Source organism: Helianthus annuus, chromosome 4 (genome assembly GCF_002127325.2).
Source record: "Helianthus annuus cultivar XRQ/B chromosome 4, HanXRQr2.0-SUNRISE, whole genome shotgun sequence".
NCBI classification, from domain to species: Eukaryota; Viridiplantae; Streptophyta; class Magnoliopsida; order Asterales; family Asteraceae; genus Helianthus; species Helianthus annuus.
In genome coordinates, this window is record NC_035436.2 from 180,931,215 (window position 1) to 181,003,303 (window position 72,089).

General features: G+C 36.5%; 5 protein-coding genes across 5 annotated transcripts; 3 read left to right on the plus strand and 2 right to left on the minus strand.

Annotated features, from left to right (window-relative positions):
* The first annotated feature begins 13,312 nt into the window (after positions 1–13,312).
* On the plus strand, positions 13,313–15,721 carry LOC110937379 (60S ribosomal protein L18a-2). The gene is made up of 4 exons (XM_022179790.2): positions 13,313–13,448; positions 13,594–13,709; positions 13,792–13,855; positions 15,212–15,721. The coding sequence occupies exons 1-4, from the start codon at positions 13,437–13,439 to the stop codon at positions 15,551–15,553; spliced, it is 534 nt and encodes a 177-aa protein (XP_022035482.1). The 5' UTR covers positions 13,313–13,436; the 3' UTR covers positions 15,554–15,721.
* Positions 15,722–18,333: 2,612 nt separating this feature from the next.
* Positions 18,334–19,154, plus strand: LOC110937380 (eukaryotic translation initiation factor 1A). The gene is made up of 2 exons (XM_022179791.2): positions 18,334–18,872; positions 18,965–19,154. The coding sequence occupies exon 1, from the start codon at positions 18,431–18,433 to the stop codon at positions 18,869–18,871; it is 441 nt and encodes a 146-aa protein (XP_022035483.1). The 5' UTR covers positions 18,334–18,430; the 3' UTR covers position 18,872; positions 18,965–19,154.
* Positions 19,155–32,205: 13,051 nt separating this feature from the next.
* Positions 32,206–34,241, minus strand: LOC110935108. The gene is made up of 3 exons (XM_022177675.2): positions 33,906–34,241; positions 33,389–33,741; positions 32,206–32,295 (listed from the first exon to the last, which is right to left on the minus strand). The coding sequence occupies exons 1-3, from the start codon at positions 34,087–34,089 to the stop codon at positions 32,233–32,235; spliced, it is 600 nt and encodes a 199-aa protein (XP_022033367.2). The 5' UTR covers positions 34,090–34,241; the 3' UTR covers positions 32,206–32,232.
* A 26,561-nt stretch (positions 34,242–60,802) lies between these two features.
* Positions 60,803–62,836, plus strand: LOC110935109 (uncharacterized protein C594.04c). The gene is made up of 3 exons (XM_022177676.2): positions 60,803–61,018; positions 61,764–62,027; positions 62,207–62,836. Exons 1-3 carry the CDS (start codon positions 60,803–60,805, stop codon positions 62,687–62,689), a joined length of 963 nt encoding a protein of 320 aa, XP_022033368.1. The 3' UTR covers positions 62,690–62,836.
* A 2,436-nt stretch (positions 62,837–65,272) lies between these two features.
* Positions 65,273–67,490, minus strand: LOC110937381 (tyrosine decarboxylase 1). The gene is made up of 2 exons (XM_022179792.2): positions 67,084–67,490; positions 65,273–66,347 (listed from the first exon to the last, which is right to left on the minus strand). The coding sequence occupies exons 1-2, from the start codon at positions 67,488–67,490 to the stop codon at positions 65,273–65,275; spliced, it is 1,482 nt and encodes a 493-aa protein (XP_022035484.1).
* Between the last annotated feature and the right edge of the window lie 4,599 nt (positions 67,491–72,089).

The following is a 72,089-nucleotide window of genomic DNA, read 5'->3' on the forward strand; positions in this document are numbered from 1 at the left end:
CTCTCAATCTCTTCTTTTGATCAGCCTTTTCTTTGTCTAGCTCTTGTGCATATTCTTCCATCTGCTTAACCTTTGCAAGGTAGAACTCCAGTCTATTCGCAATGCCTTCTTCGCTTAGCCTTTCTTTCTCACTGTCAACCTTGGCTTTAACTTTAGCTTGCCTTTATCTTGAGATAATCATTTATATCTTCTGAAGCTATATAGCCGATGAGTGAGGAGAATTTTCTTTTTGATGGGTCTGCTTCTGTGTAAAACTGCCTCATCTCATCTTTGATGGCTTCCAGTTCCAGTGGATACTTTGCAGCATTTGGATCATGACTACCTTCATCAGCAGTGATTGGCTTTCTTTTTCTTTTTAGGAGCTGTGGTTGTGATATAGGAAGAGATATAGGAAGAATTTGGGCAGTGGTGGATGTCTGACTAACAGTGGTTGAAACAACTGGTGTCTCAACTGCTGTTGTCATTACAACTGCTGATATGTCAGCAGATGTCTTCTGCTTTTGAGCAGGAGATGGAGAATGGGAAATGATATTTGAAGGTGGTGATGGTGGTGGTGACTCATCATCAGGAATGAAGACCCTTCTCCTTTTTTAAGAAGAGGCTGATGATGTTTTGGGTGGATCAGTGGTTTGAGATTGGATAGCAGTGGATTGTGATTGACTAACAGTGGTTGAAACAACTGGTGCTTCAATCACTGTTGTCACTACAGCAGATGTTGTAACATCTGCTGTCTTCTGCTTTATGGCAGGAGGCAGTGGTGGTGTGGCTTTGGATGATGGTGGTTTGGTGGTTTTTGGTTTTGATGATGATTTTTGTGTTGTAGACACAGATGGTGGTGGAACAGTAGTTGTGATGGTGTGTGATGAGGTGGTGTGTGTTGGAGGTGTGTGTGTTGATGAGATGGCAGCTGTTTGGCTACTTGCAGCAGTTTTTGTAACTGCTGGTGTATCAGTTGTTTTGGGTTTCTCAGGTTCAATGTGCATCCCATCTTCTATACCTTTCTTTTTCAACCTGTTTTTCTCCCCCTTTTTGGCATTATCTGCCAAGGGTGTATCCATGAAGAAAATGGCAGATGGAGCTTTCTCACTTTGAGCATTCTGTTGAATGCTGGCCTTTATAGCCTTGATATCAGCTTGAGTATCTTTGAACCGAGATTCAACCATGTTGGTCAACATTTATACTTGAAGAGCATGCTTTTTAGCAGCCATTAGTTGTTGTTGTTCAAGCAGTGGTTGGAGGATGTTCCATAGCTCATTTGCAGCAAATGCTTGTGGAGCAGGTGCTTGAGCAGGAGGAGCAGATGATTGGGCTATTTGAGCTTGTAACAGCTGCTGCACTATATCTTTTATTTCTGCAACTGAAGATTCCAGGTTTTCAACTCTGGCCGTCAATTCATTATATCTTGAATCATCACCTGAATTAACAGGATCATCTGAATCCCCACCAGCAGTGGTTGTATCAATGTTTGACTTAGGAAGTGAATCCCAAAAATCATCCATTGATGCCCCTTGTTCTTGGTACTGGGGACTTCTTTCTTCAGCACTTGTTAGCCTTTGGAAAATACCAGTAGGTAAAACATACTCACTGGTGGCTTTCATTGGTGCTATGGAAGAAATTGCCTTCAAGGGAGTCTTACTAATGAAACAACTGTCCAACTGAAGATCTGTTGATCCATCAGTTGTAGTTGTTGTTCCACTTGAACTACCACCAAGAGTTACTTGTAACTCAAGGGGTGTAACCTCCTCAACTGTTGCTGGGATAGCAGAGGTATGCACATCAGACCCAGTCACTTGTGGAGGTATACTCTCAGTAATAGGTGATTGAGAGGAACTGGTTTGTGTCTGTGCCATATCAACTGCATGCAACAGGGGCATTATTGATTGTGGTAATATTATTGGTGGGGGTGTGGGGGTAGAAAGAGACATGTCCTTGGGATCAGGACTGTGGAAGATGGATCCGAGTGGATACAGAGCTTCATAATGTGGTGTCCCTGTGCTTACAACCTGACCCTTTTGTGAGGATGCAGGAGGAGTTTTAGGCTGGGGTTGAGATCTTTCTTCCAACTGCTGTGAGGAAGTAGTAGCAGTGGTTTCTTGTGACTTTTGTGTTGTCACTGGCATTAACTCTGGGATCTCATCTTCCAGAGTTGCCTTTGGTGTGGGTTTGGTGGGTTTTCTGGATGGTTTTCTTTTGGTCTTTTTGGTGGCAGGTGTTGGTTTCAAAGCAGTGGGTGTGCTACTTTGATCACCTGGAGCAGTGGGCTCAGCAGTGGTTACTACAGGGTCAGTGGCAGTTTCTAAAACCTGCTCTGCCTCTTTTGTTTTTAATTTTATTGGTGCCATCATTCTTGAAAAAGTTTCTTTTGTTAGAAAGTTTATTTTGAATGAGACACCTTGTTTGGGCAGTTCTGCATCTTTCTCTACAAATGTTTGTTCAAAATAATAGCTTAGAAATCTCGGAAAGAGCAGAAAAGCCTTATTATCAACGTTCTTTACCAAATCATCAAATATTACCTAGGAGTAGTTAAAGTTTTTATCGTTTAAAATTGCATACCCCAGGCATTAAATTTTTGTTGGTATCTCATTGAAGGACGTTGTTTTATTTGAAACACACATGAGCAGTGTGTGAAATAAAAATCTGGGTGCAGAAGGGAAATAACCCTTTTGTAGGGTATCTACCTTTGGTTGTTCTGCATAACCCCTGTTCATGAAATCCTTTACCAACTCGTCTTTTGTAAAAGAGGTTTTTCCATTTAAATCATCGAGTTTAAAGGTTTCAGAGATGGATTTCGGAGAGATTTTTACCTTCTTACCCTGTATCGAGGAGTTGATGGCGGCGGTGATATCTCCTTGTTTTTCAAGGGTGACATTTTTCCAGAACTCTCTCTGGGTATCAAGGTAAATAGGAGCGTCTGCTGTTATCAAAGTTTTGTACTTTGATGCAGAAATGATGTCAAGGATGGAGTCGAATGTGTGGTTATCGGTGGCTTTTGTGAGTATACCCACATAATTGTGTGGAGCTTTGTAGCGTATCTCCATGGTTTCAGCGGCCATTTCAGTGGCTTCTGCTGTTTTGGAGGAAGAAGATGAAGGTTTTGATTTTGGTTTCAATTTTGGTTTCGTCATTTTTGATGATGAATATCGAAGAAGATTTTTGGAGTTATGAGAGGGAAACTGTTTTGTGAAGAGAATGTTTGGAATTCAGTTCGACAGTGTAATCCTCTGTTTGGATTTAATCAGGGTTTTATTTAGGGAAAAAGTGATTGCTGATGTGGCAACGGTTATTTTGATCTGAAGGCTAAAAACGGACCACGTGTCAAACATCTGATGAAATGGAAAATGATGGAAGACAGTTGTTTTGACAACTACTGATGAATCAAGCATCAGTAGTTACAACGGTAATAAAATGAAGCAGTGGTTGTAACAGTGGATGAAACAATGATTTTAAACATCAGTGTTTTTGAAGAACAGAGGTTGACACTTTAACAGTGGACAGACTTTAGAGAGCAGAAGTTAAGGCACAACAGCATTTAAAGAACAGCAGTGGATAGAAATCATTTTTAGCAACTGCTTGTGCATTAGTGTTTTGACATTTGACAAATAATTTTAGCATCTGTTGGTTTAGATGTAGATATTGATTTTTGTCTTTGTGAAAACACAATATCTTATCTATCATCTGTTGTTTACAGAAATGCTATTCTTAACAGGATACATTTTAGATGTATCATATCAAGATTAAGTTGTCAGCAGTCATTTTCAGAAATATGTTCAAGGTTTTGCCATCTGTCTATTTTTCAGACAGTGGTTTAGCATCCCAGATGATGAAGTCTTGCTCTACTTAGAACAACTCATTTTATGTCTAATTACTAGAACATGAGTGTCTTAGTAGTTCAAAAATGAATTTACAATCAATTTTTGATCTGTGACAAACTAAACTTGAGCTCAACATGACCTTGATGTGTGAGTCATTTCCTTTTGACCAGTTTTAAGGATAGTAATTTCACATAAAAAAAAATAAGGAGATTACATCCTGACCAGAGATGAACTTTCACTATTAAAAAATGAGTAAAAATTCAAAATACATTTTATAGAAATTTAAAATGCATCTGGTTTTATTAAAAGGAAAACACCTTTTTAAAAAAAAATAAAAGATGTTTTGAATATAATCAAAAGGATCTGACAGTTTTTTCAAGTAAAAGATCAAATTATTCTCAAGTTATTCTGACCATTATTTGGGTCATTTTCTTGTCAATTGATTGTAAATTTCTTTTGAGCACAATCACTGGATATGCCATTGTTACCAGAACAATTTCTGTATTGATGAATGCACACAGTTGCATGATGACCACTGAAGATCTAATTCTAACCTCACAAGTGTTTTATGCTAATACTCTTTTCTTTTGATTTCAAATGTTTTGAGATAGCCACACTTTGAGATTTTTATTTCCCTTTTCCCTTTTTACCCCTATTATTCATATGTTCAGAAATGCTCACTAGGAGATTTTATTTTGAACATACCTTGTCCATAATCACTTTGAAGCAATGTTTTAAGAAATCTGACCATGGTTGAGCATGTTTTAGTTCAGATCTCACATTACTTATGATTAGGACTGTTTTGACATTTTATTTTTCTCAATATGTGTTAGACAAGGTTGATTTGGTCCTTTTGTAGGCACTCAACATGCCTTTGAACACATGAGAGATTTTGACTAAAGTTTTTCTCCCTCTTTTCGATATCAGCAGTATGCAGGTGTTTTAGATGAACACAAGTTTTGCTGATCTGAGGTACATACTTTAGTGTTTATTAAAAAAACATCACAAATATCGAAACAACAATTGTAATTCATTTTGAAACATTCAACGATCTCATAATTTATCAGATATTTTGCAAATCTGAAAACTATAAGTGACATATGTATGAAAACATTTGTTGTGTGAGATTTGTGTGTCATATGACATCTTGGTTGATTTACAGAGTTTTTGAATAACCATTTTGATCATGATTTACTCATTACTCTATTTTTCAACTGAATGCAACCAACCTTAGTATCAATGAATTTTGAGCTGAACTGTTATGTCAAATTGATTGTTAGATCGAATTTGACTGTCCAGGCTCTGATACCAATTGTTAGGATCTGAGGCTGTCATGGTTCGTGTTTGTTTGCATAAAACTAATAAGTGCAGCGGAAAATGAGTTGCAAACAAAGTAAACACAAACAAAGGAAAGTATAGATTGATAAACAATTGCTTTTCATTGAGTTAAATGATTGAAATACAAAGCAAATGATTACAGTAAAAGCTTACAATCTAAACTCCCCCTCAGCCTGATACACCAGAGTTGGTTGCACAAGATGAAAGGATGAATTGAGGAGAGGAACTCACTCAAAACGATCAAGTGTAACAGTACAGAGTACTGTCATACTTATAGGCAAACCAAACTACTGATATACTTCAGCTGACGTCACCATGATAGTGACATCTAACGACCTAACAAACTACAAATACTGTCCTATACAAACTACTGTTATGTAACATCTGATATTCACTAACATACAAGACATAAGGAAAACTATTGCTTCACGTTCCACTGTCGTAGCCTTAGCACAGAGGTTGAGTCTTCAGTGCTTTCTTCAAAGGTGATCAGTCTTTGAGAGGGCAGTGCTTGAGTCTTCAGCAGCACTTAGGAAACAGCAGTAGATAGAGCAACAGAGTTTGTCTTCAGCAGTTGTTAGGTAATCATCAGAGTTTGGTTTATCAGTTGTTGTAGTTGAGCAGCACTTAGGATTATCAGTTGTTAGATAACCATTGTCAAGGGGAGAGATTAGAGTAAACTGCTGCTTATTAGGAGTCCACTGATGGGATCCGGTTTTGGCTTTACATTATCTGTTCCTCTGTTAGGGTTCAATCCCAACACACTTGGTAACCACAAGGGTTATTATGATTTTATGAGTTGAACACCCATAAGAATCATAACAAGGTTTAGGTCCTTAGATGATAACCTACTACTTTAACAAATGAATATGATTTCAACATCAAAGATTCGAGTGTACATAGATAGTATTTAGGTCGTATATTATACACATATTATTAAGTCCAAATGTTCAAGTATTCAAGTAAGAGGTAGAAGATTACATCTTCATTTAGGTACCTCAAGTTGGATCATGGGTGTCATGGATGGGGTAGGAAGACAAGGCTTCCATTTAGGTACCCCTTTGATGTTCACCACTACACTTGATGTAAAAACAACCAAGGAGGGTCATGAACTAAGGTCACTACAAGTATGTAAAGTAAACTAACTAATAGAAATCATCAAATCACGTGAGGATTGTATGTTTGGGACAACCCAAGTTGTTCCATAATCACTCATGTATCAAAGGCTATGTTTGACATGATTTGTGGGTTAAAACCCTAGACCAAACACCAAGTTTATGAGGTTTAATCCTCTGATTTAAATGTCTCAACCATGTTTTTAAGCTTAACCAACCATAAGAGGGGTTGTAAGCATAAGGACATTGGTTTGAGTTGTGTTAAACACAAGTTGGATGAAGTTTACACAACTTTGTAACAAAACAGAAAGTTTTTGGTCAATTTCGGAGCAATTCCAGGTCTGATTTCTCCAAGGAGAAGTCAAGGAATCAAACTCCACGATTAACCAAGCAAATAGGAAGAAGAATCAAGTGTTTTCATCAAGAAATGAGCAAGTTATACCAAGTTTAGTGTAGAGGTATGAATCTGTCCGAAAATGCAGATTCTTGCTTGAATTTAGGAGTGTTTTGGTGAGATTTGAGAGTGGTGAAAGTGTCCAAGTGCTTGGGGAAGCTTGGGTACTTATAGGGAGGTGATTAGGGTTGTTTAGAGGTGTTTACAAGAGCCTAAACTCGGTTTAAACTCGAAATCCCGCTCAAAAATGGAAGCTGGTCGCGACCATCCAACTTTCTGCAGATCAGGGACCTCATGCGGGCCGCGTAAGGGAATGGGGCAAGTTCACGCGGGCTGCGAGCTCTTTGTGGTTCCGGATTTAAGTTTCGTTTACTACATGTTGGCCCCTAGAGTTGTGTAATTGATATTTTTAAGGTATTTAAGGGCCATATTTGCCATAAAGGCATAGTTCAAGACATGATTTGTTATGAGGAGTATAAACCAAGTATAATTAAGTGTATAAGTATCAATTCAAGTGTCGTTCTTGTTCAAAATACGTTCGAAGCATAAGTTTCATGTATTTACAAGTTTAGCACCTAGTTTCCAAGAATTATGAATAAGCATAATTTGTTCCACGAAATTGAACGTATGAGCATGTATAAAGTATGTATAACATGTGATTAACAAAATACGAGTTTTATTCATGATCCAAGTCTCGGATTTTACATCGCTTTTAATGAGAGAACGTTTTCAAGACCACGAAGTTTCAAAAAAATAGTTTTACAAACGATGGTTTCTAATTTTAGGAAGTATGAAAACGCGGGGCGTTACATTCCGGATATCCCTGGCAGCATTTTACGAAATGGCCACGACCTAAGCGCGGAGTGTAGGCGTACACTCGTCAGTGCATAAATAGTTGATGTGGTATGTCTATTGATCTTTAACCCGGACAAGATCCGGGCTACTAAACGCATAAGGAACATGTAATTCGTTAACAAGATTATAAATTTAAATAATTCTCCCAAGTTATAAAAGAGTTTGTGCCTTGTGCATTCAAATCAATTTTAATAAACATTTTACAAAAGTGTCGGTTGAATGTATTTACCAGTGTAAACTGACGTATTTTCCCAAAAAAGACTAAATGCAGGTACTAAGCGTAATTGGCTGGATATTTCTCCTTAGCATCAATAAAGAGTCTCGCAAGCTTAAGATGCCTACGTCTGTTGAACAATACTTATATTTTTATTTGATCCCCTGTGGATACCTTTTTGACTATTCGTAATACATTGATATTGCAAATAATGGTTGAAATATAATTATCTTTATGCTTCCGCTGTGCATTCATATATTGTGTGGTTTGACTATATTGTTGCCAACTACATCACAGTAATCCCCCATCGGGCCCACCGGTGAGACACGTGGAAATCGGGGTGTGACAATCATCCATTATCCATCATAGAGTGTGTGAGTCGTCTCGGGATCCAAGATTGATCGTAAGAATTCTTGATAATCAAAGGCCATGTTTGCCTAAGTCTCTTACATCACTTGGTGAAGACAAGTGTCTAGTGTAATACTTTTTATTTTTAATCTTTTGCACGTTTTAATTGGTTTTGTATTAATGACTTTAATTACTAGTTTCTTATGTTGAAGGTGATTCTTCCTTATCGTTTGTCCGTGGTGTCTTGGCATTATTTTACTGTTTATATAAAATAAAAGATTTTCACCATTCATATCTCCACGGTCTATATGGAGGTATGTTGGCTACCTGGTCGGGGGTTAAGGGAACGTTTGGTAAAAGTCTTGCCATTGTTCAGTGTATAGATCCTGCAAAGGACCTGGGTCAAATTTTGTAGGACCTCCTTCAATACCCAAAGGTATTGGATGGCGGGGGTCCAAACTCTTTGATCCCCTCATAAGTTAAACTACTATTAAAACTTTAACCCAGCTACTTAGGACTGTATCCCTGCTGACTCATACTACTTAGCTGAGGGTAACGTCGCCTTCAAAAGAGGGGCCTACCACATTATGCATTAATAACTTAATTAATTATCTTTCAATAATCCGACCCTTTAGGATTGTATCCTTGCTGATTCAAACTACTGGGTTGAGGGCAACGTCGCCTTCAAAAGAGGGGCCTACTACTATAACTAAGATAATCTCTTAAATAAGTGCAAAAGTGCGATAATAATCAAAGGTTACACTATACACGAGTCGGATCCAAGTGATTCATCTTGTCTATCTGTTTTTATTTTTATTTTATTTTTCAGCATTTTAGTTAGTTTTATTTTCTTAGTTTAAAACATTTTTCTAACATTTTGATTTGATTAGACGTTGAGGATAAACCGGTACTAAAAGCTCTTGTGTCCTTGGACGACCTCGGTATCTTACCAACACTATACTACGTCCACGATGGGTGCACTTGCCCATATGTGTGTTTAGTGTTAGTGAATATCGTGTTTTATAAATTTAAAACTTGGCTAAAAAGTGTAAAAGGGCTTAAAATATATACCTAAATTATATTACACCTAACGCACATCAGGAGTGATGCCAACGTTTGAGTGCAAAATGAGGACTTAAGAGGGGAGTTGACGTGACGCGTGCTGATTGGATGTGTGTAAAAGAGGTCACTCCCCCCTTAGAAGAGTGCCCCTACACCCTAATACATTGGTTTTCAAACCACCACTTGTTCGACTCTATGAAAATTTTAAAGCATGTTTAAAAGTCAAAATAGTTAATATTTAGGGTGTAGGGTGTGGTTAGACATTTGAAAGTGGTAAACTTTAAAATCAACCAATGAGAGTATGACATGTCAAAGTGGTAAACTATGCTCAAAGGTGTTGGCAATGGTTAGATACTTCATGAATTGGTAAACTATTTTAAAAAAATGAAAATGTGTGATTGGTTGAGATGACATGGACCCCACCACACACCCCCACTCTCTCCCCTCTCTTCCCTCTCCCCGCATCGGCAACCCCTCACCGATTTCTTCCCCACATTCGGTAAAACATGTGCGCCATGTCACTCACTTTTAATCCATCATTCAAAACCACTACCCTAAGGATGTGGTCATGACCCAAACCACTATTCTCTTATTTTAATTTACTTTTGTGAAAAAAGAAACGAAAATATTGAAAAAGGAAAGGAGGCTCATGGTTGTCATGGTTTAATCCATGCCAACCATGGTGGATGAGACAAGAGGATGGTGTAGCAATTCAATAATGGTCCTATATGGCGATTGATGGCCCAACCATGTCCCCACACCCTTTAGCCTTACATGAAATAAAATTTTTACTAAATTTTAATTCATTGTATTTATCTAAACCTCTTAAAAACACTTCAACTGTTAACAATTTTTGTTATCAAACAAAAATAATCAATCTATATCTAATAAAATGAAAACTGAATGAATAGTGAAATGAGGTCGTGTTGGTAATATCATTTCAAGCATATTAGACTATGGTGTATGGGGTGGGGGTTGGGGCATGGGTTGGGTACAAACGCTCAAGTTATCATTCCAGGTGGGCTTCGGTTTCGGCGTGGCCCCTTGGGCGGGGGTTTAAACTCAGGCGTTGGGCGGGCCTAGCGGTTTTCCGTGGCCGGCTCTTATTGGCTGGGTTGGCTAGGCTATAGGTGGCTAGATTTTTTTTTTAATTTTATATGTATTTTTACAATAATTGAAAAAAAAATTATAACATGTGGCCAACCCACGCGGGCTAGCCACGCCCCGCCATATCGACCCAACATGCAACTGATCAGCGGTGCCCAAAGAAGTCCACGTGTTAACCCATGCCCCAAACCCTCGCCCCACCATACCCCACGGTCTTAAAGAACCAGGTGGGCAGGTGAGTGTCAAAGTAGAGTAGTAGACCACGCGTCATCTGAGGGTGGTGTTGGGTTGTTCATATACGCAAGTGAGATCTAGAGAAAGAGAGAGAAACGTGAGAGAACATGAAAAGATGAGAGAGAGTGACGGTTACCGGCCATTTTCTTCGGCCGACCGTCTTGGTACTCCAACGAGCAGCTCCAGGCTCGAGTATCACTTATCCAGCTAGAACGGAGACAGACAGAGTCAGATGGACATCTCCAGTGGGCCTGGGTTTAGGGTTCAGGCGACCGTCGCAATAATAACATAAATTTTGCTTATTTCTTCTTACTTTCTTGCTTATTTCTTTCAAATTTTAGTTATTTTTCCTAATTTTCATTTAAACATATGGATCGCAATAATAACATAAATTTTGAAGTATACTAGGATCTGACCTGCCGCGCTTTGCGGCGGCGTCGAAAGTTATAATAACTTGCATTTATAGTGTATATTTGACTTGACTCTTTATCCAAAAAATTTTTTACGTCTTCGTCGAATGAACACGCATTATATTTGACCTGACTCGCTTTCTAACACAGTTTACGAACGTACACAAAATAAGTATAAAAACGTATTATTTTTTACCAGACTCGTTTGAGAGAAAAAATTATGTGAAAACGTGAGTCGTTTACGTTGAAACGTGAATTTAAAATGACAGGTACGTTAAAACTGCCATACTTCGCGCATTACGGTGGCGACACCTTAGTTGTTTATAGTCGCGGCACGTTATATGATTTGTTAACCATATAAAAAACATGTTTTGACATATCCGATCTAACTCTGTATAATATAAGCATTGCGGTTGTTACAGTATACGGTGATGACATTAACGTGTGATACCTGCACGCGACATTACACGTGTTTGACTTTGTTATATACAGTACGTTCTTGACATTAACGTCATTAGATATGGATAAAAAAAGAGTATGAATCGCTCATTGTGGTGTAAATTTGTAACAATATTTTAGATAACCGTGTAAAGTCGTAAAAGTAATTTCGACATTAACATGGTTATACATAGATAAAAAAAGTATATTAATGTGTGACGCTATGATCTAAAGTCGTAAAAGCAATTCGTTGTAAAATGAGACGTCAAGTTATTAAGTACAAAAAGTTGGTGGATCAAAGTTATCAATTACCAAAGTTGGAAATGAATAACTTACTTAGTTTGAGAGTGTGAAATGAAAGAATTAAAAATATAAGGGTTAGAATTGTAACTTTTAATGGTTATTTGAAAGTTGAAAGAAGATAAAAATGTAAGGGTTATATGTGTTATTTTTCAAAAGTTAAAGGAACTAAAGACAAAGGTCCACCGACCTTTGTCTTTAATATATATTAAATTAATATGATAAATACCTTTTTCAAACGTATTGATTTTTTCTTGATTTCTGTACATATAATTAACATATGTTTTATGTTTGGAATTCTCCTAAAGTGAATCAAATGTACAGTAAATTATAAATATAATAAAATATTATATACAATTTTTTGTATAGTTTTATTATCTTAATATTATAATAATTGTTATCTCCTTTACTTTTTAAGTCTTATAAGCTTGGTGTTAACTAGTACGTATATCGAAAATATCGGTTCGTTATCGGTACATGAAGGTATAAACCAGCACCAGCCTGGTACATAAAACGCCAAAAGTCGGTACCGGATTGAGTTTGATAATCTTTTAGTTTGAGAAATTTGGTACTGCTACCCAGTACCATTTGTTCATCCCTGATCACGAGTACCGTACGAACATCAACGGTATCGTACAACTTTCTTTTAGTTTCAGGGGTAGAGATGAGCTCGGTGCCAACTGATACCGAATCGGTATTGGTAACGAAAATACCGGTTACGGTATCGGTATATGAAGGTAAAACCGGTAGCGAACCGGTACTAAGAACGCCAAACGTCAGTACCGAACTGGTACTTAGGATCTTTCGGTTCAGGAAATTCGGTACCGGTACCCATTACTATTTGCTAATCTCTGACTACGGGCTTCTACCGAACAACATCATTACCATACAACTTTTTTAGTTGATTTTCTTTAAGTTATTTTTTAGTGTTTTTTCTATATTTTATTCTTGTCAGCAATTCCGTGTGCAACACACTCGTAGTGATTTTCAACACATATAAACACAGACTAAATAACAGAAAATTTCGCCGCAACGCGGCGACGGTTTTAAAACTTGTTTATAAAAACTCAACTCTGTAGCTGACCTTTTCATCTAGTCAAAGACCTTAACAAAACTAAACTTCAACTCACTTCTTTAAAATTTTTATAAGATACTTGATGAACATCACCCCCAAATACCATCACTATTATCTCCATTACATTTTTGAATTTGATGTTTCATTCTCTTATATTATGTTGTGACGTCTATTTTACATATATGTGTTTTCAATTTTTTTTTTCAATACTCGGTTTAAAGATTAAAAATCAGTCGTTTTTATGGTGCAATTTTTATAAGAGAATAATATCATATGAAAAATTTATTAATGTTTTAAAAACCGGGGGTGGGATGATTGGAGGAGAGATAACCTATTGTCTTCGATAAACTATAATACCCCTAAAAAACCAACGTGCCTTCAATTTTTATCAATTCAACCCATTTTATCCAAACTCTTAGTTACTCAACAAATTAGATGATCAAAATTATCTCCTTAACATTCCTAAGTTAACTCATTTTTCTAGTATATCCTAACCATTAACATGTTATGTTAACTCGTATTCTCTTAATGAAAAAAAAAAAAAAAAACATTATTTGAATTTGTCTATAAAAAAGCTAACTTGGGCTTTACTGTATTTGTGTGGGCCGTTTGTTTGGGTCCAGTCCAGTCCAGTCCAAGATCTAGGGTTCTTCACTTATATACGAATCTATACGCCCTAAACCACTTCGTTAGCCACACCGCCGTCGCCGTTGAAGACCGATCCAGCCGGAAAAATGAGCTACAAGGTTTCTATCCTCTGTTCACTTATCTTAATTCTTCTATCACAATTCTAATTCATTCATTTACCATATCTTTTTCATCTAATATTCTCCGATTCAAGTTAGGGTTTCACCAAAATGATAAACGTAAGTTGTGTGTGTGTTGGTGCAGTTTCATCAGTTTCAGGTGGTCGGCAGAGCTCTACCTACGGAATCCGATGAGCAACCCAAGATCTATCGTATGAAGCTTTGGGCCACCAATGAAGTCCGTGCGAAGAGCAAGTTCTGGTTCGTTACTTATTGGTTTATAATAAATTTAATGTTTTACGTAGGTGGTGTTTGTGTTTGTTGATTTTGTTGTTGAAATTAGGTATTATTTGAGGAAGCTCAAGAAGGTCAAGAAGAGCAATGGTCAGATGCTTGCTATCAACGAGGTATAATTCTATTTTTTTGTTCATGTTATTTTAATTAATGTTATGTTATGTTATGTACATGTAGTAATTGGGTATTCAAATGTAAAACTTGTTAGAATTTTGTTACAAAAAGTTTTTTTTTTACTTTGTAGTTGCATTAGCTAGTGATTTTACTTGATTTTTTTTGCTGTAGTTTATCAATTCTTTCCTTTGTTTTTGTAGTTGCAATGTGTAAGTGGCTTATTGTTTTAGAGTTTGCTTGTTAATTTTAGGCAGATTGGATTTTTATAATTCACAATAATCCGAGCTTTTTCATTTTGTTGGTAAAATAGTCCCCCGTTATGCCGTTAAAAAACATAACTCAGTTAAGTTTTTTTTTTCTTCCAAATTGCAAACCGATGTTTTCCGGCTTTTGATCAGAATGAGGATACCAGTCGATCAATGTAAAACTTTTCTCGAAACAGTGTTCTAAACGACTTGATTTTTGTTAATTAGATGTTCAAACACCTGAATTGAAACACCGTTTTTGTCGTCTATTTATAAGCTTAAACTCTGCTATGTTTTTTTAACATAATGGAAAAGTTTGGATTAATGTGGGTAATTAACTGAGTTGGGATTATTATCGGCCAAAAAGAGCCGGATCGGCTTATTAAAATTCAATTTGCCTTATTTTATGAAGGAGCTAGTTGGTGCTATGTATAAAATTTAATCCCGCATTATACATTTTTGGTTTGAATATGGTACATAATATTCTGAAAGTGCTTCATTTATATAATTAACATTTTGTATTTACCAATTTGGTACACGGATGAAAGTCATCACGTATTTATACGTCTTTTTAGTCCTTTTTATGTTCAATAAGTTTGTTTTGATGTCAAGTTACAGATACTGATTTTAGTTTTTATTCATTGCAAATGATCATGCACATATTTGTCAATATTGGCTATAGCGCGCAACGTGGTGATGCGTCCATATGGTGCTAATCGTTTTTTTTTGCGACAATCGGCGACATTTCTTTTTAGATTTTTGTTTTATTTTCTGATAACTATAAATAGCGATGCTCTTTGTTTTTTTTTTGTTTCAAGATTAAAAAAAGCGTATTTAGATGATTGGTTATATCGTATTTTAGCTATTTTTGATGAATTATTATACATGTAAAATATTTATCAACTCTTTTGCTACTTCATCACTAAACATGGAATAGAGGTCGCTATTTCGTCGTTATCGCTATGTAGCACATTGGTAGCTTGTCACAATTTACAGCTATTCACTATTGACAACTATGGTTGGGCGTTGACATTTGTTTTACAGAGTTTTATTTTACATGGTTTGATTGTAGAAACACAAATCTCACTGTGTTTATTTATGTTTCTGTAGATTTTCGAGAAAAACCCCACAACTATCAAGAACTATGGCATTTGGTTGAGGTACCAGTCAAGGACCGGATACCACAACATGTACAAGGAGTACAGAGACACAACCCTGAATGGTTCTATCGAACAGATGTACACTGAGATGGCTTCCCGTCACAGAGTTCGCCACCACTGCATCCAGGTAATCAAAACCGCTACCATTCCCGCTAAGCTCTGCAAGAGGGAGTCAACTAAGCAGTTTCACAACTCCAAGATCAAGTTCCCGTTGGTGTTCAAGAAGGTTAGACCTCCAACCAGGAAGCTCAAGACCACATACAAGGCCTCAAGGCCTAACTTGTTTGTTTGAGTGACCTATATCTATGTTTGTTGCTGTCACAAGGGTTCAAGTTACTAGAAATTTTGATTTGTAGCGAAAACTTGCTTGTTATTTCTTTTTCTTGGATATTTTGCTGGTATTGGATATTTGAGTTTATGATGTTGCGTAGCAAATACTATTACTACTGGGTTTATTACATTATTTGCGTCTTTGTATTTGATCCCGTTGGGTTTTTTCCGATTACTAATGAACATCTAGATAACGTTATAGAGAATGTTTAAATAAATACAACAGTTAGGTAACTCCTATAAGCACATTCTGAGTAAAACCAAACCCTAAACAATTGGCTCATCGCATACCTCCACCAAATCATGCACACCATCGTAGAAGGCTACTCTTTACCTAACAAAACCCTTGAATAATTTGACTTTACTTTTGTTGTACTTGGCTTCGTCGATAAAAGGAGCTAGGCTCGACATACAATCAATCTCAACACGCAACAATCATTTTTCTCTTGGATCATTCCCTTGCCCTCCGAGTCAAAAATCCATTCAACCCTAGCATCCAACCAGGTTCCCAACTCGAGTTGTCCCATTACTCGCTCTAGCTAGCAATCTTAGAGGCATACACCACATGGCACCTCCTTACTCACTCTGTTAACCTTGAACTCAACATTCGTCAACAAACGGTGGTTTTTCAATTTATCGTCGAGGATCTATGAAATTTTTGAAATATGGAAGGAACATTAGGAATAAACGCACTATAAATTCTAAAAACGCATTAAACAATGTTTACTTACTACTCAATGGTGAAACTAACTACTTTTACTTTCATTACGAAAATGTTAGGTCGTAACATTCTTCATCAAGCAGATCTGACGATCAAAGAGTTGTTCTCGTTATTTAAACTGGTTATCAAATAGTAATCTTACAAAGGCATGTTTTCTTTATAATAATTAATAATAATTTAGAATATATTCAAATTCATAAGAAAACATAAAAAACATGTACGGTAACACCGCAATCCTCCTTGTGTAGTTTAATCGTAGATCACACTCGTAAAACACTACATATAAAAAAGGGGTAAGTTTGTAGAATAGTAACCAAGTTTCAAAAGTGTTCCAATTAGGTCACTCAAGTTTCAAAAGTGTTCCAATTAGGTCACTCAACATTCATTCTTTATTAAAATTAAGGGTTTTTTTCATCTATTTCATAGGTAACCGTGGTGATGTGGATTTTTGTTTCTTTTTTTCTATTTTATTTGATGCTAACGTCGAGTAATGACGTGGATTGTAACTTGTTATTTTTTTAATTTTTAATGTAATTAAATGGTTTTTATTTTTAATAAATATAATTTCATATATTAAAATAATTCGACCCTAGCATCTTATGCTCCATTTTTTTTCTTGACACGTGGAAAAAAAGACATGACTCGATTTGAATGTTAATTTATTTAATTGTGACAAAAACGACACCAGTGACCTAATTAGAACACTTTTAAAATTTGGTTACTATTTTGTGAAATTTTCCCTATAAAAACATATGTTAAATGTTAGCTTGACAAGGCCAACGGCCAAATATTCTTATTGTGAACAGTAAATACCTGATAACCATTTGTTGTGTGTCCTCAAGTCGTCGTCATCGTCATCATACTTAGCAAATCTCACCAATAGCAAAGAAAAGTAGGATTTGAGGAGGGTAAGATGTAGATAACCTTATCTCTATCCCGTAGGAATATAGAGACTGCTTCTAGTGAGACCCTCGGCTCGATAGTAGTTTTGCATCAAGCCTTGGACATAAGACACATAACACTCAGCAATCGGGACAAAGACCGATTAGTGCATGTACCAATTTGTCTTTCAGCTATCAACGCCACCACATGATGCATGATTAACCGTCCTCAAGTATATTATTATATTCATATTATAACCCACAAGTTGATTTTTTCCTAACATTTCATATAACCCGTTAACCTCTCTTTTACATTTTTTTAACATCTCATAGAAAATACAAACTAAAACAAAAAGATAATTTAGTCACGAGAGGGTAGGGCTGTAAACGAGCCGAGCTGAACCGAACCAGGGTGGGCTCAGGCTCGGCTCGTTTAAAAATCGAATCGAGCCGAACCGGCTCATTTTTCTTAACGAGCTCGAAAGTTGAGCTCGGGCTCGGCTCGTCAAAAGCTCGAGCCGACTCGTTTGTTTAAATAACTTTATATTTTTGTATTTTTTACACATAATGGTATACATAAAACCAAAAACAATAAATAAAACATTATTTAGACTAATAGAATAATAATTTTGGGCAAACTATAAATAAAACGAACAAAAAAAGATTCTATGTTACTTATTTAATATATATATTTTTAAATCAATATTACTATTAAGACTATAGCTTAACAATCGATTTCTTTCAATAAAAAATAACCATATTGCTAAATTAACAATATTTCTTATATATATTAGAATACACACACATAATTTGGGGTTTAATTTAAACGAGCCAACTAATGAGCGAGCCACAGATCGAACCTACCTTGGGCTTGGGCTCGGCTCGTTTACAAACCGAGCCAGCTCGTTTAAAACTGAGCTTTTGTCAAACTTTTTTCAAGCGAACTTCAAGCAAGCATCAAGCCACGGACTTCTTGAACAGCATTGCGGGAGAGGCTAATTTAAGCAAAACTGAAACACCCTAAATCCTAATACACCATTTCTCCAATAAACAAACCATAGGGACTACTCTCATACTTCTTACATTCCACAGGGACAAACCAGTAACTATAAAGCTATAAGTATAAACATCTATTACGGCAAGCGGCAATCTAACGGAGTTACGCAAAGTTAACAAACACCAAGAACTAGGGTTAGGGTTTCCATTTTCAAATTCCCAATTTTCTGCCGATCAAATCATGCCGAAGAACAAAGGAAAAGGAGGAAAGAATCGCAAGAGAGGTAAGAACGAAGCCGACGATGAAAAGCGTGAATTAGTCTTCAAAGAAGACGGTCAGGAATACGCACAGGTCCTCCGTATGCTCGGCAACGGCCGTTGCGAAGCCATGTGTATCGACGGCACAAAGCGCCTCTCTCACATCCGCGGTAAGATGCACAAGAAGGTATGGATTGCCGCTGGTGACATTATTCTAGTCGGTTTACGTGATTATCAGGATGACAAGGCTGACGTCATCCTCAAATACATGCCTGATGAGGCTAGACTGTTGAAGGCGTACGGTGAGTTGCCGGAGAATATTAGGCTGAATGAAGGGATTGCTGGTGGTGGAATTGATGAGGATGATGATAATGCTGGTGATGATTATATTGAGTTTGAAGATGAAGATATTGATAAGATTTAGGGTTTGTCATTTTTTTTTACAACTTTGTGTTTTTTTGTTTGTTTGTTGAGAGGAGGTGTTTAATTAATTGTTTTGTTTTTTTGGTTTGGACAGGGTTTGAAGGTGTGGTGGCTTGGATTTGTTATTCGAAATCGAGCTTGGAGAAAAGGAGAAAAAGGTATTGGTTAGGGTTTGTAGAACTTGAGGTCTTTGAATGTGATTTGGTTTTAGGTTATAAGTTATAAAGAAGTTTATGTGTAAGCTATTGAATTTTGAGGATTTATGCATAATCGTTTTTGAGTTTTCGGTAGTGTTATTTACTTGCGAATTCAATCTTGGTTTTAAAAAACCAGAGGCGCGACGGGGTCTAAACCCAAGGCGCAAAGAGCGAAGCGCAAAAGCGGTGGGCTTTTCGTACTCGAGGCGCAAGCTAATTATATATATATATATATATATATATATATATATATATATTTTATATATCCCGTAGGTTTTTAGCTTTCCATACCCAAAATATAGCTATAGGCAAGGTTTTTATATGGTTTTAGACTTTTAGCTGCATGTACAAGCCAAAATATCCAAGGTACAACAGTTAGATGCATAAAAACGCCTTGGGTACGAGAGGCGCGCGTCTCAGGCCAAAAAAGCCCTGAAAAATCCCCAAAAAAGTGCACCTTTTTGGCGCTTCTTGTAATTACTATAGACACAGAGCGAAAATGCCCTAGGGTATGCGCCTTGTTGTGCTTAAGCGCGCCTCAGGCGCGCTTTTTAAAACCAAGAATTCAATAATTGATGAACTGTTTTAAGCCAATCTTTGTTTGGATGACTGTGCTTGAGGTAATTACTTTGTGGAGTGTTTAATTGGATTCAATTTGTAGCAAGTGTGTTGCTCTATTATTTTTTTTTAACTCTGTTGTGTCGAAACACTGCTCGGCTACTAAGGGCAAACCTGGTGCACGAGGCTCCGCATGCGAGGGTGGGGGGTTTTCAGGCCATTGTGTCTGGCATCCTTAACCTGCATTTTTTCAAGACGTTGTTTCTAGGATCTGAACGTGTGACTTCTAGGTCACATGGCAGCAATCTTACGGTTGCTCCAAGGCTTCCGCTCTGCTAGTATAGACTGTTTAATGAATGTGTATAATACACCAAGTTCGGTTAAATTACTATGCGTACATATCTGTCATAGATAACATAGGCATGGAGGGAAATCTAGGATAAGGTCTATTCATCGACTCTTTCAGGATTACGATATGAGATTTTGTTTTGCGTTTGCTCTTTTTAAGCAAATCATTAGTGTCATAATCTTGCTAGCTAAACTGACTTATAGTCTCGGTCAAGGTGTGATAGTAGGTGTTTGTTTATCTGTGTCTAGTTAGAATACTTGATTGACCTTTAAATAAGCTACCCAGTACCCACATGAGATAGTATTGCATCTGGACAAGACTGGACTTGAATAAGAATGAATTATAAAGTTGAATGATAGATACCACAAGCTTGGCCCATTTATAGATAAATGTGTCACTTTGTATTTAAAATGGGTTGAGTGGGCCTGATGAAATGCTTGATGAGTTGATGAGATGCTTTGCATAGGATATGTGCTTAACGAATGGTTAATTGTATAAAGCAATTTGGTTATTGATCGGTTGACAGGCCTTCTTTTTTTGGGGTTGGTTTAATTGGATTTGATAGAAGTAAAATATTTCAATAGTTCAATTCACATATAATCCTAAATTTATAAACTCTGCCGATTTTTTGAACTAATGAGACCAACAATTGTCTCTGTATTTTTGTTTGGTTATTTTGGTACAGTTATTTTTGTTTAACTCACGATCGATTTTATTCGGTTATCAACTGTTACTGATCTAATCCAAAATCCAATTTTATTTTGATATCTTTATGTAAGAAGAATATGAAAGATTTTATTTAAATATGTCATGAAGTATTGGAGTTTTGATTGAAGCTTGCAAGTATGAGTTGTCGACTTTATGTTTGTAAATAAAGCCAGAAAACATTGTATTGTAAGAGTAAAGAGTGTTCGCCAAGCGTAAGAATGACATTTACGCAATCCAGGGCATAAACAATGTCATAAAGAATGCACTAACCCTTAGGTTTTTTTTTTTTTTTTTTTTTTTTTTTTTTTTTTGAGCACCAAGTAGCAGGTGGTGAATATTTTTGTTTCGTAATAGTAAACCTACACACCCACTAAATCTACTCCTTAATAGCGTAAGAATGTCATTTACGCAATCCAGGGCATAAACAATGTCATAAAGAATGCACTAAACCATTAGGTTTTTTTTTTTCCTTAGTTTTTGAGCACCAAGTAGCAGGTGGTGAATATTTTTGTTTCGTAATGGTAAACCTACACACCCACTAAATCTACTCCTTAATAGGGATGACAATTGGATGGGTTTGAGATGAGTTTAGGTAATCCTAACCCCACACCTGATTATAAAAGTTTGTCCCATACTCGGCACAAAACTCGTCCGGTATCTATTGGGTAATTAACTGCAGGTTTCGGGTATACTCGTAGTTTATTGAAAATACCTGTTGGGTAAGCCCTACCTAAAACCCGTCGGGTAACTATTAATCAATTACGATATGAATGTTATCAAATGATTACAAATAAATTGTATGCCAATTTGAAGACCAGTATGTAGTTTTGGCAAATCATGAAGATCAAATTGTAAATCATGAAAGATCAAGTTGTAATAATTTTGAAAGGTATTAAGAACATGTTTTCGAAGAACTAGGGCTATCGAGGTAGTAAATGAAGATTCGGTGCCAATAAAAGGAAATAATTCAAGGATATATCATATATATGCCATAGTTCAAATAATTAAATGAAAGAAATTATTTCGGTTATATAATTGGGTAAACAAGTATCCGTTATCACCCGGGCCGGGTAAACGGGTATATCACCAAATCTCATGATGACTTATACCCTTCATGTTATTTGTGAAAAATTAAACAATAATCCCATACACGGGCCTATACTTGTCCCAAATACTTCAAGTTTTAGGTTCAATTGCCATACCTACTAAATATTTGATTATAACATGGTCTACTTTTATACCATCGAGTGGACGTAGACAAAACTTCAAAATTTGATGACCTACGTTTTGTAAAATCTAACTTGATATATTTTTTCGTACCCAAGTCGAAACTGTTAGTCTAACACGCAACTGATTCCCCGCGCTTTGTAGCGGGCTTTCATTTGGTATCAGTTCGGTGTAGCAACCGAAAGAGATATGCCCAAGAGAACATCAACACGTTTTATACATATACGTATAAAAACGAATACAGGTACTGGTACCGATGTTGTTTGGCTAATATCGATTTGGTTATTGACTTCACTATGGCTTACAGTACGAAAAAAAACTCTATTGCGATACGTCGAGAAAACCATAACTAAAAATAATGTACTGGTACGATACGTTGAGAAAACCATAACTGAAAGTAATGTACAGGTACATATGGTTGAACGGTATCTGTTGCGTTCGTCACAGACTAAACAACAAGTAAGGTTTAGCTTTAAGATCAAAATCAAAATTTAAAAGAAAATGTTTTGTTTGCAACTTAGAGAAACATTTAAAGAAAGACCACCCATAATGGAAAAAGAGAAAAAGTGAGGCTGGTAATAGTTTAAGAACACATGTCAATCATAACTCTCAAGAAGATGCATCTGATGGTTATAATAGTACTGATGTGATGCGTGTTACAAGTTGTGACATGAAGGAGCAGTGGCCAGTGGGTGCTTGATTCAGGGGGTTCGTCCCACATGACACCTATGAAAACATTGATAAACACTACAAAATTGCAGGGATTGGTACAGTCATATTCAAGTTAAAGAATGACAGTCAAGTGGAAATACTCAATGTCAGGTATGTACCTAGCCTAAAGAGAAATTTATCGTCTCTTGGTACTTTTGAAAGAGAAAAAGCTAAGGTGATTAGAGGAGGGTCTTCAATGTTGTTAACTTGAACAAGAAAGGATAACAATGCGTATGTGCTAGATGGGAGTGTTATTAATGGGCGCCATTGGCTTCTGTTGCTGTTATAGATAAGAATGGTGATATGGATTGTCTATGGCATAAGAGATTAGGCCACATAAGCAGTTAAGGGTTGTAAGAGTTGAAAAAATAACAAGTACCAGGTGACATAAAAAGCTGTGATATAGGATTCTTGGAAACATGTATTATAGGCAAATACAAAAGAGTTAAGTTTGGGGTTGGTAAACATGTCACTAAGGGTATACTTGACTATATACACTCTAATTTGTTGGATCCTGCAAGGTTTGAATCTTTAGGAGGTGCTAGGTATTTCATGTCCATTACTGCCTTGGTGAGATCTTTCCTTGCTATAATTTTGTTTTTCCGTTTTCTGCATTTAGGCATTCTTGTTGCCGGGGTAGTTGGACCGGTTTGATTGATTGATTGGGACACAGGAAGGGTACATCCTGTTGCATTTAGGCATTCTTATTGCTGCTGATATATTCTGTGTTTCTTATTTGCTGTTTGTTATATTCTCTTGTTGATTACCTCTTGTTTGTTGAGTTGTTACTGTCTGTGATACTCGTGTCGGGTTTTTTGTGTTGGTATTTCTACTGGTTACCTGTTGTGTTATCTTATTAGGTGAACTTATTGTGTGAACTTATCTTATTCTGCTGTTACCTGCTGTTTACCTGTCGAGTTATCTTATTCTGCTGTCTACCTGTTGTGTTATTGTTTAGGCATTGCTCTTGATTGTATTTAGGTTTGTTTCCTTATTGTGTGAACTTACTTATAACTCCCTATTTGATCAGTATTTGTTGTGCGTGTGCCCTTTTTGGATTATCGGGTGAACTGTAGCAATCATAGACGGTAGATATCATGATTTTTCATTGAGATCGTGTTCGAGGACGAGGGGTGCAGGGAGGGGAAAAGAAAGGGGGTATAGTTTGCGCGTGGCTTCGTGGAATGTAGGAACCCTTAGTAGTAAGTTGTTGGAGATCATAGATACACTAAAAAGACGTAGGGTAGAGATAGCATGCCTTCAGGAGACTAGGTGGAAGGGACATAAGGGGGATGAGCGCAATGGGTACAAGTTGTTATATTCAGGGTCTGATGGGGTAAAGAATGGGGTAGGATTTTTAGTAGATATAAACTTGTATAAAAATGTGGTAGAGGTGATACGTTACAACGATAGGATCATGGTGCTGAGATTAGTACTAGGAGAGGAAGTGGTGACAGTTGTTTGCGCATATGCCCCACAAGTGGGATTAGGGGATCAAGAGAAAAGAGATTTTTGGGACTGCCTAGATGGAGTCGTGAGGGCCATACCTAGGGAGGAAAGAATTTTCATAGGAGGCGATTTTAATGGCCATATTGGTAGGCATAGTGATGGTTTTAGTGAGGTTCATGGGGGCTTTGGTTTTGGTGATAGGAACAACCCTGGTAGGGATTTGTTAGAGTTTGCGGTGGCCCACAACCTAGGTATTTTGAATTCTTTCTTTAAGAAGAGATAATCACAGTTGATTACTTTTAGCAGTTGCGGACGTAACACTCAGCTTGACTATATTTTGATGAGGATAGGAGATCGAAGGTGGTGGAGGGACTGCAAGGTTATACCAGGGGAGACAACAGTGACTCAACACCGTTTATTGGTGGCGGATATAGTCATGAGAGGAAAGCTGACCAAGGGAGAGAGGGTAATGCGACCTAGGGTTAGATGGGGTATGCTAAAGGGCGACAAAATCGAAGTGTTTAGAGATAAGGTACTCTCAATGACATCGCCTAGAATAGATGGGGACGCAAACCAAATGTGGGAGGACATGGCAAACACCATTACTAATGTGGCGAAGGAAACGCTAGGGGTTGTCAAAGGAAAGAGGTGTGGCCATAAGGAGTCATGGTGGTGGAATGAGGATGTGCATACTAAAATAAGGATTAAACAAGGGTGCTTTAGGGATCTTTTGAGGTGTACAGTCGAGGAGGATCAAGCGATTTTAAGGGATAGATATAAAGAGGCTAAGAGAGAGGCGAAGAAGGCAGTGTCAGAGGCGAAGAACGCAGCTTACAAGCAGATGTATGATCGACTGGAAACAAAGGAGGGGGAGCATGACATGTTCAAGATTGCAAAAGCTAGAGAGCGTAGAAGGCAAGACTTAGGAGCAGTGAAGTTTTTAAAGGGAGAGGACGGATGCGTGTTGGTCAAAGAACACGACATTAAGATGAGATGGCAAGTGTACTTCTACAATCTTTTCATTGACAGGAGGGATTACCAACAAGAAATTGAAGAAAATGATGATTCACCTACGGAAAGGCGGCTACGGAATAACGGCTACTGTCGGCGTATCACACGAGAGGAGGTGAGAACAAACCTTAGAAAGATGGGAAGGGCTAAGGCAGTTGGGCCAGGTAACATACCGATTGAGGTATGGAAATGCTTGGGAGAAGAAGGAGTACGTTGGGTAACTATTTTATTCAATCTTATTTTCAAATATGGGAAAATGCCAGATCAATGGAGGAATAGTGTAGTAGTACCTGTGTATAAGAACAAAGGGGACGCCCAATGTTGTGGGAATTATAGAGGGATTAAGTTGCTAGGGCACACTATGAAATTATGGGAGAGAATAATTGAGACGAGAATCCGAAGAGAAACCCAAGTCACGGTAAACCAATTTGGTTTTATGCCAGGGCGATCGACTACGGAAGCAATACATATTCTAAGGAGATTGATGGAGAAGTATAGGGAGAAGAAACGGGACCTACACATGGTGTTCATTGATCTTGAAAAGGCCTATGACAGTGTGCCACATAGACTGATTTGGGACAGTTTGGAGAGTAGAGGGGTTTCTGGGAAGTATATAGACTTAATTAGGGATATGTATGTTAGGACTGAGACTAGTGTCCGAGCACCTGTAGGGGATACTGATTCTTTCCCGGTGGAGGTAGGACTCCACCAAGGGTCCGCTTTGAGCCCTTTTCTATTTGCAGTTATCCTAGATGAGTTGACAAAGTTAATTCAGGGGGCTCTTCCGTGGTGCCTGATTTTTGCTGATGATATCGTGTTAGTTGCCGATAGTAAACAAAGCCTGAATGCGAGGTTAGAAGAGTGGCGAGCAGCTTTAGAAGGAAGAGGTTTAAAGATTAGTCGATCTAAGACTGAGTACTTGTATTGCGACTTTAGTGGAGTAGACAACGACGAGGACATTCAGATCACCATTGACAGTCATGCGGTACCGCAGGTGACTAAGTTCAAGTATCTAGGATCGTTTGTCCAGAGGGATGGGGAGATAGATAGTGACGTTACCCACCGCATCCAGGTCGGATGGTGTAGGTGGAGAGCTGCCACTGGGGTATTGTGCGATAGGAGGTTCCCAACAAAATTGAAAGGGAAATTTTATAGGGTTGCAATTAGACCTGCTATGTTATATGGAACTGAATGTTGGGCCATTAAGGAAGTACAGGCACGCAAGATGGAGGTAGCAGAGATGAGAATGCTAAGATGGATGTGTGGCCACACAAGGTTAGACCAGATAAGAAATGATGTTTTTAGGGAAATGTTAGAAGTAGCTAGTATATCAGATAAGATAAAGGAGGGAAGATTGAGATGGTTTGGGCATGTGAAGAGGAGGCAGACGATAGAACCAGTTAGAGTGGTTGAAACCCTCGAGGTGGAGGGGAGGAGGAGTAGAGGCAGACCCAAAATTACTTGGGATGAGCGGGTTAGGCAGGATTTGCAAAAATTGCACCTCTCTGAGAGCATGGTTCATGTAGGAGCTCGTGGAGACGTAGGATTAAGGTTAAAGATTTCTAGGAGAGGGTACAATTGTGTTTTTAGGTGTAGTGTATGGGCGTACACAAGTAACTATGTGTATAGGATGTTTTGTACAGTTGTGTTTCTAGGTGTAGTGTATGGTCGTAGATATGTAACTATGTGTATAGGCTGTTTTGTGTTGTCATATTTGTTCTGTTCTACCATGCACTATTTTCGCAACTCATACTACATTGGTAGCTTCATACACACACACACACCTCATGCTCTATTTATTTCTTTCCTGGGTGTTTTGGAGCCGAGGGTCTCTCTGGAAGCAGCCTCTCTATCCTTAGGGGTAGAGGTAAGGTGTGCCTACATCCCACCCTCCCCAGACCCTACAAATAGCTTTGCTATATGTGGGATTTTACTGGGTATGATTGATTGATTGATATTGATGACTTCTCAAGAAGCGTTTGGGTGTTTGTTATCAAACATAAGAATGATGTATTTTAGAAGTTTAGAGATTGGAAGGCATTCGTAGAAAATCACACTGCAGGAGAATAAAGGAATTAAGAACATATAACGGGTTGGAATACTGCAATAAAGAGTTTGATCAGTTTTGCAAGGAAAATGGTATTGCTAGACAGTTAACGATGCCAAGAACTCCCAAGCAAAATGGCTTAGCGGAAAGAATGAACAGACTTAAAACGGTTAAGGTGTATGAGATTAAGCTCAGGGTTTTCTAAGTGTTTTTAGGGATTGTATCTATAACTGCTTATTTGATATACAGAACACCTTCTAAGGGCATAGGTATGAAAACACCTATGGAAATGTGGATAGGACTGAAAACTTGAAGGTATTTGGTTTAGTGTATGCTCATGTTAGTCAAGGCAAGTTGGATTCTAGAGCCTATAAATGCATTCTGTTAGGATGTATCAGGAAGGTGTGAAAGGATATAGGCTCTGGAAGCTAGAAGGTGACAGACCCAAGATTATAAAAAAACAGAAATGTAGAAGTAAGGGAAGACATCTTGTATAAGGATGTAACTGGTAACGATGTACCATGCATGATAGATAATGCAGTGGTTCTTCACAAGTCACACAGTTATAGTCTGCCTAGGAAGCACTATGGTTAAAAGGATTGATCACTGAGTTGAGATTTGCTAACGTGAATGTAGTGGTTCATTGTGATAATTAGGGGGATGTGCAGTTGGTCAAGAACAATGTCTTCCATGAGAGGACTACACATATAAATGTGAGATTACATTTTGTTAGGATATTGTAAGTGCAACGAAAGTGTTGGTAAAGGATATTGACACAAAAGAAAACTTTGGAGACATGCTGACTAAATCTCTGCGTGGAAGGAAGTTTGATTTCTGTATTGCTAGTTTAGAATTTGGTTAAAGTCATGATTTTGGCTTTAAGGTGGAGATTGATGATGTTTAAAGTCAAAATAAGGAGTTTTTAGAAGTTAAAGGGTGTCCTTGCTTATTACTCATAAGTGCAGGGGTTGTTAGTTGTAATATTCCTATTTTTGTCATATAAGAATTATAGGTTTGGCTAAATTTATTAACCACTAGTAACTAGTTATTTTTAATATAATTATTCAACCCAAATAATTTAAACACTATTTTATATAGTTGGTTGAAATATTATATTAATTAATTGGCCTGAATATAGGTGACCTTTCTAAATAAAACTTAAGTATATAAAAGCTTATTATTAGACAGGTAGATTACAGGTAAGTCAAATGTTAGAAATATGAAGTACCTAGACGGGCCTAGAAACCGTTTAATAACTAAATTATAAAAATACATTACATTTGAACCTGCTCCGTTTTTAATGAAACTTGGTTCAAAAAGTAGATAAAATTATTCTAGTTCTAATGACATGTACATTATTTTATAAGACGTCATATTCTAGAAGTTATAAGCGCCAAATAAGTGAACCAGTTGAATTAATTATAATATATAAATTAATAAAATAATAATAATAATAATAATAATAATAATAATAAAAAATCAAAACTTACGTATATAATAAACCTAAACCATTTAATTATTCAAAGTTACATGTAGTTAGAAATTAATTAAATATATAGAAACTAACTTCTTTATGAAGGAAAAGAAGATGTATATGAAAATATGATGGTGGACTACACATCTGACACGTAGAAACTAAAATGAAAGCTGGCACAAATAGGATGCATATACATGTATTCTTTTGTAGTATAAATAGGATTTCACCATTTCAATATTTTCCCTGACATCCATCGCACTCTTTCCTATATCTCTCTAAATTCTAGCTTTTTATTATTTATTTTTATTCCACTAATAATAATAAAGCCCTGCTTCGTTTTAAGTGTTTTAACTCCCGGTCACCGCTACCCTTTCCGATTGATCTGAGCCTCATAATTTATGTCAGGGCTCTGCCCGACTAAGTTGTTGGGATTCTATCTCGGGACTTCGGGACAAGGTTGAATTAGGGGTATTATACTTAACACGAATGCCTTATATATTTTTAATAGCTTAGAAATTATACCCAAAATTTATACCAAGAGATTTTCTAGTTGAACCCTAAAGTTACACAGTGGGTCCATTCTCTTTTCTTACCGTTTTATTCTATTTTTGTGATTTACCCAAAACTATTATTTATTATTCTATTTTGTAAACAACTCTCATCAAAAGTCATGCCTATTATTTTATTTACCCAATAGGAAACCCTAGTTGAGACATCCAAGTAATCCTGCACCACTCCTAAAATTTTCAGAACAATCAGAATCAGGATCAGGGCCCCTAAAACTCAGAGGGGGTATTCCCTACTCGATGATTATCCATATGATTTGCTGTCCAAATTAAAATTATGATTTGTATCGACTCAGCAAGCCTACCCAGGAATGTGGCAACCCTATGACGAAACGTGGGCCGTCGCGTCACGCGGCGCCCCCTAGGGGACCCCTCGCGTCACGCGAGGAGGTCAAACTTCAGCTATAAATAGAGAGGGGGTCGAGCAGTTTAGGAGTGTCAATCAAAATTCTCAAAAAACGAAATTAGACTACTCTAATTAGTAAAATACACCCACAATCCTGAAACGCTGCTACGATACAGGGTATTAACTCGATCGCTGCTACGATTCAATATCCGATCGACAGAAACTATGCGACAAGATGTTTAAGTGTTATCCTTTGTCATTAGTCGTGATTCCGACATGATGTTTTAGTACCACCCGAACTCGGGGAATACTTTATCATTCGTTGTGAATCCGATGGATGTTTAAGTGATTGCACCTTGTCATTCGTTGTGAGGGTTTTAATCTCGTGAGTTATCGTAAATGCTGTATTAGTTACTTACCTAGTTCGTGTGCACTAGGTTACAAAGCTAATCAATAGACTAAGCTCTGCCTGTATAAATCTGCAATATATCAAGGCTTATCTGTAGACTTTGCCTGTGTGAATCTGCATGCTTATAATGTAACAACTGCCACTAAAATCAATAATTAGGACAATAATTAGTCAATAAGAAAAACCCTAATTGAGACACCCAATTAATTCTGCACTAGCCCTAAAATTTTCAGAATGATCGGAATCAGGATCAGGGCCCCTAAAACTCGAGGGGGCAAACACTAGTTGATAATAATCCAAAATAAGACGTTGCTAGCAGCTGATTGGTTAAATCTTTGAGTCACCCAAGCTACAACCGAGTCTAGGCAGCCTATGAATTAGACTGCTTAGCTTACGGACCGTAAGGAGGTTAGGCATACGGTCCGTAAGCAGGTCTCAAAAATTAGTATAAATAGCTGACCTTGGCATTAGAACTCTGGTGTTAAAACGTTGCACAAACCTTCTGTGAACGTTGAGTTATTCCGAAATCAGTCTAAACACACACACACGATCACGAGGTGCTGCCGCAATCAGGGTAATAACTCGATCGCTATTACGATTCAACGTCCGATCGATTATAACTATCCAACGATTGTCCGAGTGCTGCTCAAATTGAGTTTGTACTTTGTTATTCATTGTGATTTCAACTTGAATGTTTGAGTGCTGTTCGAATTCGGACTATGCTCTGTCATTCGTTGTGAATCCATTGAATTGTTAAGTATCGCACTTGATAATAGTTGTGAAGGTTTAATCTCGTGAATTGACGTAACTGCTGAATTAGTTACTAATCCCGTTTGTGTGTGCATTGTTATTTAAATTAGGTTAGCAGGTTAATCAGTAAAGCTTATACTCTGCTCGTAAATCTGCAATGTGAGTCATTCCTCTTTTATAAACTCTTTTCTCACAGTTTGTGAGTCATTCTCTTTTTATCAACTGTTTTACAAAACTCCAAGTTATTTTCAAAGTTATAGTTACAGTGATTAAGTCTATGTAATCACCAAGTTACAGCCGGTATGTGGGGTTTTGTATACATTACTTGTTTCCCGTCACACTTGGACAAACGGGTGGCCAAGGGGTGATCTGACCACAGTCACAGATGTCACACCCCGAAAAATCAGAGCTTGGCGTGACTGGACCGATATCTTCATTGCACAGCGGAAGCAAATAAGCTAAGACTTTTAGAAATTGAACGCCGCTAAGTACTCAAATTCCCATGGGTTCTCCTATTCCAACCGTGCCATATCTTTGAAAAGTAACCTGAGAAAGAACATGCGAAAAAGTCAACATAAAGTTGAGCGAGTTCATAGTTTGCTTTGAAAAGATTTAAAATAAATCTTTTTGATAACCGGTTTTAAAGTTGTTGAGAAAATATAGTGAAATTATTTTCTTGGCATGATATATGAAAAACTGTGAGTCTAGCCCACAATAGTCTTTGTGCATTGCACGAGAGAGAATGGGCCGAGCCCAAACGAACCTTTGTAAGCAGGATCAGCGCGTCCTCTTACTTAGGTATAATTTGAAAAACGTTACCAAAGTTTGTAAATCCATGTATTTGTGAGTTTACATCAAATGAATCTTAAAAACATTTGAAAGTTCAGTTTATAAGTAGGTATGTAATGCGTCTATGAACATGTTGATCATTAATGTGTAGCTAAGACATTAATATGTGTGCCGACATAGGAAGCACTCAACCCGGTAGACGATTTAAGTGTCGATTCACTTCGACAGGGACACAAAAGCACTCTAAGTGGCCGCACAAGGACCGTGAGTGGGGCTCGCCCGTACCCGATAGATCTACCCCCTGTTCCGTGGTCCTTAAAAGGATTAATGGTGCCTAAGTTAGCGCCTATTCGCACGTGATCCAAGAGTTCATTCCAAAGCTTAATCATACCCTAGTTAATATGTATTTCAAAAGAAAAGGGGGACATAAACCCATTGGGTTGTCTCGTTGTTCGTACGCAGAACAACCCAGTCCCGTTGTAGTAACTAGGACATTCCTGTCACTAGTCATGAAAATCATGCACGTTTGTGAAAATACGCGTTTGTTTTGTAAAACCGGTATGTTTAGTATAAACCGTTCGTAAACCATTTGAGTTCCTTGAAATCCATTCGCAATATGGTTTAGAAATATGAGTTTTCGTTCAACTAAAAGTTGTTTATTTTTGCAAAACTTGCATGTCTTTCCACCCCCAAAAACTTTTATAAAAATGTAAAACAGTAAAAAGTGGGGGCTATGAACTCACCTTGACGTTCCTGTGCAAAGCTAGCCTAGCGTGATTCCGTGATGTCATTCCATGAAAGTGAACTCGCTAGCGTGCAAATAAAGCATTCCTAATCAAGGAATAATTATGAGTTTCCTAATAAACCGACGTAGTTAAACTACGTGTCCGAGCTCTACCGAATCGTTAACTAAACGACTCTAAGGTAGGGTTACCTTGGCTTAGAATTACCATTCTATGGTTATTTGATCCCGTTTATAGTTGGGATAGAACTAAGTCTCAAGATCGACTTAGTTTTTAAGTGATTAAGATATATATTTATGTATATTTAAATATAAATATATACTTGCGATGTCGTGTTGGTCGTCGAGAATTAGAAATACGTATACGGATATGGGAGTGTCTTGTTGTGTCGTATATGATACGGTAATATACCGTTGTAGTTTTCGTAGGATGGAAATGGATAGATGTATATACATATATATATATATATAAATATATATTCGAAACTCGACGTTTGAAATGAATATAATCGACTATACTCATTTTATAAAAATATTCGTATTCTAGACGATTAAAATAAATATAACTAATTATATTTATTTTGTATGATTTTTCGAATATTAGATGTTTGAAGTATAACTTACGAATTTCATCGTTTGAAATAAATATAAAACATTATATTTATTTTTATAAAAGTATACGAAGTACGTTGTTTGAAATAAATATAACTAATGATACTTATGTCGTGAAAGCATTCGAGTTTCAATGCGTTTTGAAAATACATATAAATTTTCGAGTTTCGTTGATTGGTATTTCGTGTGTGTGTCAAAATGTTATAGTTTCGTTTTATAACTCGTAAAACATCGCCAAATAAATATACTTCTATATTTATTCTAAGAAAAACTTGTATCTCGATAAGTGTCGTCTTTAAGATTTAAATATGTTTCGTAATCCGGGTTTTTAACGGAAAATGGACAGAGTTTCCTCTGTTTTTTTGGATAACCTCGACATCCAATGTGTCGATATTTTAAATCAAAACGCAACAACAATTCAATCAAGCCCTATATGTATATGATTTTCGCCAAAATACGCCAAAAATTAAATGTATATAATAACTAAATAAAGGATGGTTCGAGCTCGGTCGCGTAACCTAAAAATCTACGAATCTATATATAAAGTTTAACGCATTGTTAAAACTTTACCGGGTCCTGAGTTGACCGCCTTTGACCCGACAGTTGACTGTCGTTGACTAAAGTTTGCCCGATTGACGCGTTGACCCGAAACCCGAACCGAAACCAGTTGACCCATTCGAACCAGTCTTGAACCATAACCGAAACGAGTTGAACCGTAATCGAATCGGGGCTGACTTGTTGACCCGACTTGACTAGTTTGACCGCCGTTGACTTCGTTGACCGTCTGTTGACCCGAGTTGACTCGGGTGTTGACCGAGTCGAAACAAAATCCGAACCAACTCTGTTGAGGTGTTGAACTCGAACCAGAAACCGTGCTGATGATGCACCAAACCGAACCCATCGAACCGTAATAACCACCATGACTGTCGGTTGTCGTTACAAGCACCACCGTCAGCACCAATATCATCACAGTAGTGGTAACATCACCGGAAACAAGCGAAAGAAACAAAAGTTAAGTAAAAAAAAGTAGAATACTAACAGATCCCCGATCTGCAGTCGAGATGAAGGACCAGGGGACCAAACTTACCGGAGCCTTTGATATGAGCCGCCTGATCCGTCACTAAATTCCGCCGCCGCCGCTGAATCGCGGCTGTAGCCGCCCTGCACCACCGCGGAGGGGTGGCGGCTCCTCCTTCGCGCCTCCATCTTCTATCACAGCCATCATCATCATCATCATCATCGTTGTCACATGAGAGTTGCAGGCGAACCATCGCCGGAAAACGACCAGCAACGGCGACCCGAGAGAGATCGAGAGGGGGGATGAGGGGTGTTCGTCACCGGAGGTTTGTTCACAAGAGAGAAGGGGTTTGAGTTTTGAGTTTTGGAAATTTTGAAATGCCAGTTCTTGGAGTTTTTTATGGTCAAAATAGGTTTTAGAGATTTTTTTCTTTTTTCATATAGCTGACCATACCTCATAAATGCTTGGCCAATTCAACAAGAAAAGAAAACATGATTTTGAGACAAAGCCACGTGATGTGCACTGCCATAAAAGTTGGTATTTTTTTTATATATCTTTTTTTTACTTCCATTCATCTAATTAATTCACCTACATCTCCAATTTTTTTATATGAATGTAGACAATTTAAGTGTGTATATATTAATGTAAGTGTATATGTATAGGTTACAAGTTTACTTATATACACACATATTTAAGATGTATAGTGTACGTTCGGGTTTTCTATGTAGGAGCTATACATGATAATTAATTTTTGGGGTCTCGCAAATAACTGCGTAAACTAGTTGGGTATTTGATATGTGCGAGCGTATACCGCATATGCGAGTTGTCTGATGTCGCCCACCTAAATAATAATAATTTCATTGTTTTCACGCTTTAAATATTTATTTAGTTTAAGCCGTTCGCGTAACGTGAATCAAGTAGACGCTCCTAGGCTTTCCAAGGGCCTAATTAAGTTAATTTACGTCTAATTACGCTACTTATGATTGTATTACTGTTCATTATGCACGTAATTAAAACTCGGAAATTACCGGTTGTCACATTCTCCCCCTGTTGCAGAAATTTCGTCCTCGAAATTTAGTCTATGTTATCTCCTCAGAGTTGTGTTATTCGCAGGTAAGTCCAAATAATACCAAAGTGAATGATCGCGTAATCAAGTCAAGACTTATTCAGATTACGTGAGTGTAAGGACATTTTGCATCAATGAGAACCCAACAGTTCAACTAAGTTTGTTCCAGAAATCGATGTCGAGTGAACGGAGCGTAGTGATGCTGTCACCAATGTGACCAAGTTTACGGGGTTCAACAAAATAGGAATTTCGACCAATAGAATTTCAAATGAACGTTCACAACATGCAAATCAATTTTTGAAACAATAGAATTCACTAACAACGGAAACTTTCGTTGGTTGTTGTATGATTGAAACTTGAATCAACAAGCTCAAATGGATAGTATCATGAAATGATTTGTCAACTATAGGACCAATAAATGAATAAGATAAAATCAACGTGTTGACATTGTTGAGTTGCAAGGATACACCGAAATGAAATATAACCGAACCTGGTGTATCATCGTCTTAATACATAGTTGTATTAAGACTACTTAAATGGTGTGTCAAACGAAAAGCATATATAGTTTCGCATGAGACGGCTGATCGTGATTAGCACAAGCTACAAGTTTATACCGACGCCACAAGGTGTCGTAGTGAATAAGACAATTCAATAATAGCGGTGATCGAACAAATATCACCTGTGTTTTGCATGAAACGCTCGATAATGATTAGCCCAAGCTACAAGTTTATACCGACACCACAAGGTGTCCTAGTGATTGAAATAATTCAATAATAGTGGTGATCGAACAAGTATTACCTATGTTTGAAATCAAATGAAGGTTCAACGAAGTAAATCCGAATGTTTGTTTCAAACAAATCTCATAGGATTTTCGATTGAAAATTAAACAGATAAATAATGTTTTCGAGCGAAGATGAAAAACAATGAATATCACAAATGTTTGCTCGATGGCGAAAGAACCGTTAAGAGGTACACCGAAATATGACATGAACTTGTGTACCATTATCTTAACACACGATTGTATTAAGACTGCTTTAGTATGATAAATCGATAAAGCGGATTTAATACAAATAAACAAATAAATAATTAAATCCGTGCATGATGTGAGCAACGAGATTAGCGCAAGCTTCAAACTTGTGAAAAAAAACGTCACCACAAGGTGATCGTGATCAAAGAAACGATTCAATGAAGTCGAAGACCAAACAAGCCTGATATGGTTCAAAGCAAATGAAGTGCTTGTTGGGATTATTTCGAATATGATGGCCTCAATCCATCATATGGAATCTTAAATCGAATATATATTACGAGCAAGTTCGATCAATTGAACTTGGTTGAAACACAATCCAACAATGAATTCATGTATCAATAATAAAGTTCGAGATGGTTACAACGAAAAACCATGTATGCCACTCAAAGAAGATGAGTTTTCCAAGAAATCCGTTGACTCGATATCAAGGAGTCAACATTTTGCAATAATACGAGCCATATAGATCAAAATGCAAAGATTGAGTATAGCGAAATAGTATATGAGAAGTTGACAAAACAACCATTCAAAGTGAAACCACATTCGTAACAAACGACGCATGTCTAACATATGAATTTTTCAAGAAATGAAGCAAACGAGTGTTCGCTATAATGAAAGAAGTTATCGTGATGCAATGACCAATTAGAGGAGTAGAGTTGTAAAAATCTACTCATTAGATGCAAAAGTAGAAATTTCAAATAAAGGAAATTTAAGGACTTTACCTAGGGTTTCATGTGACGACCAGTTGTTAGGTGACATTACCATGGAATGTCGAACATAGCATATTCGCCATAAATGAAATAGGGGGAATGCGAAGGCATGTGACTTCTTTTGTAGCGCCAACAACTGTGAGTCTCTTTAGACTAAGTACCAGCTGTTGTGAAATCTTGTTCTAGCGTACCTCAGCGAGATTCGTGTCGTTTTCCGGATCACGTGGCAAAGTGCCGCATTGCAGTCGATAGTTCTCCCGCTGCCGGGATTAGCGTCGTTGCTATCGTGCCCAATCATGTTTTCTCAAGGCCTTGTCTCGAAAGTCATGTGTGATATACTTCGACGTCCGCTGACGTATAGTTTAAGTTTCATGTATACTTGTGCACTAGCGTTTCGTTCCGCGTAGAATGTGATGTGCTCCGACATCCTTTGACGTATAATTTGAGTTTCCTGTATTCCTGTGCACTAGTGTTTCGTTCCGCGTAGGTTACCTGCTCGGGTAAGTAAAATAGCATAGACGACAAAATATAATGGTGTTTGCTCGAGTTAATAGTCGCAGTTCCTACGTAATGACCTTTAATGGATTTTGACATAAATTCTCCAAAGGTCCTAGACACATGTTATCAAACCCTCAAGGTTTTGCTTACAGTATGTAATCGTTTCGTGTATCGTGTATCGACACAACATTTGTATATGTTTAAAATCAAAACAGTTGACTCATTGTTCTTGGCAACGGTTGGAACCCACATTCGAGTCTTAGGCGTTCTGTACGTGTTCAAGCCTTAATAATCTAAGTCCCCAAAGGAAAGTGAGGTTAGAGCCTAGGTATCTCTACAGAAACCTAATTCGCTGAAACCTATAGCTCTGATACCAATCTGTCACACCCCGAAAAATCAGAGCTTGGCGTGACTGGACCGGTATCTTCATTGCACAGCGGAAGCAAATAAGCTAAGACTTTTAGAAATTGAACGCCGCTAAGTACTCAAATTCCCATGGGTTCTCCTATTCCAACCGTGCCATATCTTTGAAAAGTAACCTGAGAAAGAACATGCGAAAAAGTCAACATAAAGTTGAGCGAGTTCATAGTTTGCTTTGAAAAGATTTAAAATAAATCTTTTTGATAACCGGTTTTAAAGTTGTTGAGAAAATATAGTGAAATTATTTTCTTGGCATGATATATGAAAAACTGTAAGTCTAGCCCACAATAATCTTTGTGCATTGCACGAGAGAGAATGGGCCGAGCCCAAACGAACCTTTGTAAGCAGGATCAGCGCGTCCTCTTACTTAGGTATAATTTGAAAAACGTTACCAAAGTTTGTAAATCCATGTATTTGTGAGTTTACATCAAATGAATCTTAAAAACATTTGAAAGTTCAGTTTATAAGTAGGTATGTAATGCGTCTATGAACATGTTGATCATTAATGTGTAGCTAAGACATTAATATGTGTGCCGACATAGGAAGCACTCAACCCGGTAGACGATTTAAGTGTCGATTCACTTCGACAGGGACACAAAAGCACTCTAAGTGGCCGCACAAGGACCGTGAGTGGGGCTCGCCCGTACCCGATAGATCTACCCCCTGTTCCGTGGTCCTTAAAAGGATTAATGGTGCCTAAGTTAGCGCCTATTCGCACGTGATCCAAGAGTTCATTCCAAAGCTTAATCATACCCTAGTTAATATGTATTTCAAAAGAAAAGGGGGACATAAACCCATTGGGTTGTCTCGTTGTTCGTACGCAGAACAACCCAGTCCCGTTGTAGTAACTAGGACATTCCTGTCACTAGTCATGAAAATCATGCACGTTTGTGAAAATACGCGTTTGTTTTGTAAAACCGGTATGTTTAGTATAAACCGTTCGTAAACCATTTGAGTTCCTTGAAATCCATTCGCAATATGGTTTAGAAATATGAGTTTTCGTTCAACTAAAAGTTGTTTATTTTTGCAAAACTTGCATGTCTTTCCACCCCCAAAAACTTTTATAAAAATGTAAAACAGTAAAAAGTGGGGGCTATGAACTCACCTTGACGTTCCTGTGCAAAGCTAGCCTAGCGTGATTCCGTGATGTCATTCCATGAAAGTGAACTCGCTAGCGTGCAAATAAAGCATTCCTAATCAAGGAATAATTATGAGTTTCCTAATAAACCGACGTAGTTAAACTACGTGTCCGAGCTCTACCGAATCGTTAACTAAACGACTCTAAGGTAGGGTTACCTTGGCTTAGAATTACCATTCTATGGTTATTTGATCCCGTTTATAGTTGGGATAGAACTAAGTCTCAAGATCGACTTAGTTTTTAAGTGATTAAGATATATATTTATGTATATTTAAATATAAATATATACTTGCGATGTCGTGTTGGTCGTCGAGAATTAGAAATACGTATACGGATATGGGAGTGTCTTGTTGTGTCGTATATGATACGGTAATATACCGTTGTAGTTTTCGTAGGATGGAAATGGATAGATGTATATACATATATATCTATATATATATATATATATATATATATATATATTCGAAACTCGACGTTTGAAATGAATATAATCGACTATACTCATTTTATAAAAATATTCGTATTCTAGACGATTAAAATAAATATAACTAATTATATTTATTTTGTATGATTTTTCGAATATTAGATGTTTGAAGTATAACTTACGAATTTCATCGTTTGAAATAAATATAAAACATTATATTTATTTTTATAAAAGTATACGAAGTACGTTGTTTGAAATAAATATAACTAATGATACTTATGTCGTGAAAGCATTCGAGTTTCAATGCGTTTTGAAAATACATATAAATTTTCGAGTTTCGTTGATTGGTATTTCGTGTGTGTGTCAAAATGTTATAGTTTCGTTTTATAACTCGTAAAACATCGCCAAATAAATATACTTCTATATTTATTCTAAGAAAAACTTGTATCTCGATAAGTGTCGTCTTTAAGATTTAAATATGTTTCGTAATCCGGGTTTTTAACGGAAAATGGACAGAGTTTCCTCTGTTTTTTTGGATAACCTCGACATCCAATGTGTCGATATTTTAAATCAAAACGCAACAACAATTCAATCAAGCCCTATATGTATATGATTTTCGCCAAAATACGCCAAAAATTAAATGTATATAATAACTAAATAAAGGATGGTTCGAGCTCGGTCGCGTAACCTAAAAATCTACGAATCTATATATAAAGTTTAACGCATTGTTAAAACTTTACCGGGTCCTGAGTTGACCGCCTTTGACCCGACAGTTGACTGTCGTTGACTAAAGTTTGCCCGATTGACGCGTTGACCCGAAACCCGAACCGAAACCAGTTGACCCATTCGAACCAGTCTTGAACCATAACCGAAACGAGTTGAACCGTAATCGAATCGGGGCTGACTTGTTGACCCGACTTGACTAGTTTGACTGTTTGACCGCCGTTGACTTCGTTGACCGTCTGTTGACCCGAGTTGACTCGGGTGTTGACCGAGTCGAAACAAAATCCGAACCAACTCTGTTGAGGTGTTGAACTTGAACCAGAAACCGTGCTGATGATGCACCAAACCGAACCCATCGAACCGTAATAACCACCATGACTGTCGGTTGTCGTTACAAGCACCACCGTCAGCACCTATATCATCAATATCATCACAGTAGTGGTAACATCACCGGAAACAAGCGAAAGAAACAAAAGTTAAGTAAAAAAAATAGAATACTAACAGATCCCCGATCTGCAGTCGAGATGAAGGACCAGGGGACCAAACTTACCGGAGCCTTTTCAAAGTTATAGTTACAGTGATTAAGTCTATGTAATCACCAAGTTACAGCCGGTATGTGGGGTTTTGTATACATTACTTGTTTCCCGTCACACTTGGACAAACGGGTGGCCAAGGGGTGATCTGACCACAGTCACAGACACCATTGGACAAATGGGCTAGCCAATGGATGGTCGAGTGACAAATACTGTGGGTAGTTGGTTTGATATCAGAAACATTGTAATTCCCCTTAATACTGTAGATTATAACAAATGTGTCGTTTTCAGTAAACTGAATGATTCACTCAGTATTTCCCCGCTGACAAAACCTTTTTCAAACATGTTTCAGGTGATCTGGTATGAGCAAAGAAAAGTGCCGTGGAGCACTCCCAGCTTAGAAAAGTGGCTCAATGTAAATAAATAAATGAAATGTTTTGAAAATAAAGATTTCCTTGAGAAATCACATTATTGGAAATTTCGGGAATTTATCCCTAAGTTATGAAACGAGCAGTTTAGATTATTGAAAGATCCTGTTTTTAAAAAGACTTCCGCTGTCGCTTAAATTAAATACCACGGGATTCCTGTCCCGCGGCTCCTGAAACGGGTCAAACCGGGTCGGGGGCCGTGACAGGAAAAAGGTGGTATCAGAGCCACTGTTTTAAGCTTACTGATTAAGCTCACTATTTTAATTTAAGTATTTAGGAAAATTTTATTTGTCATTCTGTGAATATATGCTTATTAACTGATTAATTACAGTATGGGTAAACAAAAGATTTCTGCTATCTACCGCAAATTAGATAGTACACCTAAAGAACAGGGAACCTCTTCCTCCAAAACTTCCGTCAAGTTAGAGGAAGGAATCTTTGTCCGTAAGGCAAATTATGAAAACCCACTTACACCGGAGAAAAGGAATTCAATTCTTAGAAAGGGTCAAGAGAAAAAGAAACCCCAAGCTAAGATAGTGAGGTTTAACCTAGAAGTCCAGGAACTAGACAATTTAGATGAAAAATGGGCAAATCTGTATCTGCTCGCTACTGTAGCAGAAAATGCAAATCTTTAAACTCTAAATCTAGAAATAAGTAATTCCCAGTAAATAAATAAATAGATCTGAGTGTGTTCTGTTTGCTGTTATGTTGTACAAATTGGTGTGCAATAAAAATGTTTATTTGTTAAACTTTGTTCCAAAGTTTTAACTTAACATTTTGTGCATTTTGCATATATGCTACACAACATGAGTGAGCTATCCGAGGCGTTTCAGAATCTCAACCTCTATCCTGTGCCAATTGAAGTCTCCCACAACTTCACTGGTTACATTGCTGACATAGAGGAACCTCTGGAATTCCAAGCTCCACCGCTGGAAAAAAGCAAAACCTAAAAAGAAGAGAAGATATGTAGGGTGGCGAAAAGTGCGCAGAAGGAAACCTAGGAGAATCCCTAAAATAGAAAATCCTGTGAGTGTAAGCAAGGGAAAAGAAATAGAAACCGGAGAAAGTTCCAAACCAGCAGAAATAGGGATAGACCTAAAACAAAAGGGAATAGAGATCGGAGAAAGCTCTCAACAGCCGGAGGAAATCACATTCCAGGACGAAATAGACCGCCTACTGGATAATTGTGATGTTTTAGAGCCTATCAACGATAATCTCTTCTCTTATCCTGTTACAGCCCAATTTCCAATAAACCTAGGACCAGCTATTCCAGACCCACTAGTTCACACCCGACCATTAGGCCAAATGGAGGAATGGTGGACCAATGACTGGCAATTCCAAAATATAGTCAATAGTCCCTATAGTTTTCTCCCACAGTTTGATCCAGAACCTATCCCTAATCCGCCAATGAGCTATGAAAATTTAGCTGAACTACGTCAGTTTGGTGAAGAACTGATAGGCACCAGGAATAGGATCCGGGAAATGGGGGAGCAGATCTCTTGGAAGTACGACGAGAGGGAGCGTCGTTACTGAAACTGCCAGTGAACCAAAAGATAGGAGGGGTTTGGAGAAGTTTGTTTGTATTATAACTAATATAGTAAAACAGACTCTGTAAAATGGGCAATAAAACACTGTAAGATAAAAAGTGTGTATTGAAGCAGGTATAATATATAAAACAAAACAGAAGTCGAGGCATCGACAATTTTGGCTATACTTGCATGTTATACTGATCTATGTGTTTATCTGTGATTTTGGTATCATAATTAGACAGTAATAATTTCTATTAATACTAATTAGCAGATGGAAAACGCTAATAGTGAACCAGTTAATGAAGTAAATCAGTCTGAGCAAAATCAGGAAGATCAATATATAACTAGACAAGATATTGAGCACTTTATTGCTCAAGGGATAGCCAATGCTATTCCAGAAATTGTGGCTGCTGTTCAGAAACCTGCCGAACCACAATTAATTCCTAGTAAACGTACTCTGGAAGATAACGACAGTAACAGCATAAATGGAGGCGGCAATCATGACGATCATGATCCGCAACAGGCCCCACTCCCAAAAAGAATGAAAGCTGCAACGCCTGGTTGCACTTACAAAGAATTTCTTGCCTGTAAACCCGCAGAATTTGCAGATAATGAAGGGGCAACTGCAACACTGCGTTGGTTAGAGAAAACTGAAGCAGTAATTGCAATAAGTAAATGTGCTGAAGAAGATCAAGTGATGTATGCGTCAAACTTGTTCAAAGAAGGGGCGCTAGAATGGTGGAACACGGTGCTACAAGCAAAAGGAAGAGGGGTGGCCTATGCGATGAATTGGGAAGAATTTAAGAGTCTTGTCGAAAGAAAATTCTGTCCCGAATACGAGAAGGAACAAATGGCAAACAAGTTCCTGAGCCATCGTATGATAGGAGTAGACTGTCGAGGGTATACTTCGACATTCTTCGAATATGCGAGAGTGGTACCTAACCTGGCTTCGCCAGAACAGGTACTCATTTCCCGTTATATTTGGGGATTAATCGGAGAAATCCGTAACATCGTTAAAGCTGCAAGACCACGCACTATTGACGATGCTGTAGAGTTAGCCAACACTTTAACCGATGAACTAGTACGCACAAGAGAAGAAGATCGCAAGAAGGAATTGGCTCAGAAGATTACCCAAGGATTTCGTGTGGGTAATAATAGCAATAAATTCAAGAAAAGAGGAACCGGGCAATACTCGTCACCTCCTTTCTGCAGAAATTGCAAAAAGAAACACTATGGATAGTGCAATATATTTTGCAACTTCTGCAAGGCGAAAGGACATCGGGAAGAAGACTGCAGAAGGAAAACAAGAATTTGTTATAACTGCAGAGAAACAGGACATTTCCAGTCTGAATGTCCTAAGTTAGCTAAACCAGCAGACAGTAGAGCTAAAACGACCGAAGGAACTACTAAGAAAAATGCACGAGCATTCCAGCTAACCACTCAAGAAGCCGAACTCATTCCAGACGTGATAGCGGGTACGTTCTTAGTGCATAACGTCTATGCAAAAGTATTATTTGATTCTGGTGCAAACCAAAGTTTCATTAATACTGCATTCTGCCAAGCTCTTAACTTACCTCTAACTACCCTTAGGCAGATCTTTACTATTGAAACGGCAGATGGAAATTCTGTCAACATAGACAAGGTTTTGCAAGAAGGAAAGATAGAATTGTTAGGTCATAAGTTTTCTGCAAACCTGTTACCTATGAAATTAGCCGGATTCGATGTAGTGTTAGGAATGGATTGGTTAATAGCCAACCATGCTCGAATCCTGTGTGATCAGAATTCCGTAGAAATCCGTACCCCCACAGGAGAAGTAATTCTAATTTCAGGAGATAGACCTCGAAAGCCACTGAAATTCATTTCAGTAATGAAATTGGCTGGTTATTCAAGGAAACAAGAAATGGTGTATATGATTTCTGTAATCATTAACACTAAAAATAAGGAACTCCAGGACATCCCTATAGTTTCAGAATACCCAGATGTTTTTTCAGAAGAATTACCTGGGTTACCACCTGATAGGGAAGTAGAGTTTAGAATTCATTTAATTCCAGGTACTACACCAATAGCTAAGACACCTTATCGATTAGCATCTACTGAAATGCTAGAATTGAAAAAGCAATTAGATGAATTACTAAGCAAAGGATTCATACAATCTAGTTCATCCCCTTGGGGTGCACCAGTGTTGTTTGTGAAAAAGAAAGATGGATCAATGAGGATGTGTATCGATTATAGGGAATTGAATAAAGTTACAATTAAGAACCGATACCCATTACCTAGGATTGATGATCTTTTTGATCAATTGCAAGGAGCTAGGTATTTCTCTAAGATAGACTTAAGATCTGGATATCACCAGCTGAAAGTGCAAGAAGAGGACATACCTAAAACTGCTTTCAGAACTAGGTATGGTCATTATGAGTTTACAGTCATGCCCTTTGGATTAACAAATGCTCCAGCCGCATTTATGGACATGATGAATAGGATCTGTAAACCCTACTTGGATAAATTTGTAATCGTGTTCATTGACGATATACTCATTTATTCCAAAAGTCAGGAGGAACATTGTGAGCACTTACATGCACTCTTAACTTTGTTAAGAAAGGAAAAGCTTTATGCCAAATTCTCGAAGTGTGAATTCTGGCTACAAGAAGTGCAATTTTTAGGTCATATGGTGAATCACGAAGGAATTCACGTAGATCCTGCTAAAATAGAAGCAATCACGAATTGGAAAGCTCCACGAACGGCTATGGAAATTAGAAGTTTTCTAGGATTAGCTGGATACTATAGACGGTTTATTAAGGATTTCTCTAAGATAGTTGTACCTTTGACTAAGCTAACCTGTAAGGCAGTTAAGTTCGAATGGGGATCTAGACAAGAAGAAGCTTTTAGGATTCTAAAACACAAATTGACAAATGCTCCAATTTTAGCTTTACCCGAAGGAACCGAGGATTTTGAAGTATACTGTGATGCTTCAAAATTAGGATATGGATGTGTGTTGATGCAACGCAAAAAGGTAATTGCGTATGCCTCTAGGCAATTGAAAAAGCATGAAGAGAATTACACAACTCATGACCTAGAGTTAGGAGCCATAATTTTTGCCCTTAAAATTTGGAGACATTATCTGTATGGAAGTAAGTTTACTATCTATACGGACCATAAGAGTTTAAGGTATATATTTGGGCAAAAAGAATTAAACATGAGGCAACGAAGGTGGATGGAAATCCTAAGTGACTACGACTGTGATATTCAATATCACGAAGGGAAAGCGAATGTAGTCGCAGATGCCTTAAGTCGTAAGTATCATAAAAAGCAAAAGCGAGTCCGTGCTCTTAGGTTAAATCTACAATTAGATTTAATGGAACAAATAAAGGAAGTTCAAGGAACGGCAATCAAGGACGATGCCGAAGGAATGAAAGGGTACCTAAAGGAATTAGAACAAGGAAAAGATGGAATTTGGAGATTCCACAAGAAACGAATTTGGGTACCTAAGCAAGGAGAATTAAGAAATAAGATTTTAGAAGAATCTCATAAATCTAGGTATACTGTACATCCAGGAAATAATAAGATGTACCAAGATTTAAGAAATAATTTCTGGTGGATAGGAATGAAAAAGGATATAGCCGAATACGTATCTAAGTGTCTAACCTGTTCACAAGTAAAAGCCGAACATCAGAAACCTTCAGGACTACTACAACAGTTAGAAATGCCTGTATGGAAATGGGAACTCATAACAATGGATTTTGTTACTAAGTTACCCAAAACCAGAAAAGGTAATGATGCTATTTGGGTAATTGTGGATCGTTTAACCAAATCAGCTCATTTTCTACCAATGAAGGAAACCTTTAGCATGGAAAGGTTAGCCAAGTTGTATGTAGATGAAGTAGTATCATTACATGGAGTCCCACTCTCCATTGTATCGGATAGAGATAGTCGTTTCACTTCCCGTTTCTGGACAAGTTTCCAGGAGGCAATGGGAACCCGACTTAATTTGAGTACTGCATATCATCCTCAAACGGACGGACAAAGTGAAAAGACAATACAAACCCTGGAAGACATGCTCCGAGCATGTGTAATTGACTTTGGTGGTAATTGGGATAGCCATTTACCATTAATTGAATTCTCCTATAATAATAGTTATCATTCGAGCATCGAAGCTACTCCATTCGAAGCACTGTATGGACGCAAGTGCAGAACTCCCGGTTGTTGGGAAGAAATAGGAGAAAGTCAATTATCAGGTCCAGAGATTGTACAAGAGACTACAGACAAAATAACTCAAATCAAGGAAAGATTGAAGACAGCTAGAGATCGCCAGAAAAGTTATGCGGATAATCGCCGCAAGCCATTAGAATTTCAAGTCGGAGACAAAATACTATTAAAAGTATCTCCTTGGAAAGGAGTAGTACGATTTGGTAAGAAAGGAAAACTGAGTCCAAGATATGTCGGACCATTCCCAGTGATCCAATGAATCGGACCAGTAGCTTATCGTTTACAACTACCAGAAGAATTTGCTGGAGTACATGATGTATTTCATGTATCCAATCTTAAGAAATGTTTATCAGACGAATCCCTGGTAGTACCTCTTAAAGATATAGAGGTAAACGAAAAGCTGAAATTCATAGAGAAACCCTTACAAATAGAAGACCGGAAGATCAAGTTTCTCAAACACAAACGACTAGTACTAGTAAAAGTCAAATGGGAATCCAAGAGAGGACCAGAGTATACTTGGAAACTGGAATCAGAAATGAAGCGAAAGTACCCTCATCTATTTCAGTAAATCTCGAGGACGAGATTTTTCTCAAGGTGGGGAGGATGTAACAACTGCCACTAAAATCAATAATTAGGACAATAATTAGTCAATAAGAAAACCCTAATTGAGACACTCAATTAATTCTGCACTAGCCCTAAAATTTTCAGAATGATCGGAATCAGGATCAAGGCCCCTAAAACTCGAGGGGGGCAAACCCTAGTTGATAATAATCCAAAATAAGACGTTGCTAGCAGCTGATTGGTTAAATCTTTGAGTCACCCAAGCTACAACCGAGTCTAAGCAGCCTATGAATTAGACTGCTTAGCTTACGGACCGTAAGGAGGTTAGGCATACGGTCCGTAAGCAGGTCTCAAAAATTAGTATAAATAGCTGACCTTGGCATTAGAACTCTGGTGTTAAAACGTTGCACAAACCTTCTGTGAACGTTGAGTTATTTCGAAATCAGTCTAAACACACACACACACGATAACGAGGTGCTGCCGCAATCAGGGTAATAACTCGATCGCTATTACGATTCAACGTCCGATCGATTATAACTATCCAACGATTGTCCGAGTGCTGCTCAAATTGAGTTTGTACTTTGTTATTCATTGTGATTTCAACTTGAATGTTTGAGTGCTGTTCGAATTCGGACTATGCTCTGTCATTCGTTGTGAATCCATTGAATTGTTAAGTATCGCACTTGATAATAGTTGTGAAGGTTTAATCTCGTGAATTGACGTAACTGCTGAATTAGTTACTAATCCCGTTTGTGTGTGCATTGTTATTTAAATTAGGTTAGCAGGTTAATCAGTAAAGCTTATACTCTGCTCGTAAATCTGCAATGTGAGTCATTCCTCTTTTATAAACTCTTTTCTCACAGTTTGTGAGTCATTCTCTTTTTATCAACTGTTTTACAAAACTCCAAGTTATTTTCAAAGTTATAGTTACAGTGATTAAGTCTATGTAATCACCAAGTTACAGCCGGTATGTGGGGTTTTGTATACATTACTTGTTTCCCGTCACACTTGGACAAACGGGTGGCCAAGGGGTGATCTGACCACAGTCACAGACACCATTGGACAAATGGGCTAGCCAATGGATGGTCGAGTGACAAATACTGTGGGTAGTTGGTTTGATATCAGAAACATTGTAATTCCCCTTAATACTGTAGATTATAACAAATGTGTCGTTTTCAGTAAACTGAATGATTCACTCAGTATTTCCCCGCTGACAAAACCTTTTTCAAACATGTTTCAGGTGATCTGGTATGAGCAAAGAAAAGTGCCGTGGAGCACTCCCAGCTTAGAAAAGTGGCTCAATGTAAATAAATAAATGAACATGTTTTGAAAATAAAGATTTCCTTGAGAAATCACATTATTGGAAATTTCGGGAATTTATCCCTAAGTTATGAAACGAGCAGTTTAGATTATTGAAAGATCCTGTTTTTAAAAAGACTTCCGATGTCACTTAAATTAAATACCACGGGATTCCTGTCCCGCAGCTCCTGAAACAGGTCAAACCGGGTCGGGGGCCGTGACATATAATGTGAGTCATTCTCTTTTTATCAACTGTTTTACAATACTCCAAATTATTTTCAGAGTTATAATTACAGTGATTAAGTTTATGTAATCACCAAATTACAGCCGGTATGTGGGGTATTGTGCACAGTACTATTGTTTTTATCACTTTAGGTGGGCGAACCTAATTAGTGATACCCGTCACCATTGGGGCAGCCAATGGGGGATATGACCACAGTCACCGAAGCGAGTCGAGTGACAAATACTGTGGGTAGTTGGTTTGATATCAGAAACATTGTAATCTCTCTTAATACTGTAAATTATAACAAATGTGTCGCTTTCAGTAAAATGAATGATTCACTCAGTATTTCCCTGCTGACAAAACCTTTTTAAAATGCGTTTCAGGTAATTACAGTAGATTGGAGTAAGAATTGGATCCGGCACTGAAGGACTTCAAGAAGTGGCTTATTTTATTAATTAAATCAACTTAAGAAATATTGTTTTTGGGTTATCCCGTAATAAAAACTCCCTTTGTAAAACATGGAATTTATTCCATCTATTTAATAAATAAAAATCCGGTGTTTCTAAACTCTGATATTTTTCCTAACTCACGGTCCTGATGAAATTTCCGCTGCAATGTTTAAAAAAAAAATAATCACCGGTACCACTAGACTGCTCACGGCACCCGATTCCGTCCAGGGTGGGTCGGGGGTCGTGACAGTAAAAGGTGGTATTAGAGCCACTACTTTAAGCCTGTAAGTGTTGTGATAATAATACTTAAGCTTAAATAAAAGAGTTAGGAGATTGCTATTAACTGGTAGCACATCTGATAGCATTTAGACTTGAACATAAGAAAAGATGCCTTAGTATAAGCTAAGCCACTTGTTTAAAGAATTAGGTGTTATAATAATACCTAAGTTTAAACGGAGAATTAGGAACTTTAATATTATCTGGTAGCACTCAGGATAATATCTAGACTTGAACTTAAGAATTTTGCCTTAATATAAGCTTCAAGATAAAATTTCTTATACAAGTATAATGTAAATATTGGTATGTCATAAGAATGACGATTAGCAGGCAATAGCACTTAATTGCTATTTATTCTTGTTTATTGATATTACTTAGTCCAGAATAAAGATATGTATGGAAATATAAATTTCCTTGATTCCGGATAAAAGCCCTAATCAAAGAGGCACTTTTAAAATCTTGAAAAGATATTATTTATGGGAAATAGAAAATTTTCTCCGGCAAAACTGGGTATAGAGTAGCAGACTCTCCAGCTTGTCCGGATATACTGAGATTACCTCTCCGGCGCGAACCGGATAAGACGGGGTACATAGTATGTCAAACAAGTGACAAGATTTCCCTAAATAATATCATGATTTGATATCTGATTTAGAAATATGAATCTGTTAAATACATTGACCTGATAAATGGTATGTTTATTTTTGAGCATGTGAAATATGCGATTATATAGATAGGTATATCTATAAGGAAATCCAAAAACCATAAGGATTGATAATTTGAAATAAAACACAAGCATCTGTGTCTAGATTTCTTTATCAGGAATTTCTTTTCCAATATCAAACATTATTTTGTTTGATCATTTACCTCGTAACTCGTACAATGAGAACCCTTTAAAGTTGGGATATCATCGAAAGTATAAGAATTTCCAATACGTTACCATAAACTATTAACGCAAGTAAGAAGCATATAAAGTTGTGCTAATATACAAGAAAATTATACGTCCACAAAGGTCAAAGTATATCACATACGACTTCCAAGGCAAGACCTTTGAAAAATATAAATTAGGCACAATGACACCAATGTTAATTCCGTCAGTAGAAAAACTACTAATAAAAAAGAAGCACTTGCCATATGATCCTACCACCATAAATCTTGCTGAGGTACGTTGTAATAAGATTTCACAATTATAGGTGCACAGTCTAATCAGAGTCATAATTATTATCACTGCAAATGGAGTCATATACCTTTGCAAATTCTCTATTTTATTTTATTCAACATTCCCTGGTAATGTCACTTAACAACAGTTATCACACGCAATTCCAAATAAGGTTTTTATATTTCTTTTCGTTGAAATTCTGACTTCTGCATATAATAAGTTGACTTTCGCATTTCTACTTCCTCTAATAGTCATCACATCATGAGGATTTCTTTCATAATAGCGAATATTGATCTATTTCATTTCTTGGTAAATCCACACGTTACACATGCTCTGTTTATTTCGCATATGATTCGCTTGCTTTATGAAGACCACTGGAGGGCTTCATTCGATTTATCAAAACTCAAATATCATTTCGCTTTTTGCACTAGGAATCACATTATTATAAAACGATGACTCTTTGAAAATCGAATCAATGAATTTATTGAAAAACACGATTTTCTTTTTGAAGGGTATACATGGTTTCTGTTGTGATCATATCCGAACTTCCTTATCAAAACTCGTTTTATTCAAACCAAGTTAACTTGCTCGCAATACGTATTCAATTCAAAATCCCCTATGATATTTTTAGGCCATCATATTTGAAATAACCCCAACAAGCACTTTGATTCTCCCGAATTATAATATGCTTGTTTGGTCTTCAACCTCATTGAATCATTTTCTTAAAATCACGATCACCTTGTGGTGACGTTTTCACAAAATCTGAAGCTTGCGCTAATCTCGGATTTAATTATTTATTTATTTATTTAGATTGAATCCGCTTTGTTAATTTATTCTATACAAGCAATCTTAACACAATCATGTGCTAAGATAATGATACACAAATTTATATTTCAGTATATCTCTTAATAGTTCTTACAACATCAATCGAGCCTTTCGTAATATTTATTGATTTATCATCATTGATCGAAAAACATTATATAAATTTAAAATATAAATTTTATTGATTATATATAAGAAACTTACCTAAGTGATTACCTTATTTACAATATAGTATTCCTATATTTAAAATTCTTGTTAAAACATTGAGGTGAAGAATTTATATTTTATAAAATTATGTTTGAGGTATACTCTCGTTTAAATTTATGATTAGTTATTTATTATTTATTTTTGGTAGTCAGTATTAGTTTTATTTATAAAATATATTCATAATAGTAGTGTTAGTATTATTTTGAAGTATTAGGGTTATTGTCAGGGACAGGTATTGAATAGCCTAGCCTTAGTTAGGCATGGACTGACCACCTATGCTTAAACAAGGCAGCCCTAACCAATATCCAACTATGATAATAACTATTTAATATAAGTCATCGTACTTATTTAGTAAATTTTAATTATAAATATACCTTGAACTATAAAGAGAAAACATATTTTCATAAAACAATAAATTAGAGGGACAAATAAAATTTATATAAAATTTTGTATCACATGTTTTGTGCTAACTATGTACCATAACACTCTGGCAAGAAAATAACCATATAAGAATAATATAGTAGTCATCAACTACACTGGATTAGGAGAACATTGTAATATATAAAGAATAGTCCCCATTTTTCACTTATTTACAACATTTGTAAATACATTCACAACTTTATATAGTTTCAACATGAAAATAAGTAATCACCTAGAATCGATCCATTAAGTGTTATATATTTACAAAATATTTTACAAATACTTTTATACAATAAATATTTTACCCCTTTTATTTACAACTTTTATTTAACATTATAAATAATAATGGTTCTTTTACAAAATCATAATACTAAAATATTTTGTAAATGTAATAACTTCACCGTGGTATTTTGTAATTTGTATTACATAGTAAATATAAGTTATTTTACATAGTATAGTAAAAATACTAAAATAATATCTATTTGAAAGTAGTAACCATTTACATATAGTAAAAATGTGAAACAAATAAAATATATTACATTTGCTTTACAAATATACTATAATGGTTAGTCATGCCAAAACAACTTGTAACTCTAAACAATGATACACTAACTTTATCGTCTTCTGTTGTATTTTTGCCAATTTCACTCATCTCAGCACATTGATTTTTCATACTTCAATATTTGACAAATCATTTTTCATGCTTTCATTTCATTCGAACCTATCAATTCTAAGTCTTCCTCAGTTGCCAATCAAAGTAAGCTTTCTTTTGACAAAGAATTTTATTGATTCTAAAAATCCTTCACATTCATTTTAAAATATCTATTGACCATATATCTTTTGGCTTGAACATAGTCACTTTGGAAATTATACCATTTCATCTCATTCGGTTGTCATCGATTTCTTGAACGAATTCATTTGAACCATTGAATCCTACTTATGGTACAAATCGTATTCACAAAATTTGATATTTTAATTCTGTGTCATCTACCTTAATATTATCTTTATTGACTAAAATATGACATAAGTATAAAAGAAATATCGTAACCCAAATCTCGAGGACGAGATTTAAAACAAGGTGGGAAGGATGTAACATTCCCATTTTTATCATATAAGAATTATAGGTTTGGTTAAATTTATTAACCACTAGTAACTAGTTATTTTTAGTATAATTATTCAACCCAAATAATTTAAACACTATTTTATATAGTTGGTTGAAATATTATATTAATTAATTGGCCTGAATGGTGATCTTTCTAAATAAAACTTAAGTATATAAAAACTTATTATTAGACGGGTAGATTACAGGTAAGTCAAATGTTAGAAATATGAAGTACCTAGACGGGCCTAGAAACCGTTTAATAACTAAATTATAAAAATACATTACATTTGAACCTGCTCCGTTTTTTAATGAAACTTGGTTCAAAAAGTAGATAAAATTATTCTAGTTCTAATGGCATGTTCATTATTTTATAAAACGTCATATTCTAGAAATTATAAGCGCCAAATAAGTGAACCAGTTGAATTAATTATAATATATAAATTAATGAAATAATAATAATAATAATAAATCAAAACTTACGTATATAATAAACCTAAATCATTTAATTATTCAAAGTTACATGTAGTTAGAAATTAATTAAATATATAGAAACAAACTTCTTTATGAAGGAAAAGAAGATGTATATGAAAATATGATGGTGGACTACACATCTGACACGTAGAAACTAAAATGAAAGCTGGCATAAATAGGATGCAATACATGTATTCTTTTGTAGTATAAATAGGATTTCACCATTTCAATATTTTCCCTGACATCCATCGCACTCTTTCCCATATCTCTCTAAATTCTAGCTTTTTATTATTTATTTTTATTCCACTAATAATAATAAAGCCCTGCTTCGTTTTAAGTGTTTTAACTCCCGGTCATCGCTACCCTTTCCGATTGATCTGAGCCTCATAATTTATGTCAGGACTCTGCCCGACTAAGTTGTTGGGATTCTATCTCGGGACTTCGGGACAAGGTTGAATTAGGGGTAACACGAATGCCTTATATATTTTTAATAGCTTAGGAATTATACCCAAAATTTATACCAAGAGATTTTCTAGTTGAACCCTAAAGTTACACAGTGGGTCCATTCTCTTTTCTTACCGTTTTATTCTCTTTTTGTGATTTACCCAAAACTATTATTTATTATTCTATTTTGTAAACAACTCTCATCAAAAGTCATGCCTATTATTTTATTTACCCAATAGGAAACCCTAGTTGAGACACCCAAGTAATCCTGCACTACTCCTAAAATTTTCAGAACAATCAGAATCAGGATCAGCGCCCCTAAAACTCAGAGGGGGTATTCCCTACTCGATGATTATCCATATGATTTGCTGTCCAAATTAAAATTATGATTTGTATCGACTCAGCAAGCCTACCCATGAATGTGGCAACCCTATGACGAAACGTGGGCCGTCGCGTCACGCGGCGCCCCCTAGGGGACCCCTCGCGTCACGCGAGGAGGTCAAACTTCAGCTATAAATAGAGAGGGGGTCGAGCAGTTTAGGAGTGTCAATCAAAATTCTCAAAAAACGAAATTAGACTACTCTAATTCGTAAAATACACCCACAATCCTGAAACGCTGCTACGATACAGGGTATTAACTCGATCGCTGCTACGATTCAATATCCGATCGACTGAAACTATCCGACAGGATGTTTAAGTGTTATCCTTTGTCATTAGTTGTGATTCCGACAGGATGTTTTAGTACCACCCGAACTCGGGGAATACTTTGTCATTCGTTGTGAATCCGATGGATGTTTAAGTGATTGCACTTTGTCATTCGTTGTGAGGGTTTTAATCTCGTGAGTTATCGTAAATGCTGTATTAGTTACTTACCTAGTTCATGTGCACTAGGTTACAAAGCTAATCAATAGACTAAGCTCTGCCTGTATAAATCTGCAATATATCAAGGCTTATCTGTAGACTTTGCCTGTGTGAATCTGCATGCTTATAATGTGAGTCATTATCTTTTTATCAACTGTTTTACAATACTCCAAATTATTTTCAGAGTTATAATTACAGTGATTAAGTTTATGTAATCACCAAATTACAGCCGGTATGTGGGGTAGTGTGCACAGTACTATTGTTTTTATCACTTTAGGTGGGCGAACCTAATTAGTGATACCCGTCACCATTGGGGCAGCCAATGGGGGATATGAACACAGTCACCGAAGCGAGTCGAGTGACAAATACTGTGGGGAGTTGGTTTGATATCAGAAACATTGTAATCTCTCTTAATACTGTAAATTATAACAAATGTGTCGCTTTCAGTAAAATGAATGATTCACTCAGTATTTCCCTGCTGACAAAACCTTTTTAAAACGCGTTTCAGGTAATTACAGTAGATTGGAGTAAGAATTGGATTCGGCACTGAAGGACTTCAAGAAGTGGCTTATTTTATTAAGGGAAAATGTTATAGAAATGTAATCAAGTTTGACATTTGTTCTGATTAAGTCACTCAAACTTTTTTTGTCTTTTTAAAGTAACCAAACTCTAATTTAGTGTTATAATAGTGTGTAATTACCAGGTCATTAGGTTACCATTTTTTTTTTCTTATTTTTTAGTTCCTTTTAATGCTTATATGGGTATTAGAGTAGGTGGAATTTATAAAATCAAAGCATATTTTAAACCCTAAAACCTTCGAACCTTCAACATTTCAATATTCCATCATCGATCAAATTGTGAATTGTATTTATATACAATATATCTGTTGTTTAAAAACTGCAAATGGCACAAAATCATTCTTTATTTCTAGCATTTTTTATTTGTATTGGAAAATCGAGATCGCCATAGCCGTGGTACCGTTCATTCATCTCTGATTGTTATTATTAATTAGCATACAATTACATTTTAGTGTTTTCGATTGTTAAATTTTATCCACTAAAATATATAAATTTATGATTTATAACAATTAAAATATATATTTTTCGAACTTAAGTGGTTATTTTATAAATTAGAATAAAAGTGTGATTTTTTTTTTCTAAAAAGTTCATGTCATTATTTGTATTTTCTATATCATACTAAAGTTAAAAAAAAAACATAACGGAACCTCACACATCATCATTGATAACCTGGTAACCTGATAATTACATAGTAGTAGAACAGAAAACGAAACTATAGTGACTTTAGAGAGACAAAAAAAGTTACAGTGACTTAGTTGGAACAGTTTGCAAACTTGGTTACATTTCTATAAACTTACCCCTATTATTAATTAAATCAACTTAAGAAATATTGTTTTTGGGTTATCCCGTAATAAAAACTACCTTTGTAAAACATGGAATTTATTCCATCTATTTAATAAATAAAAATCCGGTGTTTCTAAACTCTGATATTTTTCCTAACTCACGGTCCTGATGAAATTTCCGCTGCAATGTTTTTTTAAAAAAATAATCACCGGTACCACGTGGCTGTTCACGGCTCCTGATTCCGTCCAGGGTGGGTCGGGGGTCGTGACATTAGTGACAATTTCTTTAATTTTTTGTTAAAGGCTTTTAGAGGTGGATAAAAGGGGGATTAGGGCACACTTCATCCACTTCTTGTTTTTTTGATTTCTTTGTAATCACTTTCAATTCTGAGTTGTAATAGTTGCTAATCGTTGGTTCAATAAAGATTGTGCAAATATTTGATTCGAATTCGTATTTTCTGGTGTTTATTTTACAACATATACTAACATGTCAAATTCTCTAGTGTAGTGTAAAATTTGATTGGGCTGTACGGAACATCTTTTGGGCATGGTGTCGGCGCTACGCGCCATAGGTACACTGTTATGATATGTATATAAATTATGTGTATAACTAGTGCGTTACTTAAAATGATAAAATAATATTAATTATTTTCAAACTTTGTATTTAGTAGAATTGGTTTTTCTATTCAAAAGGGGGTGGCGGCGCAACTTGTTGCCCGACTACCTGCCATTGCTTTGTAATTGCCCTTTTTCGTGTAGAATGATATTGTCTTTTTATGAATAAAAAAAAAAAAAATTAGGAAGGTAAAAAAAAAATTATTTTCTACATTTTTTTTCGGGTCGGAGCAATCCAAAAACATGAATCAACTCTTGATCCCTGTCTGCGGCTCGGTGACCGTCTCTCAAATTGGCTAAACACGAGTAGGTTGGAGCCCCGTAAGAGTTGGGGAAAGAACAATATAGAGGACGATAAAACCGGAATATGAGGACTTAGCTAATTGTAACAATATGTTAGACCCTAATCTAGGCTTAAATATCAACTGTGTAATTCAATTATTTTAATGGATGAAATGAGTTAGCAACTTGAATCCACGGACGTGTTACAAGAAACAAATAACATGGTAAATACATAAAATAAATTAAAGTTTGAAAATTTGAACTATAATATATATTCGATCTCAATTTTTTTCTTTTAGGTTATAAGTTACAGGGGTTAGATCATGCATGTCTATCCAAACCTAACACAAACTTGTCATGTTAACCTATTGTTGACCCGAAACAGTGGCGGATCCAGCCAGTTTTTTCACTGGGTTCCTTTTTCCAAATCATACAAGGTTTACACTACAAAAAAACGTTTTTTTCCAAATCGACTGAGTTCCCGGGAACCCGGTGAACCAGCCTGAATCCGCCCCTCCATTTAACCTAGTTAGTCCTACACTCGTTTATTTCATGTTTGGTTCATGTTTTCGGTTATTTGTATCAACAGGGAAACTTTCCATCAGGATGGGTACAAGTATACAACTTCTTTTCAAAAGGTTAAATATATCGATAGCATATATCAAAAAAAGCAAAACCACCTATTATTGATCTATAGAATACTAGTTTGAAATAATAATACATGATTAGACTTTAACTTATGTAACTCTCTTTACAATCAACTTCTCCAAATAGAGGAAAAGAGAAAAGGCAAAAAAGAACTAGAAGTGTGTGCGTTGATTCTGGGCTCTTTAGGCTTAGTTGTTGAAGTGGGGGACCAATATAAAGCGTGTTATCTCAATCAACAAAATCAAACTTTATATATTTATTAAAACTATATTAATTAGCTTGTGAATTAATCTTGATTGTATACAAATCTTCTTTTATGTATACAGTTAATTATGAATGGGTGTACGAGTCGTGTTGAGCTTGAATTCGACTAGACTCCAACCTGTCTTGTCTCACGCTATGTGTAAAACTTGATTTTTATTAATCCGGATTTAAGGGTGAAGGGGGTGCTCACCTAATAGGTGAGTCCCCTCTCTTACGCCAAACCAATCCCCGTGTGCCACGTCAACTCCCCTCTTAAACTCCCCTAACACCCCAATTTGATGGCGCCACTCCCCTCTTAACTCCCCTTATTTTTTTATTCAAACAAAAAAAAAGAAAAAAAAAAAAAGAAAAAGTTTGATTGGTTGAAAGTGGGCTGGCCCACCATCTTTCCTCTCTCTCTCCATCGGCGAGAGCCCACCGCCTTGTCTACCTCTCTCTTGTTCACCGCTCCAATGGCGCCGCCCCCCTAATCGGTGAAACCCCTCCCCGAACCCCTCCCCGAATTACGCCCCGCCCACCCTAATTAATTTATGTTGTAGCACAACTCAATTTGAGCTTTTAACAAACTGATTTTGAGTTCATTACAAATGATTCGAGTCGTTTACACCCTATTTTAGATAAACAAGTTGGATGAGAACAGGGGCGTAACTTACTTGGGGTGGAAGGGGGCGCCCGCCCCCCGAACTTTTCGATGCGTAGTGTTATGAACAGTAACTTCGTATGGAATTTTTTAGTTATATACGTTTTCGCCCCCTGGTTTCGGGAAAAAACGGGGGGTCAAGCTTCGCCAATGGATGAGAAGTAGTAACAAAATTAAAAAGTTATATATATTCCTTAATAGTTTTCTTTGTTAAATTAATGACATAAATATAATTTAACAACATAAATAAGAAGAGGAGGTATCACAATTGGCGAGCCTTTCTTGGTTCAAGGTAGTCTGATTCTTGAAACAAAGATAATTGAATATTTTATAGGTTTGAACCTAATGTTTAGAGTTGAATAAGCAAATATATATTTAGAAATTAATCTCTGGCACGTATAATGTACATGTGAGGGAGATAAGCGGTGTGATGATTAGCCTCATATTTATATCCTTTAATTATCATTAAGCATGATAACTCCTTTCTGCGCGCCAGGTTTAAACATCTAATTTCATTTAACTTTTATATAAATGATTAAAGGGTTAGCAATTGGGTACCTGTTAAGACACGATTAGACCTGTTTGACTGAAAAATACACCCTTTGACTTTTTTAATTTTTAAAATAATTAAAATTACAATGTTAGGATCTATCATTTATTCATCTTTGTACATAAAACATAAAACTGTTTTATAAACATGAGGTAGAAAGTAGTTAAACGAGTCGTAATCATGTTTGAAACTTATGTTGTATGCGCCGTCAGAAACCTGTTAAGACACGATTTGCCAGCAATGAATTTTATACAGATTAGTTATTTTTTTTTATATTTATTAATATTTTGAAAATAAGTTTTTATCGACCGACTCATGTGTATGATTAACTATATATAAAGAAAAAAAAATGTAGAATTCGCACTCAAACACCCAATAAAAGTCTAAAACAATCCTGATTGTTATGCGTAGTGTTGTAGTAATCGCTAGTCGCTAGTTGGACGGTGAGGTGGAGACTAGCAATTAATTGGGATGACGATTAATCGGCACCTAGTCAGGATTTTTACAACCATGGTTATGACTTATGCGTAAACTCATTTTATTGAAAAATTTCTATTTATCCTTCATGTATATAAACTTATCCATGTTTGGTAGTATATGCTTAGTATACACCTATTAAATTTCATAATATCATATTTACTAGAGGTGTTCCTCTATGTTAAGCCAATACAATTAGGGGCTGTTTGGTAGCCTCTTAATAATCATTCAGATGTTACCTTTTAATGGTTTAAAACCTCTGAATGAATAAGAGGTAACCTCAAGTCTGAATGGTTAAGAGGTAACCTCTGAATGGTAAATCATCACATATCACATTCTTCTACCTTCTCATTGGTAAAATTCTTAATGATTCCATTAAGAGGTACCCTCTTAATGACCATTCAGAGGCTACCAAACAGCCCCTTACTCAATTATGTAACTTTAATTAGATTAAGTTTCGAAAATGTGGATCCGAACTGTCTAGAAGTACAGTACCTCAAGATCTATAAACCAAACAAACCAAATACAATTTGATAAAATTAGTTTACACAAGTAGAGGCTTTTGTTTCATCATCAGTTTAATATTAGAAATGAATATATATAGAATTATAGTATATAAATTCAGGTCGTAAACCAAACCAACAACAAAAATTCAAAAATCCAAACAACATAGGCTAATCCAAATTGTCCGTATTTTTTACGCATTTTTCATAATAAATAAAGTTAAATCAGTTCTTATATTAATTTTATTTCGGTAAATAAATAAATGAAAAATGTTATAAAACAATATACACTTTTAACATTATAATTGATTTTATTCTATATTACTGTGGGAAATGTATAAAACATAAAATATGTTTAGTGTGTATTGTTAAATTTGAAGGAGTAGATATAAAACTTCATAATTTTAGAAGGAAATAACGAAATTATTTACCTATGTTCATCCAACACTTGTAATAATCTTTTAAAATGTTATGAAAAATATACCATTTAAAAAGCCATAAGCCTTAGAAAAAGAATGTCCAACCGTGGGTAACTTGTGATGAACACCACATGCAAAGAGAAGCTAGTGGCTGTATATATAACACTAAACACTCTTCATTAGGCATATCATGCTTTTGATCTTAATTTAGTGAATCAAACATGGCTTTGAAGAATGTTTTGATTGCATTCATAGCTCCACTCCCTTCAATCATCTTCTACATTTACTTCCTAAATAACCACCAAAATGATCACCATATTCTTTCCCCTCTCTGGAACTGGTGCTATCACCATCCTCTCATCTTAGCTAACACCCTCTTCTTCCTCAACATCGATGTCGGTTTCTGGCTCATTAGCCTCCTACAATCCAGCAACTGGGTATAGTTTCTGATCTACGTTCACTAATAAACAAATGAGTATCATTGACGGCCAATTCCGCCGGGAAAGTGGTTACCGACAAGAATCCGTCGGCAATGAGTTCCCACCAAAACCGACGAAATCTAGGATGTTGGTGGTCTTTTTTTCAAAATTTCACGGAGTCTCTCAAACATACCGATTTGTTAGTTAGTAGTGGTTACCAAAGGCATTTGGCCTAGTGGTTACCATGGCCGGCCCATGAGAGGGGCAAGGTGGGCAACCGCCCAGGACCCCTCTCACACGGGGCCAAATAATTTATTATATGTAAATACATGGTTAAAACTAAAAGTTAAAACCAAATATATTTTTAGACTCATTAACGTACTTATTCTATTTAGTTTAGGCCTATATAGAGAAATAAACTTAATTCTTATCTAGCCCAACTAAATCAAATACTGTTTTAAATTTAAACCCATTTAAAAAAAACACAAAGCTCTTGTATTTTAAGGGCTCGTTTTCTCTACTTGCCAGCCCTCGAAATTCTAAAAGATTTTCAGGGACAGGCCTGGGTGCCCTTTCACGTGGTCGAGGGTTCAAGTTTCACGGTATACACTTGTGTGGAATTAGGAGTTGATTAGAATAGTGTGAAAAAAAGTAGTGTTTTTTAGTTTATTCAATCAGACATTTCAGCTGACAGTTTATAGTTGATGTTATTTAGTTTGTGTTTTTTAACCAGAGGATCTGCTGGTTTTATATATATATGCAGATGATAGATTTATATTGGACAGTGATTCCGGTGATGTTGGTGCATTACTTTTGGAGTCACCCTGGTGCAGAATATAACTTGTGGCGGTCGATGGTGGTGGTGGTTTTGACATGGGTTTGGGCTATTAGATTGACTCATAACTACTTTCGTCGGGAGAAATGGCAATGGGGCGCAAGAGAAGATTGGAGGTTCACAGATATGGCTCGACAGCACGGCCAAAACTGGTGGTGGGTTTCGTTCTTTGGTGTTTACCTCATTCAACAGGTAAACATATTGATTATCTTTGCGAACCCGCATGTTGTCATGGTTCTCACTACTAGAAAACTGGTTATTGTGATCAAAATTTACGATCCAAAACAACGATTGCAAAATTAATGAGCGAAATCATAACCGATCCTTTCTCTTTGGAAAATTTGATAAATGATTTCCGTTTTCCCAAACAGGTATTTCTATTTGGAGTATGTCTACCCTTGTATATAGTTCACTCGATCAACAAGCCACTAAACATATGGGACATAACTGCATTAGTTGTTTGCATTTGTGGCATCATCTACGCCTATTTCGCCGACACTCAACTTCACACATTTGTGAGCATGAATGAAAAACTGAAAAAGGAAGGAGAGGCCATCGTGCCCAATCTCGATGAAGGCTTGTGGTATTATTCTAGACACCCAAACTATTTTGGCGAACAACTATGGTGGTGGGGACTTTCCATGTTTGGTTGGAACCTAGGTGGCGCTTGGGTCTTTGTTGGTGCGCTCATAAACACCTTGTGTCTAGCTTATGTGACTACACTTGTGGAGAAAAGAATGCTTAAAGAAGAGTATAGAGTTGAAGCCTATAAGATGTACCAACAAACAACATCTATTTGGATACCTTGGTTTAAATCACCCCTAAAACAATTGCCAAAGGAAAAGGATAACTAAATTTTACAATCAAGTGAGATACACGCCATCTTGACATATATTTCATATAATTTGTACTTCTATTCTACCTCGTTGAGTATGTTCAGTGGCGGATCTAGGATTCCGACCAAGCAGGAACGTTTTATAAATAAGCGGTAACGAAATCAAAAAAACGTCAAATTTTTCCAAAATTTACACTAAAAACGTCAAAAATTTTCCGACCAAGCGGTAGCGGAGGCTACCCCTTGTATAATGGTAGATCCGCCCCTGAGTATGTTCGTTCATTTATGTTGATATAACATGTTAAATTGTTTTTATTAATTATGCAAAAGATGCAAAGCAATTATTTTAAAAAATATATACAAACGCGTTTGTTTCCCAAAAAGGTATTATCAAGAGTGACGTACAAGGTGATCTATTCTTGTTTTACAAGTTCATTTTAACTTGTATGCGTTACTTCACAGCATTATATATTCTATAGTTAAAGGAGGATTCAAGCATATATTATGATTAGGGGTGCAAACGAGCCGAGCTACTCGCGAGCTACTCAAGCTCGGCTCGAAAAAAAGCTCGAACGAGCCGAGCTTAAACGAGCTCGAGCTCGAGCCCGAGCTTAAAAACAAGCTCGTTTACTAAACGAGCCTGAGCCCGAGCTTCGCTTATCGAGCTCGAGCGGGCTCGCGAGCCTAAACGAGCTTTCTGTTTATATATTTTTTATTAATATATTAAACATATATTTATATAATAATAATTACCATTTATATAAATGTAAAAAAATAACTAAATTATATGCATAATAATAATTATATTTAATATAAATCAATTAATAAATACGAAATGAGTCGAGCCCGAGCCGAGCTCGAGCTTGAAAAATTACCTTCGAGCCGAGCTCGAGCTCGAGTTTTCATATGTTAAACGAGCTCGAGCTCGAGCCTGGTCGAGCTCGGGCTCGGGTCGTTTGCATCCCTAAAATCCGTACAAATGAATTATCTATGAATTGAATTGGGTTTTACCCTTTTTTTCCCTTAAGTATCATTATTCTTCTTCTTTTTCTCTTTATCGTTCTTATAGCTTGATTACCAGTTTGTCACGTAACATAGGTTCGAAGTTTGGGGCTCAATTGTTAGCAAAACACATGAATTTAGAAAACGACTATGATTTTAGGTTGTTAAGTTAAATTCTATGCTTCAAATCCGTATATACACACACATATACATATATATATTAGAGTAAACTGCAATTTGCGTCATTGTAGTGTTAGGGCGGGATCACTATGAGTCCCCACTTTAGAAATTTTGTTTCCAGAGTCCCTGATGTCATTTTTAAGTAACAACGTAAGTCCCTCCTGCTAACTTCAGTTAGATTTAACGTCAAATATGGGTTAAATGACCACTTTGTCCCAGGGTGTAACCAAGTAATCCCCAAATCCTTTATTAACGCCTCAAAATGCACATCCGCATCACGATCATCATCATTCACTTCCAATTTCACCACCATAGTCACCCACTCCTTCAAATTACTCTCACCCTTCAACTCAACAGCCTAAAGCTGATATGTGCCTATTTCCGTCAACCGTGCCCACGTACAAGAGTTGTGCTTATCTTTAGTATTAATTAGTTAGTTAATTATGAAGTCCAAATAGTTAGTGGAGTTAGTTACTTATGAAGCCTAAATAGTTAGTGGAGTTAGTGGTAGTATTAGTTATTTATTTGTAAGGCTATATAAAGCCATTTATGTTTCTAAGTTTATTATCAATGAAAAATATTAAAGAGTTATCTCAAGTCTTGTTTCTTCCTAATTTCTTTTGAGTTTGATCCACTCAACGGATTATCTATCAACCGATTGGTTCGTATCAAAAGCCTCCCTATTTGACAAAGTAAACCCCCATTGTTTAACGCCAAACGCTAGGAGGTGATGTGGTGGTACGGTGGTGCTAGTGCAGTGGGGGTGGTTGTGCATTGGAGATTGTGTGGTGGTGCAGTGGGGGGTGGTGGAGATGGTTTTTATGTATGTGTATGTGAGAAAGAAAGAGAAAGTCAACATGGTTTTGATGAGAGGGAGGGGGTTCATAAATAAAATCCTTGATATTGAAAAGAGAATTCTTCTCCCACCCCAACTCTGGCCGTTAGGCATTTAACAGAAAGTCGTAACGGTGTTAGAGGGAAGGGTTCATAATGTCACAAAATCTAAAGCAAAGGGACTTAAGAAGTAAAATTTCCAAAGTAAGGACTCACATTGATTCCTTAATAAAATCATAGGGACCAAATTACAGTTTACTCTATATATTAAATAATTCTTAATTTTATAGAAAGGCAAAATGATCAACTTACCATAATTTCATAAGGACCAAATAGTAATTTAAACATACCATTGTGAACATTTAATTATTTAAGCATAAGTTATTTCAGATTTATCCATACTGCTTTCAATGAAGAGTAGTACCGAATTGAAAAGGCTTTTATGCACCACCAATATCAATATTTCACTCTTCATTATGTGAAGAGTAGCAAGTAGAATTGCTTTATTTTAGATAACTTAATTAGTAAATAGATAGTATATTGTGCTTAATTAAGCTAGCGATCGAAGCGCTCCATATATCCATCCTTAAATACACTTAGGCGTTGGTGTACACAACATGGAAGTTGCTTGATCACAAATCAACTTCCAAGCCATTATCACATGCCTATCTTCAGTGAGAGTTGCCCCAACAACAAACCGAATAAAATAAACCCCTCCAACGATCGAATGCGTCATGTAAACACACCCTGTCGCGTTCACAGATTGCAACAGCTTTTGGTTGAACTCGTTTGCTTCGTGCTCAGTGTCATAGCACTGACCAATCACCTCAGGAGAAACTCGAAAACACACCATAGAAAAATATCTAGGCACTATAATCTCAAACCTTTTATCCGCGCTCACGAGCATTTGAAAATCCTTAGCCAGATTCACATGTTTCCTTATGACTTCTCTCAAACCATTCGCCCCATAGCTCCTTAGCACCATCCATAACTTTAAGGCTTGGAATCTTCGCGACAGCACGATCTGCCAGTCTTTGTAATCGACTACTTGTCCTGATTCAGTGGCTTGGTTTTTCAAATACTCCGAATTTGTTGAGAGAGATTTGGTAAGAGCCGATTTGTCCTTAACCCAAAGGCAACAACAAGATTGATTTGTAAGCATCCATTTATGTGCATTAAAACTGAAGGAGCTTGCACCCTCCACACCATTGAGGAAGTGACGAAACTCGGGGCAAATACAGGCGGTACCAGCATACGCGGCATCCACGTGGACCCACATATTGTATGCACTGGACACATCTGACAACGGTCCCACGGGGTCCACCATCGCCATTGACGTTGTCCCAACAGTAACACATAAATACACTGGAACCAACCCAGATTCAATATCTTTCTTAATCATCTCGTCCAGTAATCGCGGGGATAACTTAAAATTTGATGATCTCGACGTTGAAACTTGTCGGATATTCTTCGGGTTGATCCCAACAATTTTCGCAGACTTTTGGAAAGAAAAATGCGTTTGATCGGAGCAGTATACCGCAAGCTTTCGTGCATTTTCTCTTCCAATATGATCAAGTATACTTTCTCTTGCAGCATGTAACGTGCATATGAAGGCTTCACAAGTAGTTCCATGCAAAACACCTCCTCCACCGTTTGAGAATGAGAAAAACTTAATAAACTGTCATAAAAATCAATATAACTTCCGATGATAATTTACATTGAGATAGTTGGTAAACGGGCTACAAGCTGCGCCGCTACCCCTTTTTGAATAGCAAAACTAAGCCTTTTAAAAACTACGTCCATAGATCTCGGGGTCATAACATTACTATGCATGACCCTTTGAACTCAACTAAGTAGGTCCACAGCCTCTGGCGCCAGAAAACCAAAAGTATCAAAAGCAAATGGGATAAACACGTGCTGGTTGTCAAGGCATGCTTTCTCATGCTTGATCACCTTACCCGAAGCAGCCTTTAAAGCAGCCTGACCCACTGTGAAAGCACTACTCCCTAAGCCCACAAGCGGAGAAACCCCTGTTAGATCCACACATGCGTGTTTTCCTCCTACCCATCCAAAGACCAGAATGTCAGCTGGTCGAAGGGTAGATCTCCCTTCCAACGGGTCTGTTAAGAAATTAACGGGTGCCTCTTTCTTAGCAGAAATGCCAGCGCACCTGAATATGTCAAAAAGGACATCCCTAACCAAATCATGTCGGTATTTGAACCCCGGGAGCTCTTTACAATGAACGGCATGCTCACCAAAAGAATCCAAACACGCCTTATGACAAACCGGGCATACCTCATCAACTGGGAATAAAGGAATCATGAGGCGATACTTAAGAATAGTACGGTACTCCACCGGCGACATATGCTGGCCTAACCCATCTATAGGTATAGCAAGAAGAAACAGTTGGGAAGTTGTAGTAGTTTCAATAACCATTCCATAACAATCATCTCCAGCTCGGTTGCAGCCGGAGATGATTCCCAGTTGAATCCAACGACATTAAAGCCGTTGATAAGCATTTCACCGAGAAAGCTTGCTGTGCTTCCGCTAGACGCGAAATAGGCAAAGAAGTTTGGACTTTGCCAATGTGTTATACCTGGAATAATATCTCTTTGCACATCGTTGATTATGGTTTCAATTGACTCGGGGTGCAATGGGGCACAATCAGGCAAACTTTCTAGTAGAAAGCCTGGTTTGGCTTGGCTTTTGACAGGGTAGTTTTGGATATTTTGGTAATAATCAGCAAGGAAGTCTATGACCATATGGCCATTTCTTCTGAATTCTACAGGGTCTAAAGGATTCATGATGTTGTTTTGCAAGTGAGGTCTAGGTTTATAATTTATAGATGGGTAAACTATTAGTAGGGGTGGATCTATGTGGGGGCCACGGGTGCTTGGGATACTTTCTTAGCATCGTGCAAAAAAAAATCAAAATGTTTTATGTATTGGATACTCTTGATTTTTTTCATCTAGATCCGCCGCTAACTATTATACCATTTAATTTTACACATGTCGACGAGTTACATCACTGTAATTATTAATTGTTGTGAAAAGGAAGACAAGTTTAAATCACTAGTGAGATTAGAGTGAGTACTTCTACAGCTTAATAATCTAAAAGATATTGTTTGTTTAATCAATCATTATTATTATTATTATTACTATATATTACTATATATTAATAAACGAATTGAAATCAATAGTAATTTTAATATTATAATAATATTTAATTTTTTTAATACTTTTATTATTTTAATATTATAATAATAGTTATTTTCTTTATTTTTTACTTTAGTCCTTTTTTAATATCAGGGATTGGGATAAGTTTGGTGTCAACCGGTATCGAACCAGTACTGGTATCGAAAATACTGGTATGGTCTTGTTCGGTATCAGCACATGAAGGTAAAAACCGGCACTAATATAGAAAATGCCAAAAGTTGGTGCCGAATTGATATTGGGAATCTTTTGGTTCGGCTGCTACCCGGTACCATTTGCTCATCCCTGATCACGGTTACCATACGAACAACGGTATCGTACAACTTTTTTTTGTTGATTTTCTTCAACTTTTAATTTTTTCTTTTTTTAGTTTCAGGGGTAGGGATGAACTCAGTGCCAACCGGTACTGATACCGAAAATACCGGTTACGTTACCGGTATATGAAGGTAAAAAACGGTAGTGAACCGGTACCAGGAACACCAAAACTCGGTACCGAATTGGTACTTAAGATCTTTCGGTTCGGCAAATTTGGTACCGGTACCAAGGACGCCAAAAGTCGGTACCGAATTGGTACTTAACATCGTTACCATATAACTTTTTTGGTTGATTTTCTTTCGGTTATCTTTTAGTGTTTTTTTCTAAATTTTCTTTTTATTCTTGTCAGCAGTTCCGTTCGCAACACGCTAGTAGTTATTTCAAAACACATGTAAACACAAACTAAATAACAAAAGAAATTCGCCGCAACACGGGCGAACTTCTTTAAACCTAGTTACTTTTATCTTACAACATAGATGATTATATTATAAAACTAATAATACGGATTGAATAAAATAGTTAATAATGAAGATTTATGAATGAGTAAATTACAAAAATCGTCCTTTATGTATGTCACTTATTGCAAACTGTGTCCTTTGTCTTCAATAATTACAGAAAATGTACTGGATGTTTGCAAATCCTTGCAAGTTATGTCCTTTAGCCTAACTCAGTTAATTTTTATGGTTAAATCTGACAAAATGGACCCCACATAAGGGTATTTTTGTGGTTAAATCTGACCAAATGGACCCCACATGAGAGTAAATGAACAAAATACCCTCATGTGGGGTCCATTTGATCAGATTTAATCACAAAAAAATAACCGAGTTGGGGCTAAATGACATAACTTGCAAGGGTTTACAAACATCGACTACATTTTCTGTAATTATTGAAAGCAAAGGAGACAGTTTGCAATAAATGACATACATAAAAGAGATTGGTGAAAAAGAGAATAAAGAAAAATTAGTGGTGAAAATAAAAAAAGTCAGATGACATAATGTTAGGCTGATAGACTTGTAACATGTGACGCCCAAAAATACTCATTTATTATAAGACGTGGTGGTTATGTATGTCAACATGGTTCCCGAGGATTGAATTTTAATGCCTGGAGAATGGTCCTAATTCCTAACTACGTTCGTCATGTTAGCTTCTCCCTTGTAACGATTAGAGCAAACAAAAAGTACTCGAATTTTATTTCGAAAAATATCTTTCTGAATATAGCAATTGTATTAAAGAGAGATTAATGCTATGAATCCACAAGGGTATCGAATGCCCTTTCTAGTTGTTTAATAAAGGTATGGCTGAAATTACAACCATATTCTTTTTTTTAATAGCAAACGGAACTTTATTATTCATCAGAAGGATACTCCGGCCCAATAGCAAGAAGCTACTGAAACCATACCGTGTTTACAATGTTTCATGACTAGTTACATTTGGAAGGAAAACATTTTTTATACTTTATTTACACCACGAGAAAAACCTCCACTCCTCCCACGATGTTATTTGCACCTTTGTTCTCTGCCTCATCCATTGGTACGACTCCTCTTTTATGTCTTCAATTAGCTTATGGACGACATCGCTTTTATCTTTAAAGACCCTTGCATTCCGATTTTTCCAAATACTCCATGCTGTTAATAAAAAGATTGCATGTACAGCCTTCTTCTTTACCTTTGGCCATTGATAATCGTTTATACAATTCATCGATTCTTTTAGCGTTTCTGGCTTTGATGTCTCGGTCATCTTCACCCATCTCCGTATCTGATCCCATACCAATTCCGCATAATTACATGTTACCAGTAGGTGATCCGGTGTTTCCTCTGATTGGTCGCATACCTTGCACGAAATTGAAGGGATTGGTATGCCTCTTCCACTTAACTGTGTTGCAGTTGGGATCCCCCCCCCCCCCCCCTTAGTGCCCTCCAAACAAACATGCTGCATTTGCTCGCTGCCCAGTTATTCCAAAAAAAAAGTCGTCCATCGTATTGTTGAGATTCAGCTGTCTCGCCAGGATATTCCTAACACTTTTAACCGCGAAGCCTTGTTAATGAATAGTAGTTGGTAAATTTTAAGCATAACTTATTTTTATTTTTTTATAGTTATATTTGATTTTGCACTAATAAATAGGAAGTAATAAATTTAAGTATTTGTTTTTCATTTTTTAGTAGTAGACATCTGTTATTTAACTTAATATTTCAGTAAGAAATTATGTACGTTAACTTTTAAAAAATTCTAAATCCGCATTTATGTTTATTTGTTTTATTAACATTTTGGTATCGGTTCATTTCGTTACAGTACCGCCACAGTACAACTATGTCTGTGCTGATAAATGAATATCAGTACGGGTACTAATGTTGTTCAGTACGGTAGCCCTACGGTAGCTCTACGGTGTCAGTTTATCAAAAAAATAAAAATAAAATAAAAACGGTACCGAAACCGATGTTGTTCATTCTGTTCCGGTTCGGCTCACTATGATAGCGGCATTGTACCCGATAACAAACAGGACACTATAAAAAATGAACACATACCGGTATTGATGTTGTTCGCTTCGGTTAGGTATGCTATGGTAGCGGTACGGTGTTAGTTTCCCGAAAGCAAAAATAATAAAAATAAATGCGGGTACCAATACAAATGTTATTCGATCGGTTTCAGTTTGGTTGGATACAATAGTGGCACTCTATCCGTTTTCAATAAAATTTATATCACAATGTTGAAAAAATAAACATAAAACGCAAACAAACCAAACTGATCGAACGACATCTGTATCGGTACAAATATTTATTATTATTGTTTTTGCTTTCGTTTTTATGGTTTTGAGTGTTACAACGGATATTGTGTCGCTACCTTAGTGAACCGAATGGAAATTGACCGAATAACATCAGTATTACAGGTATTTTTTTTAAATGACAAATTTGGATCATTTGACGGACCGCTGGAGTATCATCGTGCCATGAGCGGAACCACCCGATCATATCCATCTCCACTAAGCTATAATGCATATACACCAATTCAATAGGTAACCCAATAAATCTGGGAAAAACCCCCCTTGCGGGAATCGAATCCAGGACCTAATGGTCACTAAGTTTTATGTCACCCCCCAAGATGCCCCTAGGCTATAATGCCATTGGCTTTATTGTTTTCCATTTCGGTAAACTAACACTCTATCGCTACGACACCGTACAGAACAACATCAGTACCGGTACATGTATTCATTTTTATGGTATCCAGTCTCGATAATTTTTCATGTATACAACTCTGTCTTCGACGATAAATGAATATCAATAACAGTACCGTGATGATCTAAATTGATTGGTATCGTTCGAACAAAGTACCGATGCTCGTTTATATCGTTTTCGGTTGACATAAAACACGTACTGATTTCAATATCGAGTGCATATATCGTACTGATACTGTAATGAACCGAACCGATACCTATCGAATACTCGCGATAACGTAAGCCACAACTCACGGTCAAATACGCTGGTTTATATGAATTGTGAAATATCACCCTAATTGAAAGAGAGTGCGCAACTAATCTATAATAAATACTAATAAAGTAAATTCATTGGTGAAAGAGAGCACGCAACTAATCTATTATAATAATAATAATAATAATAATAATAATAATAATAATAATAATAATAATAATAATAATAACAATAACAATAACAATAACAATAACAATAACAGTACTAATAGTAATAATAGTAATAGTAATAATAATAATAATAATAATAATAATAATAATAATAATAATAATAATAATAATAATAATTGATGACGGGGTAGCCCAAATCTCAATAAAATGACTAATATACATAACAGCTTAAAAGGTTAAAAGGTTGAGAGGTTCAATACGTGCGAACTTAGGAGAACAGTAAA

Bases quoted from the DNA above. Each gene is read 5' to 3' on its own strand.
- LOC110937379 (XM_022179790.2), top strand. The intron at 13,710-13,791 runs GTTCGTTACTTA...TGTTGAAATTAG, and splicing joins CGTGCGAAGAGCAAGTTCTG to GTATTATTTGAGGAAGCTCA. The intron at 13,856-15,211 runs GTATAATTCTAT...ATGTTTCTGTAG, and splicing joins AGATGCTTGCTATCAACGAG to ATTTTCGAGAAAAACCCCAC.
- LOC110937380 (XM_022179791.2), top strand. From the start codon at position 18,431: ATGCCGAAGAACAAAGGAAAAGGAGGAAAGAATCGCAAGAGAGGTAAG.
- LOC110935108 (XM_022177675.2), bottom strand. From the start codon at position 34,089: ATGGTTCGCCTGCAACTCTCATGTGACAACGATGATGATGATGATGAT. The intron at 33,742-33,905 runs GTAAGTTTGGTC...GACAACCGACAG, and splicing joins GGCTCATATCAAAGGCTCCG to TCATGGTGGTTATTACGGTT. The intron at 32,296-33,388 runs GTAAAGTTTTAA...TTCCTTGATTAG, and splicing joins GGCGGTCAACTCAGGACCCG to GAATGCTTTATTTGCACGCT.
- LOC110935109 (XM_022177676.2), top strand. From the start codon at position 60,803: ATGGCTTTGAAGAATGTTTTGATTGCATTCATAGCTCCACTCCCTTCA. The intron at 61,019-61,763 runs GTATAGTTTCTG...ATATATATGCAG, and splicing joins TCCTACAATCCAGCAACTGG to ATGATAGATTTATATTGGAC. The intron at 62,028-62,206 runs GTAAACATATTG...TTTCCCAAACAG, and splicing joins GTGTTTACCTCATTCAACAG to GTATTTCTATTTGGAGTATG.
- LOC110937381 (XM_022179792.2), bottom strand. From the start codon at position 67,490: ATGAATCCTTTAGACCCTGTAGAATTCAGAAGAAATGGCCATATGGTC. The intron at 66,348-67,083 runs CTTGCTATACCT...TAAGTTTTTCTC, and splicing joins CAACTTCCCAACTGTTTCTT to ATTCTCAAACGGTGGAGGAG.